Source organism: Bidens hawaiensis, unplaced genomic scaffold (assembly GCF_021521415.1).
Source record: "Bidens hawaiensis isolate Kalapana, Puna unplaced genomic scaffold, B.hawaiensis_p1.1 tig00008481_1, whole genome shotgun sequence".
NCBI lineage: Eukaryota > Viridiplantae > Streptophyta > Magnoliopsida > Asterales > Asteraceae > Bidens > Bidens hawaiensis.
Genome location: NW_027491603.1, coordinates 669,378 through 741,466, shown reverse-complemented (window position 1 = coordinate 741,466; position 72,089 = coordinate 669,378). Strand labels below are relative to the sequence as shown.

At 39.5% G+C, this 72,089-nt stretch overlaps 1 protein-coding gene across 1 annotated transcript; it reads right to left on the bottom strand.

Moving 5' to 3' along the window:
• Nucleotides 1-33,328: 33,328 nt before the first annotated feature.
• Nucleotides 33,329-33,649, bottom strand: LOC143529123 (uncharacterized). The gene has a single exon (XM_077024985.1). It carries the CDS (start codon nucleotides 33,647-33,649, stop codon nucleotides 33,329-33,331), a length of 321 nt encoding a protein of 106 aa, XP_076881100.1.
• Between the last annotated feature and the right edge of the window lie 38,440 nt (nucleotides 33,650-72,089).

Sequence of the window (72,089 nt, the reverse complement as noted above, 5' to 3'; positions counted from 1 at the left end):
AGAGATTGAAATGATCGAGAATGAAATGATTAGGGAGAATAAGCCATGTTTCAAGTGACCAATTCATTCATTTCACCAATGGAAAATTTGACTACAAAGAACCAACAACATATTCCCATTATTAAAGAACCAAGTGAACATGGTGGAGATACATCAAGGTGGACAATCCAGATTCAATGCCCAATTGATTGATGATCAAGATACATCTTCAATGGCCAATAGGCATACACCTTATGGTGGTGGTAATGTTGGTCAAGGAAATTAATACCAAGCATTGTTCTCAATGTTCACAAATTCATACAATGCCTTGTTTGCCAAGAACATGATCCATACTAGTGTTGTTCAAGATGATCTTGAGCAAATAGATGCAGATGATCTAGAGGACATGGACTTAAAGTGGCAAGCTGCTATGCTAGCATTAAGGAGCAAAAGGTTGTTCAACAGCACAAGAAGGTCCCTTGTGTCAGGTCCTAATGAAGAATAGGTTTTGACAAATCAAAAGCAATATGCCACAACTGTCAACAGCCAGGACATTTTGCAAGAGAATGCAATCAACCAAGAAATTTCCAAAACAATCATTTTGCTCAACCAAGAAACCAGTATCAATATCAGCAAGGCCAACAAAGAAACTTCAATAAAAATTTCAACAATTTAAATAATAACCACAACCAACACCCATATTACACCAGCAAGTTGTTCCTCAAAACCAGAATTATCAAAGAAACAATAATCAGAACCCTCCACATGCACCCAACACCAACAGAAACAATAGTAACCAACCTAGAAACCAAAGAAATGTTGCATTGGCTGCTCAACAACATGAAGGAGAATTTAATTGGAGCAATCATGCTGAAGATACAAGTAAATCCAATGCTTAACTTATGGCTCAAGCAGAGAATGAAACTGGATCTTCAACTCAGGTACATTCAAACTCAACACTTGAATTACTTGAAACAATTGAATCACTAAATATGAAGGTAGGAAAGCTTGAAAGTGAATGTTTCAAAAAGCGAAGCATGATCAATGTATATTAAGCAAGTGATGTGACCTATGAAGACAGAATCAAAAGTCTTGAGCTAGACTACATGGATAGTTATAGAAAACAGTCTAGATATGTGACTGAGATTGATGGTTTGAAGCAAATGGTGATTGATGAGAAAGTGAAGAATACCACACTTCAGGTTGATAATGAATTCTTGAAAAATATTGTCTCAACAGGGTATATTTGTAGAATTCTGAAGAAAATCAAAAAAGAAGACAAATATAAGGTTGTTCCTCCACCTTTTAATGATAATTACTCATTAAAGGTTGATAAGGAGAAAAGAGAGGCATGCCTCAATCAATTTAGAGATGTGTTCAAAGATAAGGAAGATTTTATTGAAAATTATAAGTTGGTGAAAGTTGATGAAAATGGGGAGTTTGTGTTGAAGGAAGATTTGAAAGAAGAAAAGTCTGTTGGGATTCAAGTCTCAGAGGATGAATTTTATGAAGATTGTTTGAATGTGGATGATTTAAGTGTGTTCAAGCTTTAATGGTCCAAATGAAGAAAGAAAGAGCAATTCTAATCCACCAAGCAAGATTCATGTTCTACCAAAAATCACACCCAAAATGAGAAAACATTATGAACAGATGAGAAGGGAAAGAATAATGTGGTTCACCAAGTGAAAAACAACACACTTCCCATCAAACCTCAACTTGCAATAAAAAGGAATACACAACCCATAAGGATTGTTCCTAACAAAGATTCCAAGTCTGTGAAGTCTGATGAGTCTGGAAAATCACAAAAAGTAGACAAGAAGTATAAAAAGGCGGTGTTCTCAAAGAAAAAGCCAAGAGAGCTGAATGGTGATGAGAAATTCTTGTTGAAGCATGGGTCTGAACCTGATGGATTCCTTTGGAAACCAAGGAGTGAAAATGTAGTGACAAGTGTGAAGAGAGATTATGTGATTAAAGAATGCAAAAGTATCATTCCATATGTGGGAAGTACAAGTGATACAGGATATGAATCAGATGAATCTGACACTTGTGAAGTTTTTTATGAGGATCCAAAACCAATTCCCATTCCTAATGCAACACTTGTTCATGTCACTGATGATTTGCAAGTTGATTCAGCTTGCACTTCATTACTTAACTGATCAATTTCTTTGACTTGTGTAGGGACAGTCCACACCAGTTAATGAGGTATGGTATACGGATAGTGGATGTTCCAAGAACATGACATGTGACAAGAGGTCACTTGTGAACTATGAAGAGAAGTTTGAAGGCCCGGTTGCATTTGGGAGTGATGAGAATGGAGGGAAGATTGCAGGGAAAGGAATTCTGACTAATGGAAAAGTCACTTTTGATAATGTATTTTATGTGGAAGGATTACAATATAACCTTTTGAGAATTTCTCAAATGTGTGATAAAGGTTATAAAGTTGGGTTTGATGACTTGTCACACCCGGCCCTGAACGGCGGAAACAGCCGGGCGCGCGCGAGTGGGGATCGATAATTAAGCACGGGCCATTGCAAACATTCAAAGTAAGATTTTCATTGCGCATGAAATGTTTAATACAAATACATTACATTGTTAAAAATTACATAAAAACATCCAAGTATAAAAACTGTCGAAGATTTCCACGCCATATCCCCTTGCGCGGCGGAAACAACCACGCGCATCGAAGGGATAGAACTAAAATCTTCCAAAAAGCTAGTTTTAGATGTTCAGCGTGAGGTGCTCTAAGTGTGACTCCATGCGCTACCTAGTTATCTCCTGAAAGACACGTAAAACATTTGAATCAGTATAAACTGAGTGAGTTCACAAGTTTTAGTAACTTGATAAATCGTATCGCGTCATAGTCTTGATAAAAATCATATTGAAACACATTTCTGATTTCATGTCTAAACATATGCTTGATAAACAGTATGAAAACATAGATCTGACAACATATTTCTGATAGAACCGTTCCGCGGGTTACGCGCGAACGTTTCTGGAAAACGTGCTCGTCCATGCAAAGTGGCGCTGCCACTACGAGCTAAAATAATGTAATACCGTCCCGCGGGTTACGCGTGGACATTTCTGAAAAACCGTGCTCGTCTATGCAAAGAGGCGTTGCCCCTACGAGCTAATCAATAATGCCGTCCCGCGGGTTACGCGCGGACGTTGTGCCGGAAAACGAGGCGCTCGTCCATGCAAAAAAGTGCGACCCCTACGAGCGGGCTCAATCCCATAGTACTGCTCCATTCTAGGCACTCGTCCATGCAAAGAGGTGCGACCCCTACGAGTGGGTGGATCAAACCAGCAGTCCCTACCCTTCGAGTTCCAATGGTAAAGTGATCACTTACTCGAATCTGGTGCACTAACATCGAAAACCATAGATAACCGTTCGCATTGCTCATCATGAAACATAATTTAAACACATAATCGCTTGCATAGCTTGTAAGTATACCATGATAAAACATTATTTAAGTACGTGTCCCTCGCCCCGAAAACAGTTTAAAAATAGTGAAAACAGTGAAAATAGGGGCTGTGAGACTCACCTGTGGTTCTTGTTAAGGGATTAATCGAGATTCGGGTTTTCTTGGTGTTGGCCTCGGAATTGAAGGTCTAGAATACGATTAAATAACAAGAAGTATATATATTAAGATCAAGAAATAGGAGAATATAAGGGTTGGAAAGTAGATCTCAAGGTTATAATCTCGGCTTACCTAGTAACAGGATCGGAAATGAAAACAACGGATGCTTGGGAGATGATTAGTGCAAGTTTGCAGTTCTTAAGAGAGAAGTTTGAAGTGTGTTTGGGTGATAATTTGGGTTACATATTTATAGGCAAGATTTAGGGAACACAATCCCTTGCTTTAGGGGATTGTAATCTTTTCATATCTAGGTGTAATGATGATAAAGTATGGAAATTATTATTATTTATTTAAAAGTGGAGGTGATTGGTCCTAGGGAGTGGATAAAAGATTCTGATTTGATTTGGACAGGACATGCAGGTCTGTGGTTGGTGAGAGTAGGGTGGCTGACAGTTGACTTTTCATGTTACAGTGTGCTTTTCCAGGTGCTTTTGTCAGTTGTACAGTAAAAAGTGGAAATCTCTGAAACACGCTACTGTTTCCTTTTGGGCGAGAATAATCTCCTTACATCTGGAGAATAGACTAAGTGTTCTGCGCGTATAACTTTGTGCGCATAGCTTTCTGTGTGAAGGACATTTCTTTGCTGCGGGTAGGTGCGTAACCTTCTCGCAGTTAGGGACATTGAGTTTCATTTGTAGATTCTCCAGGTGGTCTTGGTATTTCAACATAGTGATCAGTCATGTTGAAGTCAATTCCATCTTGGAGCTTCAGACAAACTAACTCTCAATGTTCCCGCCATGCGGGGAGGTTAGTTCCCCTTCCGCACGCGCATAAACGATTTGGGATGCACCCGCCTTAGCATCATGCGGGACGGTCAACCCATTAGACAACATAAAGTTAAGTTACATGAAAACATAAAGCCAAAACATTCGCGCATGGCGCATATAACATATGCCCACGCTGGTTCTTACATCGCGCGCTCGTGCAGGGCGCACATAACGTGCCCGCGCTGATTCTAACATAGCGCGCTCGCGCAGGGCGCACATAACATGCCCGCGCTGACTAACATGGCGCGCTCGCGCATGGCGCATATAACAAATGCCCGCGCTGATTCTAATATAGCGCGCCTAATATTCACAATCACCTAATTATTAGGTTGATTACTTAGTTTATAGGATTGGGAAATTACCGGGTGTCACATTTTCCCCCTGTTAAGAGAATTTCGTCCCGAAATTTAGGAGACGTCGCTGGCAGAAGCCATGCTCTGAAAGAGGTGTGGGTATTTCTTGCGTATTTGATCTTCTCTTTCCCAAGTGAATTCAGGCCCACGCCTTGAGTTCCATTGAACCTTTACTAACTTGATTTTGCTTCTGCGTAACTTTTGTTCTTTCCAATCGGTTACTGCTATAGGTTCTTCTACGAAGTGCAGTTGTTTGTCGATGTGAATCTCGTCTAACGGCAAAATCAACGTTTCGTCAAATAAGCACCTTTTGAGGTTGGACACATGAAACGTATCATGAACTCCACTGAGTTCGGCGGGTAAACGGAGTTTATAAGCAACCGGACCGATCCTTTCCAGGATCTCAAATGGTCCAATGTAGCGCGGATTCAACTTTCCTCGCTTGCCGAAACGGGGGACTCCTTTCCATGGAGAGACTTTCAAAAGTACTCTATCCCCTACTTGAAACTCCAATGGTTTCCTTCGCACATCTGCGTAGCTCTTCTGTCTGTCGCGCGCTGTCTTAAGGCGATCCCGTATCTGAAAAATTTTGTCTGTTGTTTCTTAATCAATTCTGGACCAGTCATTTGTTTGTCACCCACTTCAGCCCAGCACAGTGGGGATCTACACTTGCGCCCATACAAAGCTTCAAACGGCGCAGCCTTGATGCTTGTGTGATAACTGTTGTTGTAAGAAAATTCAACCAATGGGAGATGAGTATCCCAGCTACCTCCGAAATCGATCGCGCACGCGCGCAGCATATCTTCCAATGTCTGGATTGTTCGCTCGCTTTGCCCATCCGTTTGGGGATGATAAGCCGTACTCATGTCAAGACGAGTACCTAAAGCCCCTTGTAACGATCTCCAAAACCTTGAGGTGAACCGACTATCTCTATCAGAAATGATGGACACTGGGACTCCATGCTTTGAAACTACTTCTCGAATATACAATCGGGCTAACTTTTCCATCTTATCTATTTCCTTGATCGGCAGGAAGTGCGCTGACTTAGTTAGCCGATCTACAATAACCCAGATCGTGTCGTAATCCCCAGGTGTCCTTGGCAGTTTGGTGATGAAGTCCATAGAGATTTGTTCCCACTTCCACATGGGAATTTCTGGCTGTTGAAGCAACCCTGATGGTTTCTGGTATTCAGCCTTTACCTTCGAACACGTCAGGCACTTACTGACATACATCGCGATGGCGCCCTTCAGATTGGGCCACCAATACAGCGCTTTAACATCTTGGTACATCTTGTCTGCGCCAGGATGTACGGAATACCGCGTCTTGTGAGCTTCGTTTAATACTTGCTCGCGCAATCCTCCCTTGAGAGGGACCCATAAGCGGTTAGCAAAATATCGAGTGTCGTTTTCCTTGATCTCCAAATTCTTAATCATACCCCCAAGGGATTCGTTTTTAACAAACTCTGGTTTCAAGGCTTCTTGCTGAGCGTCTCGGATGCGGGTAGAGAGATCTGCGCGAATGGTCAACCTTAGAGCCTTGACTCGTAGCGTTTTTATTCGCTCCTTCCTACTTAGCGCGTCTGCTACCACATTCGCCTTTCCAGGGTGATACTTTATTTCACAATCATAATCATTCAACAACTCCATCCATCTTCGTTGCCTCATGTTTAAATCCTTTTGATCAAATATATGTTGAAGGCTCTTGTGATCCGTAAAGATTATACACTTTGTACCATAGAGGTAATGGCGCCAAATCTTTAGCGCGAAGACAACCGCTCCAAGTTCCAGATCATGCGTTGTGTAGTTCTTTTCATTGGTCTTGAGTTGGCGCGAGGCATACGCTATGACTTTGTCTCGCTGCATAAGGACACATCCGAGTCCTTGATGTGAAGCGTCGCAGTAAACGACGATGTCATCCGTCCCCTCGGGCAGAGACAAAATTGGCGCACTACATAACTTCTGTTTCAACGTTTGAAACGCTGCTTCCTGATTTTCGCCCCAAACAAACTTCTTGTCTTTCTGAGTTAGCGCGGTCAGAGGTAGAGCTATCTTGGAGAAGTTCTCAATGAAGCGTCGATAGTAGCCAGCTAGTCCTAGGAATTGCCTCACCTCAGTTGGGGTTTTTGGCGCTTCCCAGTTTTCGATGGCCTTGACTTTGGAAGGATCAACGTGTATTCCTTTCTCGTTTACAACGTGACCGAGAAAGTGAACTTCTCTAAGCCAAAACTCACACTTGGAAAACTTCGCATACAACTTTTCTTTCCTCAACAATTCTAAAATCAATCTCAGGTGTTGCTCATGCTCGGCCTTGGTTCGAGAGTAAATCAGAATATCATCTATAAACACAATCACAAACTTGTCCAAGTATGGTTTGCACACACGGTTCATCAGATCCATGAATACGGCCGGCGCATTAGTTAGCCCGAAAGGCATCACTAAGAACTCATAATGGCCGTATCTAGTTCGGAAGGCTGTTTTCGGCACATCTTCCTCATGGACCCTAAGTTGGTGGTATCCTGACCGTAGATCTATCTTCGAATAATAACTGGATCCCTGCAACTGGTCAAATAAGTCGTCAATCCTCGGTAAGGGGTACCGATTCTTGACTGTCAGCTTATTCAGCTCCCTGTAGTCAATACACATTCTGAACGAACCATCCTTCTTCTTAACAAACAGTACTGGAGCTCCCCAAGGTGAAAAGCTTGGGCGTATGAAACCCTTATCCAATAGTTCCTGTAACTGATTGGATAGCTCTTGCATCTCAGATGGAGCAAGTCGATAAGGCGCTCGAGCTACTGGCGCAGCTCCTGGGACTAAATCAATACGAAACTCGACTTGTCGCGGCGGCGGTAATCCGGGCAAATCTTCAGGAAAAACTTCTTGAAATTCGCGCACTACTGGTAAGTCTTCAATTCTTCGCTCATCTCCTTCCTTCTCTACTACATGCGCCAGGAAGGCGTAGCACCCTTTCCTTAGGCACTTGCGCGCCTTTAGGCACGAAATCAGTTTCGTCGCAACTCCCCTTCTTTCCCCTTGAATCACCAAGATTTCTCCGTTCAACAGTGGGATCCGAACCTGCTTCTCATGGCAAATAACTTCCGCGTGGTTCTCGACTAACCAATCCATACCTACCACAATGTCAAAACTTCCCAAGTCTATTGGCAATAAGTTAATATTGAACCCGTGACCTCCCATGACTATTACACATTGTTCAGTCCTTTCGTTCGCGCATAACTGCCTACCATTGGCTAGTTCTATAGTATAAGGTGTGTCTAGCCTACTGGTTGCTAAGCCTAGGGAGTCTTTAAACTCGGCGGATATAAAACTTAGGTCAGCGCCAGTATCAAATAAGACAGATGCAAAATGGCCGTTAAGCAAAAACGTACCGGTTACCACATTCGGCTCTTCTTTAGCTTCGCCTGCGCCGATCACAAAAGCTCTCCCGCGAGCTTGGTTTCCCTTTTGCGGGCAATCCCGACTAAAATGCCCTGGCTTCCCGCATGCGTAGCAGTTGTCGCTCGCTCCAGCTTCTCTGATACGGCAATTCATCGACTTGTGCCCTGGTCTGCCACATTTGTCGCATTCGATTCTTGCGCATTCACCCTCGTGGTGATACTTGCATTTGCTGCACCATGGGCGAGGCCCGCTGTATCCTTTCCTTGATGGCTCCGCGGCTTGGATCGCGTAAACCCTTGCGCTCTCCTGCTTCTTGAACGGTGGCTGCTTGGAGTCGGACCCTCGGTGGTGAGAGTTCCATTTCCTCTTGGAGTCAGAGGTTCGCTGCTCGTTTCCGCGCGTAGTCAACATACCCGCACGGACCGTATCCCTTGTAAGGGTGATGGCCCGCGCTACCGCCTCATCAAAGGTTGGAGGCGCTGCGGCGTTGAGCGGAACCCTAACAACAGGAGGTAACCCAAAGATATACCTCTCGATCTTCTTTTCCTCCGTGTTTGCCATGTCTGGCACCAACTGGCAAAGCTCGTTGAACCGGTTGTTGTAGGCGTCGATATCCGTTCCTACCATGGTGTGGTTCTAGAATTCCTGTTGTAGGCTCTGAATTTCTGCGCGAGAGCAGAACTTTCTTATCATCATTTCCTTCAGCTCCTCCCAGGTCATGTGAAGAGCAACTTCTCGCCCCAAGGTCTTCACTTGAAGCTTCCACCAAGACGAAGCTGCCTCTTGGAACATGCAGGTCGCGTAAAGGACCTTCTGGTTCTCACAACATCCGCTAATGGAGAGAACTGTCTCCATCTTGTCAATCCAGTTGTAGAGCCCAATGGCCCCTTCGGTACCCTTGAATGGCCAAGGCCTACAGGCCATAAATGTCTTATAGGAGCACCCTTTGTCCAAGGCTCCTGATTCGGGTTCTGGGGTCTCGTTCTGACGACCCTGACTAGATTCGGCCTTGCTGGCCTCATGTGTTGCGATCGCTTGCGCGATTATTTCCGCGAGTTCCTCGGGTGTCATGGTAATTCCCTTGGCTCTAGTTGGAGGCATTCTCGCTTTAAAAGAGTGAAAATATATCAAACTTAGCGCAAGTACTCTGAGCACATAATGTTCTTATCTTTATTCACTAAACACTGTGTGACCCGTGTTCCTACGTGTGTGTGTAGTTTCTCTTTTGAAAATATTTTCTTTGAAAAATATTTTATGCGATTCCCCAACGGTTATAGTCTAGGTTAAAACTTCTTTTCCTAGTTCGCTATAACCAGTGCTCTGATACCAATCTGTCACACCCAGCCCTGAACGGCGGAAACAGCCGGGCGCGCGCGAGTGGGGATTGATAATTAAGCACGGGCCATTGCAAACATTCAAAGTAAGATTTTCATTGCGCATGAAATGTTTAATACAAATACATTACATTGTTAAAAATTACATAAAAACATCCAAGTATAAAAACTGTCGAAGATTTCCACGCCATATCCCCTTGCGCGGCGGAAACAACCACGCGCATCGAAGGGATAGAACTAAAATCTTCCAAAAAGCTAGTTTTAGATGTTCAGCGTGAGGTGCTCTAAGTGTGACTCCATGCGCTACCTAGTTATCTCCTGAAAGACACGTAAAACATTTGAATCAGTATAAACTGAGTGAGTTCACAAGTTTTAGTAACTTGATAAATCGTATCGCGTCATAGTCTTGATAAAAATCATATTGAAACACATTTCTGATTTCATGTCTAAACATATGCTTGATAAACAGTATGAAAACATAGATCTGACAACATATTTCTGATAGAACCGTTCCGCGGGTTACGCGCGAACGTTTCTGGAAAACGTGCTCGTCCATGCAAAGTGGCGCTGCCACTACGAGCTAAAATAATGTAATACCGTCCCGCGGGTTACGCGTGGACATTTCTGAAAAACCGTGCTCGTCTATGCAAAGAGGCGTTGCCCTTACGAGCTAATCAATAATGCCGTCCCGCGGGTTACGCGCGGACGTTGTGCCGGAAAACGAGGCGCTCGTCCATGCAAAAAAGTGCGACCCCTACGAGCGGGCTCAATCCCATAGTACTGCTCCATTCTAGGCACTCGTCCATGCAAAGAGGTGCGACCCCTACGAGTGGGTGGATCAAACCAGCAGTCCCTACCCTTCGAGTTCCAATGGTAAAGTGATCACTTACTCGAATCTGGTGCACTAACATCGAAAACCATAGATAACCGTTCGCATTGCTCATCATGAAACATAATTTAAACACATAATCGCTTGCATAGCTTGTAAGTATACCATGATAAAACATTATTTAAGTACGTGTCCCTCGCCCCGAAAACAGTTTAAAAATAGTGAAAACAGTGAAAATAGGGGCTGTGAGACTCACCTGTGGTTCTTGTTAAGGGATTAATCGAGATTCGGGTTTTCTTGGTGTTGGCCTCGGAATTGAAGGTCTAGAATACGATTAAATAACAAGAAGTATATATATTAAGATCAAGAAATAGGAGAATATAAGGGTTGGAAAGTAGATCTCAAGGTTATAATCTCGGCTTACCTAGTAACAGGATCGGAAATGAAAACAACGGATGCTTGGGAGATGATTAGTGCAAGTTTGCAGTTCTTAAGAGAGAAGTTTGAAGTGTGTTTGGGTGATAATTTGGGTTACATATTTATAGGCAAGATTTAGGGAACACAATCCCTTGCTTTAGGGGATTGTAATCTTTTCATATCTAGGTGTAATGATGATAAAGTATGGAAATTATTATTATTTATTTAAAAGTGGAGGTGATTGGTCCTAGGGAGTGGATAAAAGATTCTGATTTGATTTGGACAGGACATGCAGGTCTGTGGTTGGTGAGAGTAGGGTGGCTGACAGTTGACTTTTCATGTTACAGTGTGCTTTTCCAGGTGCTTTTGTCAGTTGTACAGTAAAAAGTGGAAATCTCTGAAACACGCTACTGTTTCCTTTTGGGCGAGAATAATCTCCTTACATCTGGAGAATAGACTAAGTGTTCTGCGCGTATAACTTTGTGCGCATAGCTTTCTGTGTGAAGGACATTTCTTTGCTGCGGGTAGGTGCGTAACCTTCTCGCAGTTAGGGACATTGAGTTTCATTTGTAGATTCTCCAGGTGGTCTTGGTATTTCAACATAGTGATCAGTCATGTTGAAGTCAATTCCATCTTGGAGCTTCAGACAAACTAACTCTCAATGTTCCCGCCATGCGGGGAGGTTAGTTCCCCTTCCGCACGCGCATAAACGATTTGGGATGCACCCGCCTTAGCATCATGCGGGACGGTCAACCCATTAGACAACATAAAGTTAAGTTACATGAAAACATAAAGCCAAAACATTCGCGCATGGCGCATATAACATATGCCCACGCTGGTTCTTACATCGCGCGCTCGTGCAGGGCGCACATAACGTGCCCGCGCTGATTCTAACATAGCGCGCTCGCGCAGGGCGCACATAACATGCCCGCGCTGACTAACATGGCGCGCTCGCGCATGGCGCATATAACAAATGCCCGCGCTGATTCTAATATAGCGCGCCTAATATTCACAATCACCTAATTATTAGGTTGATTACTTAGTTTATAGGATTGGGAAATTACCGGGTGTCACATTTTCCCCCTGTTAAGAGAATTTCGTCCCGAAATTTAGGAGACGTCGCTGGCAGAAGCCATGCTCTGAAAGAGGTGTGGGTATTTCTTGCGTATTTGATCTTCTCTTTCCCAAGTGAATTCAGGCCCACGCCTTGAGTTCCATTGAACCTTTACTAACTTGATTTTGCTTCTGCGTAACTTTTGTTCTTTCCAATCGGTTACTGCTATAGGTTCTTCTACGAAGTGCAGTTGTTTGTCGATGTGAATCTCGTCTAACGGCAAAATCAACGTTTCGTCAAATAAGCACCTTTTGAGGTTGGACACATGAAACGTATCATGAACTCCACTGAGTTCGGCGGGTAAACGGAGTTTATAAGCAACCGGACCGATCCTTTCCAGGATCTCAAATGGTCCAATGTAGCGCGGATTCAACTTTCCTCGCTTGCCGAAACGGGGGACTCCTTTCCATGGAGAGACTTTCAAAAGTACTCTATCCCCTACTTGAAACTCCAATGGTTTCCTTCGCACATCTGCGTAGCTCTTCTGTCTGTCGCGCGCTGTCTTAAGGCGATCCCGTATCTGAAAAATTTTGTCTGTTGTTTCTTAATCAATTCTGGACCAGTCATTTGTTTGTCACCCACTTCAGCCCAGCACAGTGGGGATCTACACTTGCGCCCATACAAAGCTTCAAACGGCGCAGCCTTGATGCTTGTGTGATAACTGTTGTTGTAAGAAAATTCAACCAATGGGAGATGAGTATCCCAGCTACCTCCGAAATCGATCGCGCACAGCGCGCAGCATATCTTCCAATGTCTGGATTGTTCGCTCGCTTTGCCCATCCGTTTGGGGATGATAAGCCGTACTCATGTCAAGACGAGTACCTAAAGCCCCTTGTAACGATCTCCAAAACCTTGAGGTGAACCGACTATCTCTATCAGAAATGATGGACACTGGGACTCCATGCTTTGAAACTACTTCTCGAATATACAATCGGGCTAACTTTTCCATCTTATCTATTTCCTTGATCGGCAGGAAGTGCGCTGACTTAGTTAGCCGATCTACAATAACCCAGATCGTGTCGTAATCCCCAGGTGTCCTTGGCAGTTTGGTGATGAAGTCCATAGAGATTTGTTCCCACTTCCACATGGGAATTTCTGGCTGTTGAAGCAACCCTGATGGTTTCTGGTATTCAGCCTTTACCTTCGAACACGTCAGGCACTTACTGACATACATCGCGATGGCGCCCTTCAGATTGGGCCACCAATACAGCGCTTTAACATCTTGGTACATCTTGTCTGCGCCAGGATGTACGGAATACCGCGTCTTGTGAGCTTCGTTTAATACTTGCTCGCGCAATCCTCCCTTGAGAGGGACCCATAAGCGGTTAGCAAAATATCGAGTGTCGTTTTCCTTGATCTCCAAATTCTTAATCATACCCCCAAGGGATTCGTTTTTAACAAACTCTGGTTTCAAGGCTTCTTGCTGAGCGTCTCGGATGCGGGTAGAGAGATCTGCGCGAATGGTCAACCTTAGAGCCTTGACTCGTAGCGTTTTTATTCGCTCCTTCCTACTTAGCGCGTCTGCTACCACATTCGCCTTTCCAGGGTGATACTTTATTTCACAATCATAATCATTCAACAACTCCATCCATCTTCGTTGCCTCATGTTTAAATCCTTTTGATCAAATATATGTTGAAGGCTCTTGTGATCCGTAAAGATTATACACTTTGTACCATAGAGGTAATGGCGCCAAATCTTTAGCGCGAAGACAACCGCTCCAAGTTCCAGATCATGCGTTGTGTAGTTCTTTTCATTGGTCTTGAGTTGGCGCGAGGCATACGCTATGACTTTGTCTCGCTGCATAAGGACACATCCGAGTCCTTGATGTGAAGCGTCGCAGTAAACGACGATGTCATCCGTCCCCTCGGGCAGAGACAAAATTGGCGCACTACATAACTTCTGTTTCAACGTTTGAAACGCTGCTTCCTGATTTTCGCCCCAAACAAACTTCTTGTCTTTCTGAGTTAGCGCGGTCAGAGGTAGAGCTATCTTGGAGAAGTTCTCAATGAAGCGTCGATAGTAGCCAGCTAGTCCTAGGAATTGCCTCACCTCAGTTGGGGTTTTTGGCGCTTCCCAGTTTTCGATGGCCTTGACTTTGGAAGGATCAACGTGTATTCCTTTCTCGTTTACAACGTGACCGAGAAAGTGAACTTCTCTAAGCCAAAACTCACACTTGGAAAACTTCGCATACAACTTTTCTTTCCTCAACAATTCTAAAATCAATCTCAGGTGTTGCTCATGCTCGGCCTTGGTTCGAGAGTAAATCAGAATATCATCTATAAACACAATCACAAACTTGTCCAAGTATGGTTTGCACACACGGTTCATCAGATCCATGAATACGGCCGGCGCATTAGTTAGCCCGAAAGGCATCACTAAGAACTCATAATGGCCGTATCTAGTTCGGAAGGCTGTTTTCGGCACATCTTCCTCATGGACCCTAAGTTGGTGGTATCCTGACCGTAGATCTATCTTCGAATAATAACTGGATCCCTGCAACTGGTCAAATAAGTCGTCAATCCTCGGTAAGGGGTACCGATTCTTGACTGTCAGCTTATTCAGCTCCCTGTAGTCAATACACATTCTGAACGAACCATCCTTCTTCTTAACAAACAGTACTGGAGCTCCCCAAGGTGAAAAGCTTGGGCGTATGAAACCCTTATCCAATAGTTCCTGTAACTGATTGGATAGCTCTTGCATCTCAGATGGAGCAAGTCGATAAGGCGCTCGAGCTACTGGCGCAGCTCCTGGGACTAAATCAATACGAAACTCGACTTGTCGCGGCGGCGGTAATCCGGGCAAATCTTCAGGAAAAACTTCTTGAAATTCGCGCACTACTGGTAAGTCTTCAATTCTTCGCTCATCTCCTTCCTTCTCTACTACATGCGCCAGGAAGGCGTAGCACCCTTTCCTTAGGCACTTGCGCGCCTTTAGGCACGAAATCAGTTTCGTCGCAACTCCCCTTCTTTCCCCTTGAATCACCAAGATTTCTCCGTTCAACAGTGGGATCCGAACCTGCTTCTCATGGCAAATAACTTCCGCGTGGTTCTCGACTAACCAATCCATACCTACCACAATGTCAAAACTTCCCAAGTCTATTGGCAATAAGTTAATATTGAACCCGTGACCTCCCATGACTATTACACATTGTTCAGTCCTTTCGTTCGCGCATAACTGCCTACCATTGGCTAGTTCTATAGTATAAGGTGTGTCTAGCCTACTGGTTGCTAAGCCTAGGGAGTCTTTAAACTCGGCGGATATAAAACTTAGGTCAGCGCCAGTATCAAATAAGACAGATGCAAAATGGCCGTTAAGCAAAAACGTACCGGTTACCACATTCGGCTCTTCTTTAGCTTCGCCTGCGCCGATCACAAAAGCTCTCCCGCGAGCTTGGTTTCCCTTTTGCGGGCAATCCCGACTAAAATGCCCTGGCTTCCCGCATGCGTAGCAGTTGTCGCTCGCTCCAGCTTCTCTGATACGGCAATTCATCGACTTGTGCCCTGGTCTGCCACATTTGTCGCATTCGATTCTTGCGCATTCACCCTCGTGGTGATACTTGCATTTGCTGCACCATGGGCGAGGCCCGCTGTATCCTTTCCTTGATGGCTCCGCGGCTTGGATCGCGTAAACCCTTGCGCTCTCCTGCTTCTTGAACGGTGGCTGCTTGGAGTCGGACCCTCGGTGGTGAGAGTTCCATTTCCTCTTGGAGTCAGAGGTTCGCTGCTCGTTTCCGCGCGTAGTCAACATACCCGCACGGACCGTATCCCTTGTAAGGGTGATGGCCCGCGCTACCGCCTCATCAAAGGTTGGAGGCGCTGCGGCGTTGAGCGGAACCCTAACAACAGGAGGTAACCCAAAGATATACCTCTCGATCTTCTTTTCCTCCGTGTTTGCCATGTCTGGCACCAACTGGCAAAGCTCGTTGAACCGGTTGTTGTAGGCGTCGATATCCGTTCCTACCATGGTGTGGTTCTAGAATTCCTGTTGTAGGCTCTGAATTTCTGCGCGAGAGCAGAACTTTCTTATCATCATTTCCTTCAGCTCCTCCCAGGTCATGTGAAGAGCAACTTCTCGCCCCAAGGTCTTCACTTGAAGCTTCCACCAAGACGAAGCTGCCTCTTGGAACATGCAGGTCGCGTAAAGGACCTTCTGGTTCTCACAACATCCGCTAATGGAGAGAACTGTCTCCATCTTGTCAATCCAGTTGTAGAGCCCAATGGCCCCTTCGGTACCCTTGAATGGCCAAGGCCTACAGGCCATAAATGTCTTATAGGAGCACCCTTTGTCCAAGGCTCCTGATTCGGGTTCTGGGGTCTCGTTCTGACGACCCTGACTAGATTCGGCCTTGCTGGCCTCATGTGTTGCGATCGCTTGCGCGATTATTTCCGCGAGTTCCTCGGGTGTCATGGTAATTCCCTTGGCTCTAGTTGGAGGCATTCTCGCTTTAAAAGAGTGAAAATATATCAAACTTAGCGCATGTACTCTGAGCACATAATGTTCTTATCTTTATTCACTAAACACTGTGTGACCCGTGTTCCTACGTGTGTGTGTAGTTTCTCTTTTGAAAATATTTTCTTTGAAAAATATTTTATGCGATTCCCCAACGGTTATAGTCTAGGTTAAAACTTCTTTTCCTAGTTCGCTATAACCAGTGCTCTGATACCAATCTGTCACACCCAGCCCTGAACGGCGGAAACAGCCGGGCGCGCGCGAGTGGGGATTGATAATTAAGCACGGGCCATTGCAAACATTCAAAGTAAGATTTTCATTGCGCATGAAATGTTTAATACAAATACATTACATTGTTAAAAATTACATAAAAACATCCAAGTATAAAAACTGTCGAAGATTTCCACGCCATATCCCCTTGCGCGGCGGAAACAACCACGCGCATCGAAGGGATAGAACTAAAATCTTCCAAAAAGCTAGTTTTAGATGTTCAGCGTGAGGTGCTCTAAGTGTGACTCCATGCGCTACCTAGTTATCTCCTGAAAGACACGTAAAACATTTGAATCAGTATAAACTGAGTGAGTTCACAAGTTTTAGTAACTTGATAAATCGTATCGCGTCATAGTCTTGATAAAAATCATATTGAAACACATTTCTGATTTCATGTCTAAACATATGCTTGATAAACAGTATGAAAACATAGATCTGACAACATATTTCTGATAGAACCGTTCCGCGGGTTACGCGCGAACGTTTCTGGAAAACGTGCTCGTCCATGCAAAGTGGCGCTGCCACTACGAGCTAAAATAATGTAATACCGTCCCGCGGGTTACGCGTGGACATTTCTGAAAAACCGTGCTCGTCTATGCAAAGAGGCGTTGCCCTTACGAGCTAATCAATAATGCCGTCCCGCGGGTTACGCGCGGACGTTGTGCCGGAAAACGAGGCGCTCGTCCATGCAAAAAAGTGCGACCCCTACGAGCGGGCTCAATCCCATAGTACTGCTCCATTCTAGGCACTCGTCCATGCAAAGAGGTGCGACCCCTACGAGTGGGTGGATCAAACCAGCAGTCCCTACCCTTCGAGTTCCAATGGTAAAGTGATCACTTACTCGAATCTGGTGCACTAACATCGAAAACCATAGATAACCGTTCGCATTGCTCATCATGAAACATAATTTAAACACATAATCGCTTGCATAGCTTGTAAGTATACCATGATAAAACATTATTTAAGTACGTGTCCCTCGCCCCGAAAACAGTTTAAAAATAGTGAAAACAGTGAAAATAGGGGCTGTGAGACTCACCTGTGGTTCTTGTTAAGGGATTAATCGAGATTCGGGTTTTCTTGGTGTTGGCCTCGGAATTGAAGGTCTAGAATACGATTAAATAACAAGAAGTATATATATTAAGATCAAGAAATAGGAGAATATAAGGGTTGGAAAGTAGATCTCAAGGTTATAATCTCGGCTTACCTAGTAACAGGATCGGAAATGAAAACAACGGATGCTTGGGAGATGATTAGTGCAAGTTTGCAGTTCTTAAGAGAGAAGTTTGAAGTGTGTTTGGGTGATAATTTGGGTTACATATTTATAGGCAAGATTTAGGGAACACAATCCCTTGCTTTAGGGGATTGTAATCTTTTCATATCTAGGTGTAATGATGATAAAGTATGGAAATTATTATTATTTATTTAAAAGTGGAGGTGATTGGTCCTAGGGAGTGGATAAAAGATTCTGATTTGATTTGGACAGGACATGCAGGTCTGTGGTTGGTGAGAGTAGGGTGGCTGACAGTTGACTTTTCATGTTACAGTGTGCTTTTCCAGGTGCTTTTGTCAGTTGTACAGTAAAAAGTGGAAATCTCTGAAACACGCTACTGTTTCCTTTTGGGCGAGAATAATCTCCTTACATCTGAAGAATAGACTAAGTGTTCTGCGCGTATAACTTTGTGCGCATAGCTTTCTGCGTGAAGGACATTTCTTTGCTGCGGGTAGGTGCGTAACCTTCTCGCAGTTAGGGACATTGAGTTTCATTTGTAGATTCTCCAGGTGGTCTTGGTATTTCAACATAGTGATCAGTCATGTTGAAGTCAATTCCATCTTGGAGCTTCAGACAAACTAACTCTCAATGTTCCCGCCATGCGGGGAGGTTAGTTCCCCTTCCGCACGCGCATAAACGATTTGGGATGCACCCGCCTTAGCATCATGCGGGACGGTCAACCCATTAGACAACATAAAGTTAAGTTACATGAAAACATAAAGCCAAAACATTCGCGCATGGCGCATATAACATATGCCCACGCTGGTTCTTACATCGCGCGCTCGCGCAGGGCGCACATAACGTGCCCGCGCTGATTCTAACATAGCGCGCTCGCGCAGGGCGCACATAACATGCCCGCGCTGACTAACATGGCGCGCTCGCGCATGGCGCATATAACAAATGCCCGAGCTGATTCTAATATAGCGCGCCTAATATTCACAATCACCTAATTATTAGGTTGATTACTTAGTTTATAGGATTGGGAAATTACCGGGTGTCACATGACTCTCATTGTTTTATTCTCAAACCTGAATTTGTGATTCCTCTAGATATGATTATGATGATGGCTCCAAGAAATGGGAACTTATATGAATTGAATATGAAAGATGCCATTTCAAGGGGTGGTACTTGTTTTGTCTCAAAGACCATTGAAAATGAAACCAAATTGTGACATAGAAAGCTTTGTCATGTCAACCTAAAGAATATGAACAGACTTGTTAAGGGTGAGCTTGTAATTGGTTTACCCACAAGAGAGTTCAAACTTGATGACAAATGAATTTCATGTCAAAATCGTAAGCAGCACAAGTCATCTCACATAACAAAGCTCATAAACACAATTGATCAAGTGCTTGAAATGCTTCATATGGATCCCTTTGGTCCCGGGAGTGTACCAAGTATTGGCAAAAAGAGATATTGTTTGGTGATCATTGATAACTTTTCAAGATACACTTGGGTTTACATCCTAAGTACCAAAGATGAGGCTGTTGAACTAATCAAGAGTTGTGTGACAAGGATTGAGAATAAATTGGATGCAAGGGTGAAGGTCAGGAGAAGTGACAATGTAACCGAGTTCAAGAATGGAATGATGGATGACATTTGCAATGCAAAAGGAATTTTTCAACAATTCAGTGCCCCTAGAACTCCTGAACAAAATGGAGTTGCGGAGAGAAGAAATAGAACACTTATTAAGACTGCCAGGACCATGCTAGCTGATGCTTTCATGCCAGTTACTTTTTGGGCAGAAGCAGTCAACACTGCTTACTATGTTCAGAACAGTGTCCTTCTCAACAAGAGTTAAAACAAAACTCCCTATGAGATTTTGTTTAAAAGGAAGCCCTACATCAAGTTTCTCAAGCCATTTGGTTGCAAATGTTTATTGTTGAACACCAAGGATTATCTTAACAAATTTAAATCAAAATCTTTGGACTGCTTCTTTTTTGGGTATTCTACACACTCAAAAGCTAACAAAGTATATGTTAAAGACCATTTGAGTGTGATTGAATCTTCTGATGTAGTATTCAATGAGAATCAGTTCAATACAGTTGATGGAGCATCATGGTTGTTTGATCTTGAGAAGTTAATCAAGTCCTTTAAGATTTATCCTGAAGACTTTGATGAAACATTTTACAAAACAAGTAAGCATGTATAGAATTATCAAAAGAAAGTTGACTTGGAAAAACTGACGTCCGAGGTTGCTAGTTAAAGAACTGAGTATACCTTCATAAGGAATCCCTCAATTGCTGAAAAATGAACAAGTTCAAGACCAAGGTCATGATCAAGGACAAGATCAAGAAGATGTTAATCAAGACCATGTCTTAAATGAGGAAGATCCTAGCAATCAACATGTAATTCAAGAACAAGCTGAAATAGAAGTAAGATTTGAAAAAAAAAATTCAAAACTTGAATATTGGAAACAATGGTGCATCCACCTCACAACAGAATAATGAAGAAACACCTGAATTTCAAGATGCAATAACTGATTTGGTCATTGATGAACCTGATCTCAATGACACAAATCTTGATTCAAATATGTCTACTGATGTGATTGTACAATCCTCATATGTGGAGAGATATCATCCACCTAAAAACATCATTGGGGATATCAATGAAAGAGTAACAAGAAGTGCATCTGAATCTGCAATCAGCTGTTTGTACTCCTACTTTCTATCCCAACTTGAACCCAAGAACAGTGTTCAAGTTTTGAAAGACAATTGTTGGGTAGAAGCAATGCAAGAGGAGTTGGCTCCATTTAGAGATCTGCAAGTGTGGGAACTTGTAGATAAGCCAAGAAACAGGTATGCCATTGGAACCTAATAGGTTTTCAAGAACATGTGGGATGAGAGAGGGATTGTTATAAAGAACAAAGCAAGACTTGTTGCATTGGGATGCTTAAGGTATTGCTTTGAGGAAGTCTTTGCTCCTGTAGCAAGACTTGAAGCAATAAAAATTTTCTTAGCTTATGCTGCCTCAAAGAACATAAGAGTATTTCAATTGGATGTCCAATATGCATTTTTGAATGGAAAGATAGAAGAGGAGGTGTATGTGGCTCAACCACCTGGTTTTGAGGACCCTGATTATCCTAACAGAGTGTATAAGTTAAACAAGGCTTTGTATGGATTGCATCAAGCTTCAAGGGCTTGGTATGATGGGTTATAAAACCACCTACTTGATAATGGTTTCCAAATGGGAGCCATTGACAATACCCTCTTTTACAAGAAGAAATGAAAATATTTGCTCTTACTTCAAGTCTATGTGGATGATAGTATTTTTGGTTCAACCAATGAACAAATGTGTCTGGAGTTTGAAAAACTGATGAAGTCTAAGTACAGCATGAGCTCCATGTGAGAAATGAACTTCTTTCTTGAATTGCAAGTTCAATGTAATTGGTCTTTATATTAAAGTATATGATAAGTAAAGACAAAATGAAGATTGGAATCTTCTCAACCTCTTTGAAAATGTCTAAGTATGGATACCGAGCACACTTAGGCCTCCGAGCAAGCTTTTACTTATCCTAGCAAGGAATTTTTCTTTCCGGGCAAGGTTATCTTCTACAATTCCTCTTAAGTGTTAATCCGAGCAAGCTTCACTTTGTCTAGCAAGGTTTTTCTTCAAGTCAACAAAGGTTTGTTTCCTAGCAAACCCTTGGCTAAACCAAGCTAAAGAAACCAAGTATTTTGGAGGAACTAGCAAGGTTTATTTAATAAACAGTGGTCCCAGCAAGCTTGAAGAAAGTTGATAAAGAAATATATTAAGGACTTATTCTAGCAAGGTTCAACTCCAAGCAAGCTACAGTGCTACCAGCACAGGCTACATTGTTACCAGCACACTTTGGTTTGTTCAATAAGTTATTAATTAACAAAGAGTTGAAGAGATTTCTGAAGAACAAGTTTGCTCGTACGACCATATCAAGCAAAGTTTGCTATGGTCAAGAAGATTGAAGTCTGATAGGTGAATATTTTCGAAGGAAAATATTCTAAGTAAAGTCTACCCAGGGAGAACTGTTCCCTTGCACACTTTGGTTACCAGGTCTGCTCGATGAAGACAAAAGCTGCAAAGCTTGCCCAAAGACCTGTTTTACACGTATAATCTTTTTGTAATATGTTTTTATGATTATGTATCAATGATTATGGTTTCTAGAAGGAATGACAACTGTCAGGTGGTAGGCCTATAAATAGAATAATTTAGGTCACGCCTAATAGACCTTGAATAGACAACTTTAAGGACACCTGACCTAATCCTGAAATCGATTGTGACGGCTGTCTTTATCACGTACGGATAAAGAATTCCATTCTGAAACCCTTATTGATTTTCGATTGTATTATTGGTTCTATAATGGAAATCTTTTGAGTTACAGTTTGCGTTTGTTACCTTTGTGTCTATTAAGAAACATTTAATGTGTTAGTGTTTCCGCCATTAATACATTATTTTTCTTACCCTAAATAGCAAGTGGTCAACCCTCTTGTCAACACTTAACTGTGTGGGTTACGGCAGTGGTATTGTGAGTGATTGAGCGATATATGCGGGACCGACAATATGGGGTGTTTTGGTAAATGTACTAGGTACGTTCTACATCGCATGCCACATTCGCTAGAGTAACTAATAACGAATGTGTCCATTCGTGTTTATTTTGGCTCATTCGTTAGGTCTGTTAAGGAGTGAGGACTACGAATGTGTTATTCTTTAGTCTAAAGTTTTAGAGGTTAAATTACGATGACGAATGAAGTTTATTCGTTATGTCTTGTATAACGAATGACTTTTCTGTCTATATATATCTTTAAAGTATTCAAGTTATTGAGAGATATCATTATTCATCGTTTGTGCACTGTTATGATGCCAAATTGTTCTCTCAACCATCTCGTTAACGTTATTCACTAAGACCTAATCGTATATCATATCAATGACTAGATCCGTAAGTGTAATTGATTTTGTAATCAATCAAATACTGGTTTCTCAAAGGCTGATAATGAGAAATGATAATAAAGGCTGATAATAAAGGGGTATTTTTCAAGACAACTGTTTTAAGTTTATTTTGAGTGCTTTTTTTCTTTCTTAGACATTATGTTCCTCATTTTCTATTTCTTTAGTTTGCTTGTGCAGTTAGAATTTGATTTTTGGGTCAAATGTTTTGGTTTTATTATTATAAAAACGACCTTTAGAATTTATGATATCTGTTATGAATAACTATGATTACATGACTATTCACATTCTAACCCCTACATTATTATTAAATTTGTATTAATATTATGACCCGCAAATAGAAGGTTCTTGTATTTGATCTAGATATTTAATGAGAAGACTTCTTCATTTCATCATTCTATACTATCTCTCTCTTTATATATATATATATATATATATATATATATATAATGTTCTTATGATTATCTACTATTAATGTTGGTTGATAATAGGTTGTTGTTTCACAATATGTTATCAGCACGAGTTTGCTCGTTGCTCTGTATTCAGGGGTTAGCCGATCACCGCCATTCTGAATAGTCGATGTTTGTTTTTTTATCGTATAATACAGCCCCGGTGGTATATTTTGAACTGGGGCTTAGTGGTTTCCATAAACAACCCCTTATTGGAGACCGCATAAAATTTTCCGGTCGGCAACTGATTTGGATTCAGGTTCGGAATTGAACACGTGAAACTTGGAGTTTGGGGAAAGAACCAAACCAGAATGGCCGGATCAATTCGCAACCACTACAAACCACCAGGCTGATTTCTTATATTTTAAAGCCAACACACGTGAAGGAGGGTCACCACCTAGGGTCGACGTTGTGTTATTATCTTCGATGTCGATTAAGGTAACCTCTATTTGATGTGAAGTGGCATAATCATATTTGTGTGAACTTGATTTTAGTTCTTAGCATTAATTGTCGGAAGAATAAACTTTGGGAAGAATACCGATATGTGTTAGATAAATTAATCGACCGAATAAATCCGTGCAAAGCGTCGACAAATTTAGCGATGGTGGGTTATGCGGATTGAAACTAACTATTCTTAAAAAATTTAGAAATGTTTTAAAAACAATAATAGTTGACTAACCAGTTAACTTTCCCATGCTCATGTGTTTATGCTTATTTCAAATAATCTCTATATTCATTCGATTTTATTAAATTTCTAAATTAAAATCTTATAAAAAATTTAATATGTATTCAACACATTAAAAGTAATATTAATTAATCGCAATATTTTAACACAGACATTTATTAATTTAGTTCTCTTTGTATGATTTCTTTATCAAATAAATTTAGTTGTAAAGTGGTTATTAGTTTTGAACCAAAATATAAAGAGTTATAGCCATTGAGTAGCTAGTATTTTTAAGATTTACATGTAAAGTTGCATTTTAATATCCATGTCTTATTATTGTCTAATTAATACTCAGATTCTTTTGTTTCTATAGTTCTTAGCTTTTGGTTTGATTCAAACATCATGAATAAACATAACATTAGGATATACATCCATTGATATGTAATTTCATTGCATTTGTGATAATATGATTTTGTGTCAATATGATTTGTGTAAAAGAGTATGAATTTCACATACAAGCATAATTTCTTTTTATGTTCTTTCATTATATATATCATTTGTGTCCTTTAAAATAACATAAATTCGAAAGGTCATTTACTTGATTTTGATATAATAGCATATGATATCTAATGGTTTTAGTTAAGAAATTATTAATGTTGTCTTAAGTTGAGACATTAATATTATGGCATGTTACAATGCTAAAAACAACTTTGTATGCTATCGCTATTACAAATGTATAAACATTTAAATATTTTACTGGATAAAGCAAAGTACAGACCAAAGTTATTTTATTTATTAGCATCCTTGTGAAAAAAGTAAAAGGAAAAAGTATATAAATATGTTTACATAAGACACCTCAAGTTTCAACTTCTTAAATCTCATTATTAGCTTCTAGAAAAAGGTCGTCGGGATATTTTAGACCAATAAATTTTACATGACTCATTTACGTAATTATTTATCAATTGATATCATGTGATGAGAAGATTATTTATAAATATATATTTGTCACACATCATATATCATATATGCTCATGAAATAACAATTTATTGAAGGTGTATAAAATGCTTGAAATAACCACAACACGAAAGTTGTGTGGTTCTTTTCCATTTCTTGAAGTCAATGTGATGGTATAATGATCATTTTAAAAATCATGATTGTGTAAATAATTAACAAAATTGTAATGATTTTAATTCACATGGAAATGAGTGTGATAATATAATGAGCATTGTAAAGGTTGTGATCATGTAAATTGTAATGACTCTAATCCGTTGAAGTAAAAGTGATGATGAGATCAACCGGGTAACGGTGATCATGATTATAATAAGATCAACCAAGTAGTGGTGATCATGAGAATAATTATATCAACCGAGATTATAACGATGCTCCTAATTATGAGATTAAATGTGTTAATATTGAAAGTGACCACAAGAAGTGGCATGGGAATGATTATATGAGAATACAATACGTAAATCATGTTTTAACATGAATGCTTGAATAGATAATACATTATTCTCTCATATTTTATGCCGTTTATTAAACAAACACGAGTGAAACTGAAGCATATATGATCATAAGCTAGAAATTTATGGATCATGGTCGTTTAATATATTGGCTTGACCGGTTGGACCATTCCGAGTCATTAATGATGTAAAAATATTGAATAAGCAGAAGATTCTTCACGGTAATTAAGCATACAATGTTTACTCTCAACATAACTTAATTATAACCCAACTAATTTGGGGTGTAAATCTCTAATATACTACGGAAATGACAAATGGATACGTCTATCCCAACATGATGCCATTTAGTGTTTTAAATCAATGCATCGTCTAAATGGTTATCAAATTCGCAACTTCGATTATAGCAAGCATATTATTCTAGACTATTTTGATAAATGCGGTGATCATAATTCCCCGTTTTAGTAATGATTATGGGAATAAGTTTTACACGCGACCAATGTTGTTACAAAAATTGCTTTGGTCCTAGATGATGAACAAACGACAATGATTGATTGCAAATCCAATAATCATGAGAGAAAAAGTTCATATATATATGTTAGAATATGTTTTTTATATGATATATTAATTCACATTAGGCCAATAATTTATAATATTTCTCCCCATTAAAATTGGTTTCGGTATGGAACCAACATACATCCCATGTATAGTTTCCAAAAGTGTGGTATACATTGCAATTACTCCACCACAATGCACAAATATGGGACCTCAATGAAGGTTGGGAATATATGTTGGATATGAAAATTATTGATAACTATGTAGTTGGAGTCATCAACGTGGGATTCGTTTACGACTCAATATTGATTTTTACTTAAAAAAAATAATATTTCCAACATGAGGGGGAGATAAGTAGCAGTTGGAAACTAAAAAGTTGTAATAAATTATCATTATGCTTATGTCATATTGATCCTCAAGTTAAAATGTGTAAACCAAAAGTTCAAAAGATAATTCATTTACAAGAATTAACAAATTAACTACCAGATACATTCGCTGACCTAAATAGAATGACTAGCTAAGTCACATATAGCAACTGCTCCAATTAATGTTATTAAAAGGACAACCATACATTGATGATAAGTCTATGGCACACCAGAAGCGTGATATATTATTCGGTTCAAAGAATAAAAATCCTCGAAAATGGAGGAAGTAATGAAAATGGTTGAGTCGAGGTATAATAAAAGATTCTATTTAAGAGACGATATACATGAGGGTTCTAGAAGAGAACCTTAGGTACCTAATAATAAAAGAGATCTCAATAAACAATATCATGTCTATATATATATGGAATCGAAAAAATCGACGTCGTTGAAAATTTTGTATAGCGATTGAAATAATGAAAACGTTGAAGATCAAGAACTAAGTTCTACCGATAAATGAGATATTAAATGATGCAAATGATGCAAAACTCAATTTTCTCACGAATTTGCTAGTTTTTCGACAAATGATCCATACAACAAAATGATGTAAAATCTATGAGATATAAAAAGAGTCTTTTGTGCGAAAGCGTGATAAGAAAAATAAAATTATTCAAGGTAAGACATAATTAATTGCACAATGATGAAGAGATATATTCTTCAGTTGTGGATGCAACCCAATTTAATCCAGTATTACAAGAGAGAATTGATATGCATCTAATAAATATTATGACAATGAAATTTGTCCTTGAAGGATTTAAGACGCCAAAATCATATTAAATAAGTTCTCAAGAACAATATTATTGCAATATATAAAATCTAGATTTGGTACATGAAACATCTGAAGGATGTAATTCATATGCATCAATTAGCATATGGTTATATTCAATAAACTATTTACAATTAGCTACATATAATAATGGTACATTATAAGCTAATATGAATATGATGTATTTGATCCATGTATGGAGTATTTTAATATTAAATCAATAATATCATGTTGATGATTGCAATATATCTCATAAGAGATGGTATGCAGGTTGAGCATTTATATATAGATATGTTTACATTGACATCAAGAAAATGTTGAAATATTTTAATACACATAAAGTTCATATCCAAAAGGATTAGAGGATGTTAATTAATTTGAGATAGAATAGATTACCCTTACTCTAATCTATATAAAAATTATGAGTTAAGAAGTACCATAGTAAATTGCAATTGATGCAATGTTTTTTACTAGTTAGACACAACTATATATATTATTGACTAATATTTATTGGTAAGATATAATTTGTTTGAATTGAAGAGACAACTAAATAAGCTAAACAATAGCTAAAAAATATATTTGATACATGAAAGGCATGAAATATATAAGCTTATATTTTACTAATCCATACAAAGGGGTTGGTTAGTCATATTGATGCACGTAATGTAACATAGCAAAGTCATGGATCAGATGGTACTTATTTACAAGATGAGGGCCTACAAGTCACTTCTTTACAAGATGAGGCACTACAAGTCATAGACGAAGATTGTACATAATTCCTCCAAATAAGGAAGTGTATATTGCATGATCAAGTGGCGGATTGTTAATTAAAAAAGTCTTAAACAAACTTTTCCAAAAGATCAGAACCCGTCACTTAAAGGATATATAAATGAGATGGAGTATTATACGTGTTTCACTCTTTTCCCTTAGCTTTTGTCTTGTACCAATGGGTTTTCATAGCAAGGTTTTTAACAAGGCAATATCAGAAGCATATAACTTTATCACATGGATAGTCAATGAGGAGTGTTATGAAAAATTATGATTTTATGACTATCCACATTCTAACCCCCACATTATCATTAAATTTGTATTAATATTATGACTATATAAATAGAGGGTTCTTGTATTTGATCTTAAATACTCAATGAGAAGACTTCTTCAATTCATCATTCTATACTATCTCTCTATATATAATGTTCTTATGTTTATCTATTATGAATGTTGGATGCTAATAGGTTGTTGTTTTACAACAATATCTTTGTATTCCTTGCCATTTTTTTGTTTGTTAATAAATCACGTTGGTGTTGATGTACGTATTGTAGTTGGTATTGAACACAATGGCACGAATAACAAGTTCATAATTCATTTTTGGAAACTCAAAGTGTTCTTCAAAAATAGACTCCACTTAGGTGCTCGCAGTGTTTTGGAGTACAACAGAAACACGCAAATGGGTAAGGTGTAATGGAATTACTTAAGATTGACTGTGAACTACCTATTTGGTGGATTTGTTTTCATATTTAAGGATAATGGTAACTAAACAAATTAATTTTTTTTTAAAATTCAACCTTAATACGTAAAGTCAACTGTAAAAGAAATGTTATTCTTAGGTGACTTATTTTAAATTTTAAAATATTTCATTGTAAGTAAACCACAAAATTATAAAAATATATTCTTTACCGAATTTTTTAGGATCCATCCCAAAAGTTTATTTCCTTTTTAATTGTCTTTTCATTACTTTCTTAACTATAATGACAACTATATCACATATTTCAATTACTTTCTTAAATATAATGACAACTATATTACGTATAAAGATTATTTTAATATCCCTTCAAAATTGGGCTTCTCTTTTAATTGTAATAAAAGAATACATATAAATACGGGTTTTAATTATAACTATCTATTTATAAATTTTAACCATATTTATAGTGTTATAATTATGATATCTATGTTAAATGAATAATAAAATAATTCTATATTAAAAAAATATCACTGCCTGATTTAAGTTTATATATCTCAAACATTTGTATAAATATAATATTAATTTTCCACTATAATCACATATTTATTATAATAACATTCATTATAAATAGATGTTAATATCAAATGCAATCATATGCATTTTCTATTATTTTCTATTTTACTTAATCTTCTAATCACTTGCTTTACTGGAGAATAAAAAATCAGTTTTGATTCATAATGGTTGTATGTAAGGCCTCAGACCCGGCAACCTTACTTTGTCGTTGGATTTACTCATAATAGTGGAAGCACATACAAATAGCAACGGGAACTAAAACTATTTACATAATTGCATCTATCTCTATCTATATCTTCAATATGGATAGCCTCGCACGCACCTCAAGCTCACCACATCATCAACCATACGTGCATGCATACTAAAAATTAGCTAAACGTTGAGTGAGTTCTAACATTTCTTTCTTTCCGAAATGATCAATTTAATACAATTGACATGTGACTCTTCCCTATCCGAAGATAATTTTAACATAACCTTTAATTCTTACGCATTCATTTATGTTATTACCTTGCCTTCATCATGCATATCGGATCATGTACCGCCGTTCATACACACTAGTTCTGCCATTAGTATCCATAGTTGGACCATATAATCACATAACGTATATTTATGCATTTATTAACTACCATACCATGCAATCATACAATGCACATACTCATTAGCTACCAGACTTAGTATTCCTAATTAGACCATTTATTCATTATATCCATAACTGGACCACATTATTCTTTGTATCCATAAATGGACAACATTATCCTTTGTATCCTTAGCAGGACCATCTTATTGTAGCGTCCATATCTAGACCACCTTACATGTATAAAAGTATTCTATCAATCAATACATTGTATCTATAACTTGACTACATTACCATAGCAACACGTGCCCTAAACATAATATAGGCTTTTAGTCATTTATTGTCTTCATGCCCGTGCTTTCCTTTCCTTAACACGCTATCATGTCCATAAATTGAACATCCGTCTATCGTATAAGCACTTGTATACGACCCAGGAGCATTCATGATGTGGACAGGTATAAGGTACTACGACTCCCTGATGTCCACGTCATGACTTACTCACATTCTTCATACATATTTAACATAAAAGAGTTAATTATATTTATTACTAGTTTACAAATTTAATTTCTTATATTAAACATGTCACATTCATCTTTTATCTTATTTCTCGAGTATGCATACATCCCCGAAACGTTTAAAGGTAAAAAAAATGGCTAGAAACTCACCTGAATCCATAAGTGTTTTGAATTAACTTTAATCTCCTTTAACTGAGCACGACTAACTGTTTTAACATATATGCACGCGTTAATTAACTATATAACTGACTAACAAAACTAACCAAGCTAGCAAATTAAGTTAACCAAGTTAACGAGGTTAACTAAGCTCGCTTGATAAACTAGGTTCGTTAGTTAAGTTTAGTTGATCTAACGGGGTTACCTTAATTAACGAATGTAGCTAGACTTACTTAATCAAGCTAACGGGGTTAGCTAAGTTAGCCTTAGGTAACGAACTTAATCAAGCTAACGGGGTTAGCTAAGTTAGCCTTAGGTAAGGAACCTTGTAATTTAAAAACATCTAATTCTTTTTCATTATATTTACTTTTATTTATTAATTATTTGTTTTGATAACGGAGATATCCGCGTCTTTTTAATTTATAAACTTTAACGGGTTTAGTTACCGGACTTAACGGGATTGACTATTGAGGTTTAACATGTTTAATTGTTTAGTTACCCAACTTCTAGTCTTTAATCATAACTGAGGTGTTTGGGCTCACAGACCAGGCCCAATTGCTTCCATGACCATGTTCGTTATTCACAAGTCGGGTTTCGGTTCTGGATATGGTTTTTCAGAGACATGGGTTTGGGTTCAATGTTCGGTAATCAGGAATGGGTGTTCAGGTCTTGGGCTTGAGTGTTCGTTGATCGGGGTCCGACCCAAGTGTTCAGTGATATGGGCCTGCTATGCAAGCATAGTGTTCATTGCCCTAAAAAAGATAAGAACATGCTCGATGCTCACTAAGTTCGATCCCAATACCTCTCAGATTCAATCACTCAGCCTTAACCACCGAGCTAACACTCTACTATGTTTAAAGATTCATTTCAGTTTTTCTTATACAATGGTTTCGATGCCCCTTTCCTTTCCTTTCCATATCTCCTTTTTTTCTTTTTTATATCTATTTAATTTTCATTATTTTCATCATCATTATTATTATTATTATCATCATTATTCTTATTTAACATCTAGCTCGTTTAGGATAAAGTTCGAAACGTACCTTTTGAGCTTGGTTCAACTTGAATCTTGTATAATACTAAATCTAGATCCTCATTATTCGACACGAACGAATACTCAACGGTTGTATCTTGTTCTTGAACTTGTATTAGATACTATAGAGAAGTGTGCGTTTTTGAAGTGTAGGTGAAATGGAAATGGGGGCTAGGGTTTAAGAAAATGGTTTAGAGGTTTATATACCCTTAAGCCCATGGATTCCAAACTCATATTCATTCTTCAAGCGCATTAATTTCAAGTCCATACTCAATAACAATATTTATTATTTCAAAAATAAATAATAAACCTTCTTAAACATAATAATAAGTTTCTAAATTATATTTTTAAGAAATCAGATGTTACATTGCAAGGCCAAGGATTTGGTCGCGCAACTGCTGTCAAGTTGTATGTCTGACACATAACCAATGCCTTCTTCATTTTGTTACACCAGTATATATTAACAAGGTTTTTTATTTTAATTTTAATTATTTGAGTTTGTTAAATTTTAATTGTGAACATTTATATTTTATGTTGGTAGGTCAAAATCACTCTTGAAGTATTGAGTAATAACATTGGGTTTGATTGTGATGTTTGTGGGGTCGAATGCATTGGTGCTGAACAACTGGAAAACATCTTGGTGGTACGTAGAAAACATTTGTCGACAAAGCCAAACCAAGTTAATAGAAAGGTTGATGATCATGCGGAAGCCTGTTGTGTTAGCTAGTATAAAATATGGTTTATAAGGAAATATTTAGTAGTTTATGAATATTATGACTTTACGTTAAAAAATTACGTTTGTAAACATTCTACTATGATGTCTTTCAATCCAAGGCCTAACCTGTATCCATGAGCCTCATAATCGTTCGGAGTTCGGTCCCATAAATATAGCTATCCGTCCCCCCTTACATCAATCCCAAGAGCCTCTTATCCATTCTCATTCAATCACAACAGGGTAGCAAATCAACAGAAAAAATTCATAACTGGGTTTAGGGATAGTCAGACTCGAACTGATGACTTCCACTACGTCAAGGTGACACCTTAATGCTGATTTAATTAGGTCATTTAGTTTCACAAACAAAACCAAAAGGGACTCCTCCCTTCGATGGATTATATATATCATATTATTTAGAAGCAATACAGATCAATATGATCTTGGATCATGGTGTCATTTTTTTAATTATGTCTTTCAATATCATGTTTCTATTTGATTAACACATGCAATTATAAATCATGTTCTCGTCTTAACTAATATATTAAAAGAAATCTTGTCGTTTAAAATTATATGTCTTTAGTTAATGATTTATTTTTTCCGCTCGTGTCGTACACGGGTCAACAACCTAGTAAAAAGACAAACAAATTACATAGATGAAAAGTCATGGATGTTACATCTCTGACCACCATTGCATAACCATCCTTGGCATTTTTAAGGTCTTTTGGGTGAGCGCACACAATTCAACGTATACGAGGATTGACTCACTCAGATACCCCTTGTCACGGGTCAATCTTTTGATGCCTTGTGTGATGCACAAAGGCTAGCCAATCCTACTCAGATAAGATTCCAATGGTTCCATCTTTCCTTGGACTCGTCAGGCGAGCGACAACAACTCGCAACCAATGCTGCGTCAGATGTACAAGTACCCCCGAGGCTTAAACACCTTCCTATCCTATCCTACTGAGGCCGTAGCCGATAAAGTCCGAGACTAGCCAGTTTGGACTTCCAGTGAGTCAATTATTTAGTCTACGAAAAATGGGTGCATTGCATATTTGGACTTCCAGTGAGTCATGAAACTAGTTTGGGAGAGAATTGATCAATTTACATCCAATACAATGAAATTAAACACACAAACTTTTATTAACTTAAAAAGGATCTTATTATTTGATTTAAACACAAGTTTATATCCTAACTAGGAAGTTCATTTATTTCATAAAGTTCACCAGGAAATATTAGTTTTAGCTTTGTATTTCTTCCTAAACCATCTTCTCATATTTAGCCTTGTATTCCGTCCATAGTTGATCAACAGGCTTTCCAGTTAAATTTTGAAAAAACGAGACATCGTACGTGTTCCTCATCATATTGTTCAGCTTGGCCACAAAGTCTGGAACAAGCCCATCACAATACTCAAGAAATCGGGCTGTGAAATCGTACCCTTGGTCCCATTTATCCCCAGAACCCGGTGCTGCAAAGCCCGGTGGGTAACAATTTGCTTTCAAGATCGTATAATCCTCGATCCCTTCAACCAATGGAACAGGGGCCATACCCTCCGCATCCCATTGGAAAACATGGGTCATTTCATGGTGCAAAAGGGACGTGAATTCCCATTTCAAGTCCATTGGCCCGGGGTAATCCCGTAAATAGATCGCACTCACGTTAAACATATTTCCCCAAGTGATTTCTTTGGCTCCAGCGATAACCTTGATGTAAACTTCTACAATGTCTACGGGTTTCGGTCGGCTGGTGTGTTTTGTTTGAAAATGGTGGACCAAATGTAGTTGTTGATCTCATACATTATTTGTTTTGTGTATGGAATCCCACCAATAACTCTCTCGAATTTGATGCCACCACCATGATTAGGGGCTTCGTTAATCACTACGTAATTCGGCTCGGTTGAGATTCTAGTGAAAGAGAAAGAGAGAGTTAGGATGATACACATGAAAAAGAATGGGGAGCCATGGTTAAACTATCTCAAGGCGCATGGACTATAAATCCCATATATACATATTTATACAATTAAAATAATAGGGGAAGGATCATAAGAGAACTCCTCCTTAAAGAGAGAATTTGAAAATCAATAAAGAACTCACAAACACTCAATCCAAACATTAATTTTTAATTCAGAAAACCTCATTTGTTTTATTATAAAGTTACATTTTTAAAAGAAAGTCAATCGTGATATTTGGCATGTTACATATGTGTAATATTGTTGTATTACAAATATGTAATTTAACATTGTTACACGAATGTAATACAACAATATTGTTATATGTATATATATATATATATATCCCCAATATATAGAGGATGGGTAATATGAGAAATGATATTAGTGCAAGTAATGTAAGAAACGAATTTTATCCATTGATTAAGTGTAATTAATGTTTCAAAATAAAGCTGGAAAATTTGTAATTAATTAATTTGATCAGGATTTTAATGAAAAGGGTAGTTTGGTCTTGATTTTAAAGTCATGATGAGTAATTAAAGGCATTTAAGTGGTATTTATTACTAATTAAATCAAAGTTAACAATCACTTTTTTTAAAAAATTTATTTTTATTAATTTATTTCATTAATCAAATATTATTTTAATTATATTCCATAATATCGTCATTTTATAATTCGTTAAATGCGTCAAATATCATATTCACGTATAGTCTACACAATTCATGTATCACGTACACAAAATGTAATATGTTGGTGGTATTAGGAATGGGTGTATGGAAATATTACAATAGTAATGGGCAAATCTTGACTGAAATATTATGATACAAATTATGTTATCTATTCTATAGGAAGAATTATTTCAAATCATGATTTGAAACATTAGAAAGTTAATTTAAATTATCTGCAATCTTGATTCAATACTTTATACAACCTCAAAGTTCATACATTGCACAAATGTATCCTACAAAGGAATGGGTGTATGAAAATATTACAATTGTAATGAGAAAATCTTGATTGCAATATTATGATACAAATTATGTTTTCTATTATATAGGAAGACTTGTTTCAAATCATGATTTGAAACATTAGAGAGTTAAATTTAAATTATCAGCATTCTTGATTCAAATCTTTGTACAACCTCAAAGTTCATACATTGCACAAATGTATCCTACACTGCACATTTTCTTGATTCAAGAAACTAGACAAAATACATAATTAGGATGAGTGGTGTTTGAACCTAGACAATACATAATTAAGATGAGTGGTGCTTGAACAGTCAGCTGAAGAATACATAATTAGGATGACTTAAAGAAAACAATTAAAAGAAAAAAGGTGTGGTAAACTTATCATAATTTGGATTACTTAACAAAAATAAAACATAAACATTTTCTAAATGTACTCTTATAATTAAATAAAGTAAAAAAGAAAAAGAAAAAAAATATGATTGGTTAAAATCATTTCTCGCACTACTCGCAATAAACTACTTCTCGCATGAATTTAATCATAGGGGATGGTTCATGCGAGAAGTGTTATAAGTCAATCTCAACCATTGATGTTTAAAGTGACATTTTTTCGACTAATAAGTCTTAATCATAAAGACTATTTTAACAAAAACAAAAATAAAAACAAAACGTAGAGTGATAATTTGTGTAAGAAAAGTGAAATAAATGGGAGTTATAACTCCAGCCGTTTCCTTGTTTCACTCTTTAATCTAAAAAAATTTCAATTGCTTGATAATCACCTTCACCATCAAATTAATTTCCTTTAATTACTATATATTCCCTTGTATGTATTCCAGTCGAGAAATGATATTGTAGTCTATTTCCTTGGTTCATTTTTATATATATTTTCCATACTAGTTTGCATATTTATGACTCGTTTTATAAGTTTGTTGATGATAACTTTTTTAAAGATTACAAATTTCAAACTATTAATCACTGTTACATTTCAACGATTTGTGTTGGGTATAAAAATCTCAATAGGATACATAATTTGTCACGACCCTCGACCAACATACTCTGGGAGGGAAGCCGTGAACATCGAGTGGTGGGTTCGGTGTTTATTAATCTAATTTGCAGTGGAATATTTCATCAGGACCGTAGTTAGGAAAAATGAACATGGTTATAAAAACACCATTATTCTTATTTCATAAACGGGTAATAAAACCCTGTATTTATACAAACATAAGTTTTAAAGGGAAAAACCTAATTTACAAAACATGTTTCTTTATTCTTGTGACATACCACTTATTTAAACTGGAAGCCCGCATGCATCATTCCTTGTCTCTAACAAATCACATGAAACATGTTAAAACATATTTGATCAACAGGAAATATTTGTGAGTACATTTTCATTTTACAGTTACAGTATTAATATGTTTTTACATCTGCCAACTTACGAATTAACGAAAGGCACTTATCACTCGATCGTATCTGTGACTGAGGTCATATTACTTATTGGCTAACATGTGTCCAATAAGTAACGTGTAATAGCCCAGTAGGCAAGCCTTGTGTACAAAGCCCCACAATACCAGTAGTAACCATCCCGTAAGTCTATAGAGACTTAATCACTATAATGTACTGATGTGCTCAAAACAGTCAATTAACTATTAACTAAATTAAACAAGTAATAAAAACTAGACCTAAGACTCAACTAAACAAAACACCGGCAAGTGAACCGGTCAATTGTACTAAGCTAAGTATGTCCGGAATATCGAACCCACAGGACTCTATAAATTACGTTAATTAACTAATTAGACTCGACTTACGACACGACTATTTATTATTAATGTTTTAAGGGGGATTTTAAACTAATATTAAACTAATAAAATAAATAAGCAAGCAAACGATAAATAAGCAACTAAACACAAGATTGAAACCAATCAGAGAAGGAATCTACCTAGGTAAGAATCCCATGTATCAACAATAATCAAGCAATGGACAAATACATGATTATGGAAACTGATTTCTAAACGTATTCATCTAACAAAACCCTAAGGACCCTTGACTGAATCAAACGAAATCCCAAAGAACAATTATTAGATTATTAAGCAATCAGTATTATTGATTTCCGCAAAGTCATCAATTAAGGTTAATTAATAGTATCTAAAGCAAGCAATCTTACGAAACACTAAACTCTAGATAACGTGATAAGCTAACATGACATCATGAACATGGATCAACACAATAAGCAAGAATATTGTCACTAACCATCCTAACATGCAATTGACCAAGACACATGAACAACTCCTCACCTTACAGCTATTGGAATTTAGCAAAACATTTAAAACCCTAACCAACCATCAACAAGCTTCTATGATCTAATAGGCCTATTCAACCATAATAATCAAAACACCAAGTAAAGATTAAACATGAACCCTAAGATCTAAAGAACATAATCAATAGAAAACAAGATCCATGTGAAGCAATAGTTAACAACCAATCAAGATAATAAATACTTATACGCATCATGAAAACAAAACCAAGTCTTTTACTATTAATAAAACGAAACCATAATCAAATAATTGTCCAAAGCAAGAATCAAGTCAAAAACATGTTCATCAAACCTGGGTAGACATGAAGTCTAGCCTAGAATCATCATTAAAAACAATCCTAAACAAGTCTTAAAAACAAAGAGGAAAGACATCAAAAATAATGAACAAGGAACGAAAGTTAGAGCGATAAAACCCTTTGCGATTGATCCTCGAACACTTGTACGAAAGCTCTCTCGATCCTCCTTAGTTCCTAGTTTCAAATCACCTTCAAAACCTTGGAAAAGCTCTTGAAATCGGCTGCCAATAAGCTTCGGATCAGCTGAGAATGCAAGAGATGTTTATATAAGCGATAACCGGGCTTGGGCTTGCAAAATTGGCTGACCAGAAGGCCTTTGCGCCCCGCGAAGGCATCCTGGGCATTTGCCTTAGCGCGGCGCGGCGCCATCTTGGAGGGGGTTACGGATTTTTTTGTTATTTGTTGCTTAATAGTCGCTAAATCGTGTGTAATTCTTTCTTGAACTCCAAGCTACGATAAGAACCTTCTAGACCTTCTTTCCCTTGACCACCAAGCCACCATCTACATGAAAACAAATCAAAACTCTAAGTGTACTAATCATGTAGCTAATGATGAACAAAACGAACTTAAAACTTTGCATGAAAAGATAGAAAGAATTAAGTTTAACATACAAGACACCAAAAGATATAAAACATGAAAAACATATAATACTTGACTCAAAACCTAAATAATAAAAGATAAACCAAAACACGAACTAAAACGAACTCGAAACATTTAATAAACACAACTTTACAAGGGATCCGTGATGTATAAATACATGTATATCAAATATCCCCACACTTACTCTTTTTTCGTCCCTAAAAAAGTCTGATGTAGTTGGATCAGAATCGGAAAATTACAGCCTAACAAACATGTAGGTTAATTTTTTAAAGCTCAGAAAAACGAAAAAACTGCGATCACCGATATTGTTGTCCACTTAAACCCATGCCTTAATCTTTAACCGGGACAAATATGATCCGACAATTTTTTACTCAGTGGTTTACACAGTTAAGACCGGCTTATTTTCAGCTTTTACCGGACAAGACCACCCCAACTTGACTTAAACCTCAAAATTAGCAGATTTAAAACTTTTGTTGCCCTATTTTTTTATGAATAGTTAAGACGATTAAGGGTATTGTTTATCCACCTAAGCTTAAGCATCAAAGTCTACCAAGCAGCCATTAGATATGATTAAGGTTCAATTAATTAATAGCTACTGTTCCCCACAACATGACATACCCCCGTTATCAAGCAATACACCGAACCATTACCATAGGTGAGTATGCAAAATTTCATCTGTAGGGCTTACATGTAGCGTGTCCCTTGTGGTTCGTTTCTTAATGGTAATGAGACGCGAGCAAGGGGACCCCACATGGCTAACAGCGTGGATGATCAAGTCTGTAATGCATTTGTACTTTTGTACTTTTTGTGATCATGTTTAAAGACTTATGTGGCAGAAATCTGCGGGTTTGCTCTTTTTTTAGCTTTATTTTAAATATTCACAACCCCATTTGGAATTGTGAATACCCAGATGAATAATCGGCATACAGACCCATGGTCTCCGTACCCGGGGCATCCCATCAATACAAGATTTAAGGTTATAAAACCATACGCCAATGATGTGTAAAACACTAAAGCTAGCAGTTTAAGATTTATATCACAGGCTACACGGCATACTCTAACGTTAAACCTACCCAAGCATCATATGATAACGTATTCAATTTTTTTAAAACATTTCAAACTTTTTGATATTTCCACATTTTTATACCAATAATTGAGGCTTGAGTATGGCTGACCTTTCATTACTTATTTTCTACGGACAAAACGCTTTACCCACAAGAGATATCCGACCCATTTTATCAAATTTGCCCTTTCATTTTCAAGGCTGAGCCTACCGACACATCCCGAGTTAAATGCGCTTTCTTTTATTTATCTCATATTATTAGTAGTTTGAAAAACCAATTTCCGATAAATATCATCATCTCCCACTTTAACGCAAAAACTATATTCAAGGGACATTTTTTTAAAACCATTTTTTCAAAAACATTTTCTTTTTATTAATTTTTTTAATTGTTTTTAAACATAAACTCAATTTAAACTATGACTCAAATATCCTATCCTCACACTTAAATTTTGCATTTTCCTCAATGCAAGGATAATGACGACTTAAAATAAAAATAAAATTAAAATAAAGTCGGACTACAAAAAACTAAAACCTAAAAAAAGACAAAAAAAAAAAAAAACAAAACAAAAGAAAAATAATAATAAAAAGTTAACAAGCTAGATAATGGAAAAAACTTAGCTGGTAATATGCGAATGAAACATGATGGTAAAGTCTTCTTTCCATGAATGCCCTCCCACTACGAACGTGCTCAGCAAATGGTAACTCATTCTCTCACGAACGTAAGCGGTAAAAATTCAACAAACAATATCTAGAAATATATCTTATCAAACTGATAGATATTATGCAATTAAAGTGCTTTCACCAATAAATATATAAAATATAATAATCAGGAGCAAATAAATAAACATAAAGTATACGGCTCTAATGAAACTCCATCCCTACACTTGTTCATTTTCAATAAATTCTTTCTTGGGGATCTTCTCTCTAGCTCGCTCAATCTTCAAACTCGCAAAACTCAAAAACATAAAACAAAGTTGAACTACAAAAAAACTACGTTAATGAGTCAAAGAAAAAGAAAATAAAAATAAAAATAAAAAAAAATATACAAACTCTACACTTGAGTTTTCACTCAAGAACCCACGTTATACGAATCACGTGGCGGACCGAGTGGAGCTTCCTCCACCTCGGTAAAACTCCAATTCCCTCAAAAATATCGAATCACGATCCGACCATTCATCAATCTTGGTCTTCTTCTTTCTAACTCCACGAACCTTTTCAAACTTACGCTTTCCTCCACCTCTTTCTCCAACACACTTTACCATTACCCGAGAACTCGAAACCTTTCGATCCTTCCCCACACTTAAACTCACCGAACGGGACTCGTCAATACTTGGATCCATGCCCGAGATAAATGATTCTATCAAGTAAACCGGGTGACATGGATCAATGAGACCGTCTTGACCACTCGGATGTCTCATGGACTTAGCCAAATAAGTGGCACTATCATCACCGGCTCTAAGAGTTATCTTGCCTTCAAACACATCGATGATTGCCCTAGCTGTACGTAAGAATGGACGACCCAAAATGATAGGAACTCTCTCGTCGGCCTCCATATCTAAAACAACAAAATCTGTGGGAAAAACCAAATTATCTACCTTAACGAGCAAATTCTCCACGACACCCCTCGGATACTTAACGGAACGATCGGCTAAAGACAACGTCATAGAGTAGGGGTGAGCTCCCGTAGGCCTAGCTTTTCATATAAAGAATACGGCATGAGGTTTATACTAGCTCCAAGATCAGCCAATGTTTGACACGTCGTATCACTTCCGAAAAGACATGGAATGGTAAAAATGCCGGGGTCGGGTAATTTTTCCGGTACTTTATTTAAAACTACTGTAGAACACTCTCCATTCAACGGTACAGTCGAAAACTCCTCCAACTTATCCTTCCTTTTAAGAAGATCTTTCAAAAATTTGGCGTATTTAGGCATATGCTGGAGGACTTCGACGAACGGGAGGTTGACATTTAATTGGCTAAATATATTCAGAAAATGCCCGTAATCTTTCGTATATTGTTGATGTTTTAGACGAGCGGGATGCGGGACATAGGCAGGGTTAATGATGTGTGGTGGTGGCCGGGTTCCAACCGGCTTCTTCTCAGTGTTTTTCTCAACTTGCGGCTCTATAATTGGTGTTGTACTTTGTGACTTACCCGGAGCCTCCATTTCTATCTCTTCATCTATCAACTCATCTTCCCCATCTTTCTCAACTTCTCTACTAACTACCTACGGACCGAAAACCCTACCACTACGAGTGGAGATGGCTTTCAATTGATCAGCCGGATTAGTTTGAGGAATACCCGAAAACTGACCTGGGGGCCTTTCTTCTAAAAGACGAGCAATGTCACCAACAGTCCTTTGAATATCGAGAATAGAAGATTGTTGGTTTTTGAAGAGTAAGTCATGCTCGGCGAACTTTTTCTATGTTGCTTGATCTCTCTCCAAGATTAGCTTCATCATCTCTTCCAAACGCCCAATTCCACCGTTTGAATCCTTCACATTATTTTGAACATTAGTATTATTAGTATTATTATCATTAAAATACTGAACTTGTCCTAAAGCATAAGAATTTTGAAATCCGGGTGGTGCGCCTGACGGACGCTAGTTGGAATTATTCTGATTCGGGTTTCTGTAGGTTTTCCAATCCTGATTATTGTTGCTGTAATTGTTGGGAAACCTATTCTGACCAGCGACAAAATCGACCTGTTGATTCATCACCGGGCACTCCAACGTACCATGTCCACCTCAACAAAACTCACACCTGTCCACCTTGGCCTTCAGCTCCTTAACCTCTCGAGTTAGTGATTCTAAAGAAGCAGCCACACTAGTATCCATATTAACCTGGTGTACACCTCGAGCAGATGAGGATGTACTGCTAACGGGAGTGGAATTCCCGCGATGTGGCACTTTGGCAAGGTCCGATTGAGCGAAGCTCTCAAACATCTCGTTGCATTCGGCGACATTCTTCCTAGCCAGTAGACTTCCTCCCGCGGCCGTGTCGAACCGAACTTGGGTTTCGTAGTTCAACCCATTGTAAAACTTCTCCACGAGAGCCCATGGTGTGAGACCATTCTGTGAGCATCGAGACAACAAGCTCTGAAAACGCTCCCAAGCATGACAATATTGTTCATCCGGCTCCATGTGAAACGAGTGAATTTGATCGTGAAGAATAGCCGCTTTAGCCAGTGGGATGTAACTCTTGATAAATGCCGAACGTAGTTCTTCCCACGTAGTGAACGTATCGGGCAGCTGAGTGTCAAGCCAAGTGGCTGCTTTACCTGCAAGTGAAAACGGAAATAAATGTAAGAAAATAGCATCTTCGGTAGCACCTTGTAAATTAAATGTTTTAAGAACGCGGTAAAGTCGGTTAATGTGAGCCGGTGCATCCTCGTCATCACGCCCAGTAAATTGATTGGTTTGAACGATGTTGTTCATGACGTATGACGGGATCTACCACGAGTTAGGATTTTCGATCGCGGGAACGACAATGCATGATTGGTTTCCGGTTAAGCCATCGAAGGCTTGAGCAGCAATTGTCCTATTGTCGGCCATTTGAACTTGTGGTTGGACTCTAGGACTTTCTTGTGGTGAACTATGCGGTGACGACTTTGGTGTAGATGCGGGTTCTGACAGTTGTTTTTATACTGACGAACTAGCCTCGGTCTTCAACGAAGAAGCTCCAAGATTATCCAGCGGTGGTCCTTGCGAACGAAGATGTGGCATAAACCTGAAAACGCAAAAGACCAACTGAGTAAACTCGAACACTTAAAAATAAACTAAAATAGACTAAAACTTAAATTAGACTCCTACAACTCAAACACAAATAAAACAAATAGCACGGATGTAGCAGATAACTCCAATCAAAACTAATAACGCAATCTCCAAGAGTCCCCGGCAACGGCGCCAAAAACTTGATGTGCTCAAAACAGTCAATTAACTATTAACTAAATTAAACAAGTAATAACAACTAGACCTAAGACTCAACTAAACAAAACACCGGCAAGTGAACCGGTCAATTGTACTAAGCTAAGTATGTCCGGAATATCGAACCCACAGGACTCTATAAATTACGTTAATTAACTAATTAGACTCGACTTACGACACAACTATTTATTATTAATGTTTTAAGGGGGATTTTAAACTAATATTAAACTAAGAAAATAAATAAGCAAGCAAACGATAAATAAGCAACTAAACACAAGATCGAAACCAATCAGAGAAGGAATCTACCTAGGTAAGAATCCCATGTATCAACAATCATCAAGCAATGGACAAATAACATGATTATGGAAACTGATTTCTAAACGTATTCATCTAACAAAACCCTAAGGACCCTTGACTGAATCAAATGAAATCCCAAAGAACAATTATTAGATTATTAAGCAATCAGTATTATGGATTTCCACAAAGTCATCAATTAGGTTTAATTAATAGTATCTAAAGCAAGCAATCTTAGGAAACAGTAAACACTAGATAACGTGATAAGCTAACATGACATCATGAACATGGATCAACACACTAAGCAAGAATATTTTCACTAACTATCCTAGCATGCAATTGACCAAGACACATGAACAACTCCTCACCGAATTTAGCAAAACATTTAAAACCCTAACCAACTATCAACAAGCTTCTATGATCTAATAGGCCTATTCAACCAAAATAATCAAAACACCAAGTAAAGATTAAACATGAAACCTAAGATCTAAAGAACACAATCAATAGAAAACAAGATCCATGTGAAGCAATAGTTAACAATCAATCAAGATAATAAATACTTACACGCATCATGAAAACAAAACCAAGTCTTTTACTATTAATAAAACGAAACCATAATCAAATAATTGTCCAAATCAAGAATCACGTCAAAAACATGTTCATCAAACCTAGGTAGACATGAAGTCTAGCCTTGAATCATCATTAAAAACAATCCTAAACAAGTCTTAAAAACAAAGAGGAAAGACATCAAAAATAATGAACAAGGAACGAAAGTTAGAGCGATAAAACCCTTTGCGATTGATCCTCGAACACTTGTACGAAAGCTCTCTCGATCCTCCTTAGTTCCTAGCTTCAAATCACCTTCAAAACCTTGGAAAAGCTCTTGAAATCGGCTGCCAATAAGCTTTGGATAGGCTGAGAATGCAAGAGATGTTTATATAAGCGATAACCGGGCTTGGGCTTGCAAAATTGGCTGACCAGAAGGCCTTTGCGCCCTGCGAAGGCATCCTGGGCATTTGCCTTAGCGCGGCGCGGCGCCATCTTGGAGGGGGTTACGGATTTTTTTGTTATTTCTTGCTTAATCGTCGCTAAATCGTGTGTAATTCTTTCTTGAACTCCAAGCTACGATAAGAACCTTCTAGACCTTCTTTCCCTTGACCACCAAGCCACCATCTACATGAAAACAAATCAAAACTCTAAGTGTACTAATCATGTAGCTAATGATGAACAAAACGAACTTAAAACTTTGCATGAAAAGATAGAAAGAATTAAGTTTAACATGCAAGACACCAAAAGAAATAAAACATGAAAAACATATAATACTTGACTCAAAACCTAAATAATAAAAGATAAACAAAACAAGAACTAAAACGAACTAGAAACATTAAATAAACACAACTTTACAAGGGATCCGAGATGTATAAATACATGTATATCATGTACTTAAAACACTTTGAAAACATTTTAAAAGCATTTAGATTATTTTTCTTGAGTTTAATAGGTTTAAAAATCATCATGACAATTTTAGAAAACCAGTTGTCTCAAAAACTGGTAATAAAACCATGTATTTATACAAACATAAGTTTATAGGGATAAACCCTAATTTACGAAACACGTTTCTTGGTTCTTGTTACAAGCCGTTTATTTAAGCTGGGAGCCAGCATGCATCATTCCTTTGTCTCTAACAAATCATCTAAAACATGTTTAAAAATGTTTGATCAGCAAGAAATACTGGTGAGTACATTCATTTATAAATGATACATTTTAGAGTTACAATATTAAGATGTTTTTACATATTCCTGCTTACAAATTACCAAAAGTCACTTGTCACTCGACCGTATCTGTGACTGTGGCCATTTACTTATTGGCTAACACTTGTCCAACAACTAACGTGTAATAGTCCAGTTGGCAAGCCTTATATACAAAAGCCCCCACAATAACCATAGTAACCATCTCGTAAGTCTATGTAATGTACTTAAAACACTCTGAAAATATATTGAAAGCATTTAGATTATTTGTCATGAGTTAATTAGGATCAAAAATCATCATTAGAGTTTTGGACAACCAGTTGTCTCACGCAAATATGATTTGTATAAAAAAATTGAATGTCTCACCTAGCAAGTTTATAATTAAAGAGCTTCCTAGTAATAAGCACCTAGATTAAACATAATGTAGCGTATCTAAATTAGTATAAATGTTACAACGATAATCATGAGATTAGAAACTTTATACTATGGCACAATGTCTTACCTTGTACAGACAGAGCTTTCGGATTCGTGTATAAAAAGTTTCTTCATTCGGAGAGGGTATCGTTACGACTACTCAGGTATTATACCAACTTCTTAATATAAGAAAATTGAAAGAGAAATATGTGAATTGTGAACGAAGATTGAAGGCTGATTTTGCCCCCTTTTATAGCTTATTTCATGGTCGGTCGCGTATCGCGATGGACTTACATAGCGTATCACGATGAGACGCATAGCTTTGCTGAGTCAGCCCTAGCTAAGCAACGTGGCACGCCGCGTGGCAGGCAACGTGTCATGGTTGCGTAGCCTCCATGTCGCGTATCGTTATGGGTCCATTGGGAGCTCATCACGTAGCACGATGAAAAATAAGATTTATAAGATAATTATAAGCCTTCGTGTATCGTGATGTGGCTTATAAAATCCGTTGCGTAGCGCGATGGGAGGATATTAAAAAATCTTAATTTTTCAAAAAAAAAAATAAGGCGGCTCTCAAGAGGACGAAGTGCAAAGTGCGTCATCAAAGTGCTACATTGCGACTATCGCCCGAGCCCATGCGCGTCGGATGCTTCGCATCCTCTTCTAGAACCACTGGGTGTGATTTATCTTATAAGAATATTACATATAAGCTAGCCTTCTTATAAAGAGCTTACTAGTTTTATAATTTAGCGATATGGGATAAAAACTCACTTTCTTATTTATACCAAGGTAGAAGGATTTCATTTTCTTTTCTCTATCAATGTGGGATGGAATTTACTTGTTTTATTCTCTTCACTTTTCCTTTTACTTATTTTACGGGTTGTTATAGTCTCCCCTCCTTATTCTGAATCTCTTCCTCTAGATCTACTGGAATAAGTGTGGATACTTTCTTTTCATTTCCGATTCCAGTTCCCAAGTATATTCTGGTCCACGCCTTGAATCCCACCATACTTGGACTAAAACAATTCTTTTGTGTTTGAGATTCTTGATTTTTCTATCTTCAACTTGTAAAGTCTCAATAAATTTCAACTTTTCGTTTACCTTTATATCTTGAAGGGGTACTTTTAGTGATTCATCAACTATGCATTTCCTTAAGTTGCTTACATGAAATACATCATGTATACCTGCCATTTCTTATGGTAACTCTAGCTGATACGCTATTGGTCCAATTCGTATAATAATTTGGAATGGTCCAACAAACCTTGGAATCAACTTTCCTCTTTTGCCAAATAAAATTACTCCCTTCCATGGTTCCAAAATTCGCTATGCAGACCCTAGGCAGTCGACTGGGAGTTGTGTGTACCCGGAGTACTCGAGGAGTACTCAGACATGAAAAATATAAATAAAATTATTTTTTGGATATTATATATTTGTCAAATATCGTAAGTTTATAAATATTTATAACAAAATAGGTGAAGATCAATATAAATAGGATAAATGCATTTTTAAATAATAAATTATTCTAAAATTTGATAATCATTAGTTAAAAAATAATATTTGTTCTTCGGTTTTTATACAAATATGAATTATGTTTTAATTTTTTAAGTCAAAATTGGCTCAAGTTCACCGACTAGATGTGATTCTGGCTGAGGTTGACTACTTTTGACTGATTCTTAGTAACTAGGCGGAGTTAAAGAAACTCCCTTAGGTGGCATCCCTTGTAGCGAGTACTCGGGGAATACTCGGTCTTGTAAACCTACTTTTACAACATTTCTCCCTTCCATGGAGATACTTTCAGTAGCACTTTATCGTTGATGATCTGCATAACCTTTTGACGATATCATGCAGTCTTTAATTTTTTCTTGACTTGAATTATCTTGTTAGTAGTTTCTTGTATGATTTTAGGACCTGATAATTGTTTTCCTCATATTTCTGCCCAACACACTGGGGTTTTGCCCTTTCGTCCATAAAGTGCTTCAAATGGACTAGCATTAATGCTTGTATGATAACTGTTATTATAGGAGAATTCTATTAGTGGTAAATGGTCATCCCAATTTCCACCAAAATCTATTACACATCTCTTTAGCATGTGTTCCAATGTTTGTATGGTCCTTTTACTTTGACCGTCGGTCTGTGGATGGTATGTTGTGCTCAAGTTTAACCTTGTTCCCATGGCTACTTGGAACCTTTCCAAAATGGAGATGTAAAACAGCTATCCTGATCAGACAAGATGGATAATGGAACCCCATGTAATTATACGACTTTGTCTACATACAATTTAGCTAATTGTTCCATATTAAAAGTTTTCATTGATATAAAATTAGCTGACTTTGTTAATTATAGAGGTAGGGTGTCAAAAAGACCCAAATACCCTTAAGGACTACCCGCGAGTCAATCAGAAGTCCCTCATAAGGCACCCGCGGTACATATAAATCATCCGCATAATCATTAGAGGAAGAAACACCCTCAAAGCACATGCGGAAGCATCATAGCACCCTCAAAGGTTATCCGCAAGAAGGAATATCCTTCCGCATAAATAACCACTACGTAAATGCTCCAGGACAGCTGTCATTAACCGATTATCTTCTAGAAGACTTGCCAAGATGCTTCCTTGAACAATACGTGATATCTCGGCTAATTAACCAGTGACATCTGGCAAGGTCGTTATAACCGTGCACATGGCCAATATTCTCCCGTTAACCAATGATAAAGTAACACGTGTCCAGGTTGTTGTACATGCACATGCAACGTATAAGATGAACCTATAACATACAGACACGTGTCCAGATGGTTATGCAGGGATCTTCTTATAGGACAGCTGGCCCAATTACCTTCCCACACCCTTCGGCTATAAATACCCTCTCAATCATCATAAGGTATTCATTCACTCCCACGGTACTCTCTCAATTTACTTAAGTGTTTATCTTCTACAGAACAGTACTTATTCTCACGCCGGAGGGTGGTTACGGGAAGACCCCCCCTCTTGTCCTTCCCGTAACGAGCTCACGGTGTCTGTTTTGCAGGTGTTTCGTTATTGGACTTTAGGCAATTGGGTTCATATCGTTTGGAAGTTAACCGTATCCTACCCTGTTGACTCATTAGATCTAGGACCCATACCCGAGGAGCAGATCCGTGTTTCTTCATTGGCGCCATCCGTGTTTTTTGTTAGAACAACAATTTTTGTTTTCGAAGTTACGATATGAATCAAATTCCTAAAGGGCCGACGGGGACCTCAGAACAAACCCCACGTGTTACTAACCTAGACACACGTGAGAGAACAACGTCATTGTTCGCTCAGAATCTTACTCTTGATGAGCAAGATGATGTTGTGACACCCGGAGGTTTTACTTTGGGTGGTTCATCAACTCGAAGGCATCTTACCCCACTGGCAAACGCTGCTCCAGTGGGTACAAGAAATGTAGTAACACCAGCTGGTACCCCGCCCAACGATCTAGGAGGGGTTACAGCTCATAGAGGCTCCAATTTGGGAGATCTTAGGCGAATTATGAAAGAAAGTCGCCGGACTCACCTAGAATTGGACCTCGAGGAAAATTCAGGTGACTCAGCCCAGAGGAAAACTCATACAACAAGCCACAGATCTGAGGAACTCTTGTCTCCAGATGAGTGGTTCCGTATTCAACAAGAGAGTCTGGCTGCTGAATATGGACGAAGGGTATGGAATGAACGACTTCACGCCCGTGCCCTAAGCTATGATGATCCTCATAGGAGATCTATTTCTCCTCCGATAAGAGGAAGTCATATTCAGTACAGTCACCCAGAAGAGCAATACCAGAAGGAAAACCCGAGGATGCGTCCTCGTCCACGCATAAATATGCGAGTACCGTCTCACGAAGAAGAACTAGACGGACACGACTCGACATATCATCCGGGAGGTATTTATTACAGCGGAGACAACCGTTTTCTTCCATTTGGAGAGGCTAGTTACCCGCAATTGGCTATTCGCCACGCAGAGTATTACAGCAACGCGGAACATGATTTCTCCAAACCATATCATCCGGAGTCATTCGCAGAAAAATCCAAGTTCATTCCGGCCATCGCGACAGGTCCGTTACCGATAAACGCAAAAATACCAACATCCATTGGGACATATAACGGGATGACGGACACCAGTGATCACTTGCTGAGGTTCGAAGCGGTCGGAGGAGTCAGTGGTTGGACTGTTCCATACTGGTGTCATATGTTGGCATTGATATTTACTGGAGCTGCGCGAGAATGGTTTGAAAAATTGCCTTGCGGACACTTTAAGAGTTGGAAAGACTTCGTAGCAATGTTTTCCCAACACTTCAGCCAACAAAAGAAACACACTCGTGACCCGTCTGAAATACTTGATGTAGTAAGGTGAAATAATGAATCCATTGAGGATTTCATTACCCGTTTCAATAATGAGAGCCTTAATAATGGCGGAGTCAGTGAAGACATGCTGAGGGGAGCATTCTGAAAGAATCTAAATAGTGATGCCCTGATTCGTACTCTAACCGGAAGAGATGGTATGCCTAAATCTTGGGACGAAATCATGACGTCCGCCAAGCTATTTGCAAGAACTGAGAAAACCTTGGGATCCGGCAGTCAAAAACAAGTGCCAAGAGTCGAATTCCGAACCCCAAGACCAAATAGACAGGCCAAGGGGCCAATTTGGTCTAGACTGCAACCAAGTACAGAAGCACCAAAGCAATTTGATGCGAGATCATTGATTAGAAACAAGAACAAACGTAACTTTCCTGCAAGTTCTTCCAATAGCAGTTGGACTCAGCTGTCGAAATCTCCATCAGAAATCCTCACGACAGAGAATCTGATTTTCCTCAAGCCTCAACCATTACCGAGGAAATCATTCCTTGACGGTAATAAACGTTGTACGTACCATGATGACATAGGGCACAACACAAACGAATGTGTGGCCTTAAGAAATGAAATAGAGGCAGCGGTAAAAAACGGGAAGTTAAACCATTTGATCAAGAATATAAGACCAGGAGCTGGTAAGCCTCCCGCAAAAGACAACCAGGGCCCGGCCAAAAGGCAAATAAAAGATCTGAACGTTCATATGATTCACGGAGGCCAGCAGACCAGCGTGAAGAGAAAATAATTTGAGGACAAAGAGTGGAAAAATGAGCCAGTCATTTTTCCTGTATCAAAGGAGGACCATGTAACAAAAACCCTTTGATAATTACTGCCTTGTTCGGACACTACCGGTCGCAATATGTGTTCTTCGACACCGGTAGTACGTCCGACATTATGTATGAACAATGCTTTGAACAGCTTGAAGAAGAGGATAAAGAACGATTGCGACCTATTCACGCACCCGTTTCTGGGTTTGGTGGGGAAATAATGCACCCACGGGGTATCATTACTTTCCCGGTTACACTTAGTGACGGACTTCACTCACGAACCGAGGAGGTTGAATTCTTAGTTTTCTCGGCAAGGTCCAAACATGATATTATCCTCGGACGGGAGGCAATTGGTGACTTCAATGCGCATTTGTCCACAGCTCACGGAGCAGTAGGGGTCCCGACCCGCACTGGCGTAGCAATAATCCGTGTTAACCGACAATGCTACACAACTGAAACTTCAAGGCCGAGCAAAGTTTCCAAACAAAACCAGAGGACTGAACCGGAGAAGTGGATCCTCAACAAGAAATTTCCCGACCAAACCGTAGTAATTGGTCCGGCTATCTCCGAAATCGTCCGAACGTTTCTGAAACAATTATTGACAAAGAATATCGTTATTTTCACATGGCAACCCGCGGACATGACAGGTGTCCCGCGGAACATTTCAGAGCACAAGTTGAAGGTAAATCCGTTGATCACCCCAATTGTGCAAAAGAAGCGAAAAATGGGTCCCGAACAGACAAAAGCCATGAACGAGCAAGTGCAAGACCTTCTTCACGCCGGAATCATCCGAGAAATCAAGTACCAAACATGGGTGGCTAACCCGGTGATGGTCCCAAAAAGTAATGAAACATAGAGGATGTGTATAGATTACAAAGATCTAAACAAGGCATGTCCGAAAGACTGTTACCCACTTCCGGAAATTGATTTAATGGTAGATGTTGTGGCCCCATTCAAATTCAAGTGCTTCCTCGATGCCTACAAAGGGTATCACCAGATTCATATGGCGGCTGATGATGAGGACAAGACAGCGTTCCGCACCGATCAAGGCACATTCTGCTACAGAATGATGCCTTTCGGCTTAAAAAACGCGGTGGCCACGTATCAAAGGCTGATGGATCAAGCCTTCAAAGGTCAGATAAGTCGAAACCTCGAAGTTTACATGGACAATTTAGTGATCAAAAGCATCGAAGAAGATCAAATACTGAGGGACATAGAGGAAACTTTCAAAACACTAAGAGGTATCAACATGAAACTCAATACAGCAAAGTGTTCCTTCGGAATGGAGGAAGGAAAGTTCCTCGGGGTAATCGTTATAGGCACGGGTTTTAAGGCTAATCCAGACAAGATACAAGCAGTAGCCTGCATGCCATCCCCCCGCATCCCTCAAAGAAGTCCAAACATTTAACGGGAGATTAGTAGCATTAAATAGGTTTCTGGCAAACCACACTGCTAAATCTTATCCGTTCATCTCAACTCTGAGAAATTGCCTCAAAAAGGCACAATTCAGATGGACTCCAGAAGTCGAGCAAGCGTTTCAAGAAGTAAAAACGTGTTTAATGGAATTACCCACATTAACTGCTCCACACGCAGGTGAACCATTAACATTATATTTGTCAGCATCCGACATTGCCGTGGGGGCTGTTCTATTGACGGACAGGAAAAATGTCCGAACTCCAATTTATTACGTCAGTAGAATATTATCGGACCCGGAAACAAGATATTCAATGTTGGAAAGGCTGGTACTAGCACTGATCTATGCCGCCAGAAGACTCCGCAGATATTTCCAGGGCCACCCTATCAACGTACTAACCGGGTATAAACTCAAGAACGTATTGAGCCAACCTGAATTGTCCGGTCCACTGGCAAATTGGGTCATTGAGTTAGGTGAATACTCAATCGAGTATAAACCAAGACCGGAAATCAAGGGACAAGTGCTGGCGGACTTTGTCACAGAAGTTCCGCAACACAAAGAACAAGAATGAATGATCGAACAACAACCCCAAGCACCTCCGGAACAAGGACAAGTTTGGTCATTGTTTACGGACGGAGCTTCAAGCAGTGAAGGTTCAGGCGCAGGCTTAAGGCTGGTCAACCCCGAGGGGCATGAATTTACATACGCCATCAAGTTGGAATTCAAAAGTACCAACAACGAGGCGGAATACGAAGCCTTCCGGGCAGGTCTGCCAATAGCGAACAAGCTTGGGGTAAAACATTTAGAAGCTCGGGTGGATTCCATGCTAATCTCAGGACAAATAAATGGAACGTATGAAGCTAAGAACGATGTTATGGCTTCTTATATGTCCCAAGCGAGATTCCTGATTCGCCAGTTCACGTCTTTCAATATTATTCACATAAAAAGGAGTGAAAATAAATCGGCAGACGCCCTTAGTAAGCTAGCTTCAACGAACATTGAGCATTTTGCCAAAGATATTCGAGTAGAAGTCTTGGACCATCCATCCGTTCAACAAAATCAAGTCCTGGTAATCCAGACCAGTGTCGAGTCCTGGATGACACCCATCAAAGCTTACTTATCTTACAGAGTACTCCCAGCAAGAAAAGCTGAGGCTCGGAAGATCAAGCACAAAGCTTTAAACTACCAGATGACTGATGGCATTTTGTACCGGAGATCATTCCTCAGCCCGCTGCTACGATGAGTAGACCCAGAGGATGCAAATTACCTAATTCGAGAAATCCAAGAGGGTATCTGCAGACTACACGCGGGCCTAGAATGACAGTTGCGAAAATTATGAACGCGGGATACTATTGGCCCGACATGCATTTGGACGCTGTGCAAGAAATCAGAAAGTGCGATTCTTGCCAACGCCATGCCCCCAATACCTTGCGTCGTAAAAACGAGCTGATTCCAGTAACATCTGCCTGGCCGTTCCAGAAATGGGCTATCGACATTATGGGACCTTCCCAGAAGCCCCGGGACGAGTCAAGTTCCTGATAGTGGCCATTGATTACTTCACCAAGTGGGTAGACGCCAAACCAGTCGCCTCAATAACGGCATCAAATGTTAAGAAATTCCTGTGGGAATTAGTCATCTGCCGATTTGACCTCACGTAACAGTTGGTAAGTGACAATGGGACCCAATTTGCTGATAGCGAAATACAAGAATGGCTAAGAGAACTTCAGGTAACCCAAGTTTTCACATCTGTAGCTCACCCGCAAGCAAATGGTCAAGTCGAAAGGACCAACCGAACTATCAAGGAAGGAATTAAGGCAAGGTTGGGTACTAAACGGACCGGTTGGGTGGACGAGTTACTCCATGTACTTTGGGCCTTCCACACCCAGAAAAACTCTAGTAATTCAGAAACACCGTTTAGCCTAACCTATGGCACTGAAGCCATGATTCCGGCAGAAATCGGGATCCCATCCACGAGGATCCTGTTAATCAATGATAACGATCGCGAACTCCAGATGAATCTCGATTTGCTCGAGGAAAGACGAGAATTAGCATCGATTCACGAGCACAATTACAAAAGACAGCTTCAAAAATACTACAACACGCGGGTCCAAGTATGCGAATTCGATGCGGGAGATTTTGTCTTCCGCAACAACGAGGCATCCGGACAGGAGCCTCCGGGCAAGTTAGCCCCAACTTGGGAAGGACCTTATAAAATCAAGCAAGTGCTATCCAAAGGTGCCTACAAGTTGGAGAAATTAGATGGGACTGAGATTCCTCGGACGTGGAATGCAGCACAATTATGGAAATGCTACATGTAGTGCTTCTAGTTGTCTTTTATTTTTGGCCGACGCGCCCACATAGTTCAGCAATTGTGTAATTTCCTTTGACGGCTTATGCCTAGTTATAAAGAAACTTATGATAGTTATGCACTATTTTGATAAGTTGCAATCTTTTATTGACACAAACGAAGTCCCGGATAGATACTTATATTATGGTACATAAAACAAAGTGCACCGGAAGAAAACAAGACTTCTTATCGGATAGTCAAATGAGATTATAAGCAGAAATAATATTTACAATAAAGACCTATACACCTATGGGGTAGCATCTTCTTCCGTGGTGTCATCAGCTTCCGCTTCTTCCTCATCTAGGTTCAACAAATTCATTAATTGATCTATAGCATCTTCTTTGTCCGCAAGCTCCGATATATGATCGGAGAGGGAAAATGTTGGTACATGTGTGTCAGTAGTTCATAGTCTAGCATTTGTAATCGAGTCTGTAATGTAATTATGTTTATGATTATGTTTATGTTTTTGTATGTGCGAAGTTGTCAACAAGTTCGCTCAGGCGAACTTGTTGAACAAGCGAAGTTATGGACAACTTCGCCTGAGGCGAAGTTGTCGTGCTTATTTAAACTGTTCAGCCGTAACAGTTTAGGGTTAATCAGTTGAGCGTTTTGAGAGCTAGTTCATTTCGTGTATCAGTGAGTTACGTGTTTACAAGTCAGAGTCTGTAATAGTGACCTCGAGTCACGTGTTCGGTTATCAATATAACGTGTTTCGGTTATTGCTCGTGTGTTTGATTTATACATATTCTGCACTCGTATCTACCTACGCAGGGATTCCGCACCTGCGCAGATAGCGACATCCCGTGTACGATCCGTCCAGGAGCCTACAATTGGTATCAGAGCCATCGGCTCGATTGTGAGGTTCGGGATTTCACGCGGGTGTAGAAAACGTCTCGTTTGACCTTTTCGCGGGACGTGTTTTTATTGGGATTGTGTTTTACTCGTGTTTGACAGTCATTTGCAGGCCATAACATCGATCGGAAACTGCTAGATTGACGAAATCAGATCTGAACAGTTTCCTTGTTCATCGGGCGAAGTTACCGTTCTTCAGGCGAAGTTGCCGTCACTGGAAGTAGGGTTTCCGCGAAGATATAAGGATTAGCGAAGTTAACCACAACTTCGCCTACCTCCTAAGTTCGCCTAAGCGAAGTTATCCCCAAGTTCGCTTACCTCCTAAGTTCGCTCATCCTAAGCGAAGTTATTCTTAACTTCGCCCAGTCAAGCGAATTTAAGGCCCAGCGAAGTTACACTTTCCAGCGAAGTTAACTTTCAAGCGAAGTTATTCTTAACTTCGCCTACTGTACTGTTTGGAAGATTTTTTTCTAATTTTCGGGTTTTCGGGTTTTCGCAAAGATGTCGTCAATTAACATCTCCGATTTAGTCAAGATGGAAGTAGAAGCGGGGTCAGCCACTAAGGCCCCGAGGTTGATGAAAGGAACTGACTTCGTGGCATGGAAGGACAGATTCATCCAATACATTAAATACCAGGATGCAAAAATGTGGGTGTGCATCCAGGATGGATATATCCCCCCAACTATGCAATACGAAGGTCGTGATGTGGTTAAGAAGTACAGCAAAATGGAGGACGAAGAAAAGAAAATGTATGAGGCCGAGAGCAAGGCCCATGCAGCTATAACTATGGCACTTCCTCAAGAGGTTCTCCACACTTTCAGAAATTACACTTCTGCGAGAGAGCTTTGGGATGCTCTTGAAAATAGATTCGAGGGGAACGTGGGTATCCGTGCTTCAAAGATTAAACTTTTGAAGACCCAGTTCTCCGTCTTCAAATATTTGAAGAACGAATCACTGGATGATATTATCACCAGATATTATCATCTAATGACAGAGCTTAACAATTATTCGATTGCTTACCGATAAGAAGAGATCGTTGAAAAGCTTCTCGATGCTCTCCCACCGAAGTGGGAAATGTACACCGTTCTTATGAGGGAAGACAGAGACTTTCCTAATTATGATTTGGAAACGGCAGTAAACAAGCTCAGAACTTATGAGCTTAATATGGTTCGAAAAGAAACACCAACAGATCAGATACAAGACCCTGGTATGTATGGTGCAAAAGTTAACTCAGGCTCAAGTTCGAGGCCTGAATCAGCTTCTTATTACTCAAAAGGGGAGTCAGGTTCTGACTCTTCTCATGAAGGAAACGTTTCTGTAAACTTGAACGGTGATGTCTGTTTCGTTGCTGGAGGATCAAGTACTTCAAAGCCTCAAGCATCCACAAGTGGTTTCTCTGCAAATGCCTCAAGCAATAATTATTCCAAGATGCCTATGAGTGTAAAATCTGCTGAAGAGCAGTTTGCAGTCTATGCATCATTTATTGCTTCCTACGAAAACTACATCCAAGGGAAGATTGTGGACCCTGCTGTTCTGGATGAGGATTACGACCAGATCGATGCTGATGATCTGGAGGAGATGGATTTGCAATGGCAAATGGCAATGATTGTGAGGCGAGTTAAACGGTTTATGAAGAAAACTGGGAGAAAGTTTGTTGGTGGTAGGCCTGGATTCGACAAATCTAAGGTAAGGTGCTATAATTGTCAACAATACGGGCACTTTGCCAAAGAATGTAGAAATGAGAGGGTTGAACGAGGACAAGGTCGGCCTACACAACACTCTGGAGTTAACAGAGAGATTAATGCCATGTTGACCAGAGAAGCAGGTGAGTACAACTGGAACCTGCATTCAAATGAATCTGGTGAGCAAGCGAACATGGCTAAGGCTGAAGTTGAAGAATGTGAGAAGGTTGATGGAAATGAGAAAGCTACTGAAGAAGAAACAGCTTTCATGGCAGATGACAAGGACAATCGCTCCGAGGTAAGTAATAAGAATATTTGTACTAATTGTGAGAATTTGTCTGAGCAACTAACAACAATAACTGATCAGTACGTCCGTTTAGATGCTGATTTTAAAACTATTAAAGAAGATCACCATTTTACGAAAGCAAGAGAAAACAGTTATAAAATTAAAATAAAAGCATGTGAAAAAGACATTCAAAGCTTAAAAACTAAACTTGCTGAGAAAATTGAAATAATTGATCTTAGTTATGAAGTTTTAGAAGAAAAAACTAAATTGATTGCTGATCGGGATAAACAGATTGCTGACCACCAGGTGAAGGTGGTGGAACTGAACCGCAAACTTGAGCAGTTCAGGAATTCCTCGGCCATCCTTGATCACCTCGTGAGTGATCAAGGTACCTCTGCAAAGAGGGGAGGAATCGGTTATCACGAGGTTCCACCACCCTTTAACCACAACTATACTTATAATCCGAGTGTTCAGAAATCTGTTGATTTCGAGGTTACTCAGACAACTCCCATCAAGGTTACAAATATAGAACCAAGTGTTAGCTGTGGCGAAACGAGTTCGCCTGTTTCAAATGTGAAAGTTTCTGTCTCGAGTCCAGTCTCATCGGAATCGGATAAGTTGTCTGAATCTGGTCAGACAAAAGAGAAGGTAGGGTTACCCACCAGTGGAGATAAAAATAAAATTTCTAAAAAGAGTTCTCCACTCAATCCGTACGTCCCACCTTATGTGAGACGAACGGCTGGTAACACTGCCTCTACATCCAAACCAACATTTGACAAGAAAAAGAAGAGTCGGTGTTGCTTTAGATGTAACAAATTAGGACATCTAGTTGCAGATTGCCCTCTGAAGCCGAGATTCAGAGGTGTGAGGCCAAATAAAACTGAGGATAAGCATCATTTTGATACTGCAAAAAATGAAAACTTTTCAAAATGCCAAAATGTAACTAATTCAAGTTTTTATAAAAACAAACCTCAGTTTTTCAACCAAACCACAAGATATAACACTTTCAATTCACATAGGTTTGGAAGGGATCACACTCAATCTTCAAGGAGATTTCCTAACAGGACTTACAGGAATTATCCTGATGCTAACTTTGGAAAGCAAGGGTACGGGACGTATCGATCCAAGACCAATTGGTCTTGGGTCCCCAGATTCTAATCATTTGAAAAGATTAGTGCAGGAACAGTTGAACAGGGCTTCCAATAATCTTTGGGTTGTGGACAGCGACTGTTCCCGGCACGTGACTGGTAACAAGAATTTGTTACAAGATTTAAAACCTGTTCAAGAAGCGATCCAAATGTGAACTTTATTGAGCTGAACGGGATGATCAATCCCGAGTAACCATGCTTTTGTGTTTATTAAAAAAAAAAAAAATCACTATTGCTTAAAATTAGTCGGTTACCTCACATTGATGGACATATCCTCGGATATGTTTTGGTCCTCGTCTCTACTTGTAGATTTTGAGGGTCGCCATTAACCAGATGACTGAAAGTGACCGGGGCGATTTATGATGTGTTTTCTTTCTGTCGCTGAAAATTAGTCGGTCATACATAGTTAGAAGGACACATACTTGTATGTGGTCGGTCCAGTTGATCCATTGGATCTTCAGGATTGCCGTTTACCTGAAGACTTTGATTTGATCGGGGTGACTGAAGTCAAAATATTTTTTGGGAAATGAAATTACTTTTCAAGTCTATTACTTCGTATGAAGTAAATTTGCTATGTTTAACAGAAAGTTGATCCAACCTTGGAAAATGATATATATACTGATTATGTGTGCTTAACTAGTGAAGTTATTAGGCTTAAAAGACTATAGGACAGCCATTGTATGTCATGGTAATTTTTATGGTGCGTAAAAGTGTATGTGATATTAACGTAAATTACTCGATTTTACGTGGAAACTTCTTAAGAGTTTTGAATGTCTTCATGCATTTCTTTCCGAATGATAGGCAGAAAAGCGACTACCCAGTCATACACGAGCCCGTGAGTGTTCTGATTCCCGTGAAGAAATCATTTCAAGACACTGCAGTGATCCAGATTCGGGACTTGCAGTGTTTTAGTACTCCGAAGTCTATAAGTATGTGTGGATAAAAAAAAAAAAAAAAATTTAAGTACTTATGAGTTATTGTAACAATCAAGACTTCTCAATTCTGGAGTAAGAAGAGAACGGGAAGCAGACAACGAGTATCTACAAGTTAATCAGACACTATGGGTCGAAGTCAATTCGGGGTGACTTGGGTATAGCCAAATACGCTTTGAGAATAGATAGAAGGCTTCATTATCTCTGAGTTGTTGCCCACTTAAATTTTGAGTTTAACTGAACCTTAATCCGTATCACAGAAACGATGAAAACCATTTAAGTTATTTACATGCTTACAACCTGTTTCTCTATGTCATAATATGGCTAAACACGGATCTATATGACAGTCACGTAGTGAGTGTGATTCCTGTTAGGATCTTTTCTAAAAACATAGTGGTCCCTGACTAGACTGAAATTTGATCCCTTTTTTGTTAAATTTTTATAAGTTTTTCCTATTTTTGTAGTTGTGTTATTTTTTAACTGGTTACTAAGAATTGATCATGTCGGGAAAGTTATGGATGCCTTGAAGGTGTTCTTGGCATCTCAGGGGGAGATAAGCTGTAGAGGAGATGAGTTGAGGATCAAGCGTAAAGAAGACCGAGACGATGATCCCAATGCACCGGAAGGTGCAGGTGGTGAGCTGCCAAGAACCTCTCAGGCTCTTGGGGCTTCCACAGCTGAGGGGGAGTCTACCGATGCATCAAGGAGGTTCCAATGAAGATTATGCCTCAAGATGTTGAAGAATCTAAAATGGTGGTACGTTGACTGCCAGACTGCTGAAGCCGGGATGAACAAGAAGTGCTTAGGGTTTACGACCCGATGCATCTTGTTAATCTATCGCAGGCTGATCTGAAGATGCTCAACGAGAAGAAGATCTTCTACATTCCTGCTTGGAAGGATCAAGCTAGGAAATATCAAGGGGTGGTGTCAGTGTGTGTTAGAGAGGGAGCGCACGCGTAGAGATGCAAGATTACAAGACTCAAGATTTGAAGATCAAGATATGAAGCTACTGCCAAGGGGGAGTCTGTTGGTACATGTGTGTCAGTAGTTCATAGTCTAGCATTTGTAATCGAGTCTGTAATGTAATTATGTTTATGATTATGTTTATGTTTTTGTATGTGCGAAGTTGTCAACAAGTTCGCTCAGGCGAACTTGTTGAACAAGCGAAGTTATGGACAACTTCGCCTGAGGCGAAGTTGTCGTGCTTATTTAAACTGTTCAGCCGTAACAGTTTAGGGTTAATCAGTTGAGCGTTTTGAGAGCTAGTTCATTTCGTGTATCAGTGAGTTACGTGTTTACAAGTCAGAGTCTGTATTAGTGACCTCGAGTCACATGTTCGGTTATCAATATAACGTGTTTCGGTTATTGCTCGTGTGTTTGATTTATACATATTCTGCACTCGTATCTACCTACGCAGGGATTCCGCACCTGCGCAGATAGCGACATCCCGTGTACGATCCGTCCAGGAGCCTACAGAAAATTTTCAGAGTGTCATAATCCTTGGTTTTCTCGATAAGGATGGAAGCGGTATCCACACCAGCCAAAACATACTCCTCCGGCACTTTCCCTTCGGAAGCGAAATTATAGCCTTCTTCAAAACCCATTTGCCGGCCTGCTTGTTCGGAAGCACGGAGGAGTATTGCGACACAGTTCCCAAGGTCATCACTATTTCGAACATCAGTAATAACCTGTTAAGCACAACAAACAGGTGTAAGCTCATACACATCTAAACGGATTAAGTTAAACAGACTTAGTACCTTGGGAATCGCTGTTGATAGAAGCCACTTCTTGTCCGCATGAGCTTGGATGAGATCCATATTAGGCTTAGCATAATCCAGCGCTTGGTCTCGACTCTTAGCATTAAGGTCGGATAAACGCTTGTCCTTAGCTGATGAGTTGGCTTGAAGGGTCCTGATCAGCTCAGCTTGGTCGTTTAGCTGGTTCTGAATAGCAACTTTCGCTTTCTCAGCAGCAAGTTGTTCAGCCTTCGCTACTTCCAAAGCTCGATGACTATCTCGAGCATCAGTTAACACCTTGAGAGCCTCCTTCTTGGCATCAAGCAAGTTCCGCTCGGTTTCCTCCAACTCATCATTCATAGCTAACCAATCCCGGCGAAGTTCCTGGTTGGTAGACACAGCGTTCGCCATGTGATAAGAGTTGGAGTCGAAAAGATCTTTGCGGACGCGCTGACGTTGTCGTTCCTTCTCTGAAGGAGGAAGACTCTCGTCGAGATATTCCTGGCAAACGCCCACATCATTCAGCACCGAGTTCCGCCGTAACGTCCATCGGGGATGATCGGAGCAGTGTCTTCACCTACTTGAGAAGAGGAAGTCTGCCCTCTATGTCTAAACACATTAACCCCACCCTGTTTTTGGAAGTCATGCTCATCATGGAGTGGAGATGCGTGGAATTGATCAACCCCACCAACCTCTTTCTCCCTAATAGGAGAAGAATCTGACAAATTGATTGGTGAGGTAAGTGGAGTTAGGGGTTCGGTAGCAACAGAATCCTTCAAACCTGGAGTATCCCAAACAATGAAAATCTTCAAGGCACCAAGAAGAAATAAATGGAAGAACTATCATAAAGGTTTAAAGCTTACCCTTGGAAACATCCTGGGCAGAAAGTTCCCGAAGGCAGGCACCTAGGTCCAGAACCTCGGTTCTCTTTCCCTTCTTCTTCATCTTTTTAGGAGGCGCGGCATCGGCAGGCTACGCTTTTCGCTTACCGGCAGCCTTAGAGCCCTCCGCCTCCGTTACCTGAGGTTCGCCCTCAACGTTCTGAGGACCACCTTCCTCACCAGTTGTTGGGTCGGTGGTGGTCTTCAAATCTGGCTTGCGGGTCAAACCTGCAGAAGAGGGAGAAGGATTAGTAGCACTAAGTGTTAAGCCTCCTTCACAGAGTGACGACTCTTCGCTAGATGACAAAATTACGATCACTCCGCTTGAAGTAACGGCGGTTACAGGGCGGGGTTGGGAAATACCTTCGCACTTCTTAACATATTCCTCACCTTGTGCATAAATTGCCTCAGAAACAATGGGCTCCGGGGTGAGGGTGGTGGAAAACAGGAAGTTGTCTCGCGTGCTCCCTAAAAACGGCACGTCATGTTGGGCAATGAGGCGGCGCACCATCATGCCCCCCACCTTGTCCAACAAAGTGGACAAAATTATACCTTCACCTGCAACCAGTGGAAAAGTTTAAATAACAAAACGAAAAAGCCCCGATAGGTACAAATATCAACTTACCTCAGGCAGTGTTCTCATAGTAGGGTTCCAAAACAGGAAACTGCCACAACCGACTCATCCTCGCATAAACCATCGCCCCTTCATGAATCGGGCGCATGGGTGTCGGCGTCTTGGTCAAAGTGTCAAACCATTTATGGCCTTCATATTCAATAGCCGGAATCTCAGGGGCTGCATCCTCCGTCTTCCGTCGGGTCATGGCAAAGGGAATGGTGTCCTCGCGAATCTAAAAGAATTTGGACTTCCACCCGTGAAGGCTCCAGAGCCACTCAAAGCCAACAGAACCTTTACCGGTGGTAGCGAAACTATACCACCCTTCACGGTACGTCATCTTGTAGAAAACGGCGAACATATTTATGATGGGTCATAGTTGTGAGATTGACAACAGAACTCGAAATGACGAATCCTCAACGTCCCAAACGGGTGAATCTGGGACAGATGGAGCCCATAGGCCCTTATTATAGATCGAACGAACTTCGTCACAGGCAGTCGAAAGTTACCTGTGGTAAAATGGTCCACGTAGACGGCCATTTTCTTTGCCGGGGGCTCCGTTGCAATAGCCCCTCTTGACGGACGTTCGGCTTCCCATTCCGGAGGGAAGCCATACACCTTTTTAACGTCCTCGAAGTCTTTCTCTTTGATATCACATCCGAATTCAGTAATAGAGGGAGGATTTTTCTTCTGGGTAGCCATTTTATGGAAAATATGTGAAACGGATATAAGAAAGAGAAGTTATTTGATATGAGTAAGGAGAAAATATGTAAGTGATAAGAATGGATTGAAGACTTTAAGGCCTATTTATACTCATCGTAATTAATGCGACCGTCAGACTAACAGAAGAAAGAGAAAATTCTGGGCCACAGGATGACTGACACGTCAGGCGGAAGATTCGAGAAAGTGCTTACAGGCTGTCAAAACAGGTGTTTTACACGTCCTGTCAGCCACCGTTTAAAAACTTCTCTCCGCTAGGTCATCAGTATTATCTACCCAACTTGCACAAATTTAAGATTCAAAGAAAGATATTCCACATGATTTAATGTGCACATGAAATTCTTTTCATTAATATCCAAAAACAGTGATTACAAAAACTTGAAAAGAAGGTACAAGTTTAAATTCTAGCGCCTACACATAACCTAAGGGTTCGCAGTATGCGTCACGTCTTCCGCCTTGCCATCATCAGATTTGTCATCATCATCGGGCTCATCATCATCAGATTCAACATTGATGTATACCCGCAACTGCTTCACGTCATCATCGGAAGAAGCAAATTCCGGAAGCATGTGTTGCAGCGGGAAGGTCAGATCATCATACTCTTTCACCCGCATGTCCAACTCCTGCTTCGCGTCGAGGCCATAGAGCGGGTGACTCTCAATAGGTTGTCCAGATTGGGCAAATGCCAATCCTTCATCAAAACCTTTCACCCGGCCAAAGCCTTCAGAAGCAGTCGTCAAGTTTACAAAACAATCAGTAAGCTCTGTGCTCCTCTTGACATGACGGATGACCTATAAACGAAGTTTGTCAATGCCATAAAAATAAGAATGCGGGAGTTAAGTAGTATTTAAGAGAAACTTACAGAGTCAAGGCCACGGTTGAGGAAGTATTGCCTCTCCCGCTCAGCACGCTCCGCCCTGCCACGAAGTTCTCCTAATTTGGTGGAGGCGCAGGCGTCCGCTTCAGTTTGGGATTGCAAAAAGGGGTCATAAGCGGACTGCATCTCAACAATCGTTTTATCTTTAAGCACAGCTTGCTCCCCTTGCAATTTCAAAGCTTCCTCGAGCTCTTGAATCTGGGCATTTTGCTGCGACACTTCGTCCTGTGCCCGCGCCAATTCATCTTTCTTTCTTTGAGTTTCGGCTCGAGAAGCTTCAAGATGGACATTAGACCTTTCACAGGCCTCTTTCCAACTCTTAGCAGCAGCAGCGCTCCGGTCTTTCTTTAGCTTGAGTGCAGCGTCAGCGTCGACTTGCTTCCATTTCGCCGCAACTGCTGCCTTCCGCTGCTCCTCAGCCTCTCTTTCCGCAACCTTCACGGCCTCGGAAGCCGCACCAAGCTTCCCGCCCATTGTCCGCCACTCCCGCAAGATTTCTTGACTACAATCCAAGCTGTTCGTCAAGGAAACAGCCAAATTAGTATGAATTTCTTAGCGGTAGCGAGTCTTCTGATGTGCTAATTCAGCAGGTGGCATGCAGTGTTCGACAAAAATCATACAAATTTTTGGGTCCGTAACTCGCGACCCATTGACAATGTCTCAAGGCGGGACAAACAAGTCATAGTCTCCTCTTAATTGTACGTTCCTAAAAAATTGAGAACTTGAAGTCCCGAGACGGATAGGGGAGGAGGAAGTGTGCGGGGGAACATTCTGCGAAGAACCTCCCCCAATCTCATGGGCAGACGGTCCAAAATGGAATTCTCCTTCCTCACCCTACGTAAAAGGCGAAGAAGTAGAATAAATTTAGAGGCGGATCGGAGGGGAGATTCATTAACCCTGAAGCCCTCGGCGGTAACCTCAGGGTTGTCATGTTGAAAACTAGCAACATCCCCACCTTGAAAAAGGTAATCCAATGGCCCAGTAGTCACCAGTTGAACTCTAGACCCCTCCACAGTCGTTCCAACAGGAGGGGTAATAGGCTTCTCTGCCTCTTTCTCCGGAGGAGGCGAAAGGTGCTTTTCAACATTTGGTTTCGGCATTGGCAGCTTACCAAATGTGTGGCCCTTAACAATGGACGGATCTGCATAGCACAATCAAAGTCAGACCTCATTATCCTGTACAACAAAAAGCTAACATATACGAACGTACCTGTCACCGTCCCCAGTCGTTCTGAAAGGCTGGGCGGTAGTGGTTTCCGCAGACGATGAGTCCGGCGTTTCTTCGTTTTTGGCTCCTTTCCAGCATCTGCAGTACTAGTACCTGCATCACTCGCCTGGGATACATGGAAGGACCTCTTCCGGTAAAGCTCTGCCAATAAGTGAGATACAGATGAAACTTCAAAAGCATCATCTGAGCTTTCCTCCTCAAGGATGGCGGAATCGTCACTCAGAATGACGATCATCCCGTCGGAGGTAAGCACATTAAGAGGCGGAGGATTTAAAATGTACGCACCTGTTTCAAAAATAGCTTCTGAAACAACTGGATTGGCGCGTAGCTTGATTGGGAAAAGGAAGTGTTCAGCAGTCCTTTCAAGGATAGGCTTGTTCTTGACATCACGAACAGTTTTACCAACACAACCCTTGCCATCGTCTAAGGCGTGCAACATCGACCCAAATCCTATAAGCAAAACGCAAGCGTCAGATAATAAAAACTCAGAAACAAGAAAGAAAAACAAAGTAATAAAAACTCACGGCCATCCAGCTCGACAAAAACAGGCTCCATTAAAGGAGAAGGCCACAAACGACTCATACCCGCCCATACAAGGGCTTCTTCCAGAAGGGCTCGCACTGGTGTAGGTGGGGTAGTAAGTGTCCGAAACCAATCACGCTTCTCATGCGCAGCCGGCGTGATATTAATAAGAGCGTCGTTTGGAGAACGGCGAACCATGGCCTCCGATATCACATCCTCGGAGATCCAGAAGAATGTTTTCTTCCAATCCTTGGAAGTTTCCTCAATAACATTGCCGATAGTTCTATCTGGAAAGCTATGGAAAGTATACCATCCGTTCCGATTCGCCATCTTGTAAAATACAGCGAACCGATCTAACCGAGGGACCAAGCCGTGTGCCACACACCCGAACTCAAAATGCCGAATTCGCATAACGGCACGAGGATAAAGTTGGGATACGTGAATCCCAAATGCCATAACCACTCGTTGAAAGAACTTCGTGACGGGAAGACGGAAATTCCCACGAACGAAGTAGTCAACATATAACGCCATCTTTCCAAGAGGTGGAAAGCTGGCTATGGAACCAGCAGGAGGGAATTCTAGCTCCCATTTCGATGGAATACCATAGGTCGCAACAAGCTTTTGATATTCTTCTAGGTCCCAACAGACCTCTATCTCGTCGACCTCAGATTGAGAAGATGCCATTGCAAATACTTGGTAACAATATTCGAATTGGTTCAAAAGAAAATCAGAAGATTAGAAGAAAGAAAGCAAGTTCACATATAAGATTCAAAGGCGATAAACTTCAAAAAGAAGTTAACTCTCCCTATTTATACCCACCGCAATTAATGCGATGGGAATTAAGCAGTAGAGAGAGAAACAACCATCCAGTAATAAATCGCCACGTCACATAGGAAATTCAAAGAAGAGAAAAAGTTGTACAGTCGGGTACAGTGACAGCCGTCATAAACGTCATGTCACCTGCACACGCACCTGCGAGTGGTCAACTTGTCCTTCTGCCATGATTATCCACAGCAACAGAAGATATTTCTCACCAACTGGCAAAGTCAAAAACCCCCAAATACGCATTAAGTCCATAATTTCACCCGCACAAAATACTTCATACGGAAGAAACACTGCACTGGGGGGACTTATAGAGGTAGGGTGCCAAAAAGACCCAAATACCCTTAAAGACTACCCGCGGGTCAATCAGAAGTCCCTCATAAGGCACCCGCGGTACATATAAATCATCCTCATAATCATTAGAGGAAGAAACACCCTCAAAGCACATGCGGAAGCATCATAGCACCCTCAAAGGTTATCCGCAAGAAGGAATATCCTTCCGCATAAATAACCACGAGGTAAATGCTCCGGGACAGCTGTCAATAACCGATTATCTTCTAGAAGACTTGCCAAGATGCTTCCTTGAACAATACGTGATATCTCGGCTAATTAACCAGTGACATCTGGCAAGGTCATTATAACCGTGCACATGGCCAATATTCTCCCGTTAACCAATGATAAAGTAACACGTGTCCAGGTTGTTGTACATGCACATGCAACGTATAAGATGAACCTATAACATACAGACACGTGTCCAGACGGTTATGCAGGCATCTTCTTATAGGACAGCTTGCCCAATTACCTTCCCACACCCTTCGGCTATAAATACCCTTTCAATCATCATGAGGTATTCATTCACTCCCACGGTACTCTCTCAATTTACTTAAGTGTTTATCTTCTACAGAACAGTACTTATTCTCACGCCGAAGGGTGGTTACGGGAAGACCCCCCCTCTTGTCCTTCCCGTAACAAGCTCACGGTGTCTGTTTTGCAGATGTTTTGTCATCGGACTTTAGGCAATTGGGTTCATATTGTTTTGGCAGTTAACCGTATCCTACCCTGTTAACTCATTGGATCTAGGACCCATACCCGGGGAGCAGATCCGCGTTTCTAAATTAATCTACCCACAATCACCCATATTGTGTCATTACCTCTTCTTGTTATAGGTAATTTAGTAACAAAATCTATTTTTATTAAATCCCATTTCCATCATGGCATCTCTAATTGTTGAAGTAATCCTGATGACTTTTGATGTTCAGCTTTAAGTTGCAAACAATTTACGTATTTCAAAACATAATTAGTTATGTCCTTTTTCATTCCTATATACCAATAGATTTTCTTTAAATCTTGATACATTTTATCTCTTCTGGGGTGCATTGTATATTTGGAATTTATGGGATTCTTTGAGAATCGCTTCTCGTAGATTTCCTATGATTGGTACCCAGAACATGATTCTCATTCGGAGAATTTCATCATTTTCTTTAACTAGTTTATCAATGGTATCCTTTCTTTTCTCATCAGTAATGTTATTTTCTTCCATTGCTTGTTTCCGAGTATTCTTCACTTCATCAAATAAATTGATCTGAAGTTCTAACCTTAAATCTCGTACTCTTTTAGGTTTCCCATGCTCTTTTCTGGTTAATGCATCAGCTACTACATTAGATTTACCTTCATGATACTGGATTTCGCAATCATAGTTGCTAAGAATTTACATCCGATGTCGTTACCTTATGTTAAGCTTCTTTTTCCCTACAAGCAAGGATTGAATGCGCCCCTCTACTATATTTGTACAAATAGAATAACCTATTTATACAGAATGGTATAGAGGCCGTCTATGATCATCGATCATAGAAATGAAATATAGATAGCTATTAATCCTTACCAACTCAATCTTGTCGGCCCTGGCAACAAACAGCATGAACCATTAAGCTTTCATGATCTGTGAATACAGTAAACTTACTGCCATACAAATTATGTCTCCAGATCTTTTAGGAAAAAATTATTGCTTCCAATTCCAAGTTATGTGTTGTGTAATTCTCTTCATGCTTCTTTAGTAGTCTGGACGCATAAGCAAGAACTTTTTCACGTTGCAATAGTACACATCTCAATCCTGATTTGGAAGTATCACAACACACTTTGAAATCTTCAGTTCCTTCTGGTAATGCAAGTACCGGGGCATTTGTTTACTTTTGCTTCATAGTTATAAAAGCTTCTTTTTGCTTGGGTCCCCATTTAAAATTGACATTTTTACATGTTAACTTTATTAACGAAACTGCTATTCGGAAAAAATCTTGATGAAGCGTTTATAATATCCTGCTAATCTTAAGAAACTTCGAATTTTTGTAGAAGTTTGAGGAATTTCCCATTAAGTGATAGCTTCGATCTTGGCAAGATTTACATGAATACCCTCATGGTTAATCAAGTTACCTAGGAATTGTACTTCTTGTAACCAAAACTCACACTTTGAGAACTTAGCACAAAGCTTCTCCTTTCTCAACAACGTTAAGAGTGTATGAAGATGCTTGACATGATCATCACTAGTTTTGGAATAAATAAGTATATCGTCTATAAAAGCGATTACATATTTATCCAGATACGGTTTACATATCCGATTCATCATATTCATAAATGCAGTTGATGCATTGGTTAGACCAAATGGCATAACTGCAAACTCGAAGAGGAGCATATCTTGTTCTAAAAGCGGTCTTAGGAATGTCTTATTCCTGCACTTTTAATTGATGATATCCTGAACGTAAATCAATCTTTTAGAAAATATCGAGCTCCTTGAAGTTGATCAAATAGATCATCGATTCTTGACAGTGGATATCGATTCTTAATTGTGACCTTATTTAATTATCGATAATTAATACACATATGCATCGACCCATCTTTCTTTTTGGCAAACAGTAGTGCTCCCCAAGGTGATGAGCTTGGTCGTACGAAACCCTTTTATAGAAAATTATATAATTACTTTTTTAATTCTAAAATCTCTGTTGGTGCTGACCAATATGGTGCTTTAGCAACTGGCGCTATTCCTGGTATCACATGAATTGTAAATTAGTTTTCATGATCAGGCGGTTGTCCAGGTAAATCTTCTTGAAAAACATCAAAATATTTTAGATACTACCAAAATTTCCTTTAGCTCCTTTCCTTTGGCGTTAATGATTACAAAAATCATATATACTACGCCTTATTTCCTAATGTAGTTTGCCACTTTCATTACTGATAAGAGCTTTGTGGGTTTAGAAATTTTGTCTCCTTGGATTGTAATAGTCTATCCTGTTGGCGTACGAATCTCAACAGAATTCTTATTACATAAGATTCGAGCATGATTGGCTGCTAACCAGTCCATTCCTAATATGACATCGAATCCAGCTAGATTCATTGGAAGTAAGTGTGCTTTTGTGACCTAGCAAGTCTATATTTTCTCCTTGAAGTACTTCACGAATATGAGTGAAATTCCCTTCGGCCATTTAAAGCTTGACAAAAAATTGCATTTATAAAACTCTGATTTGCTCCGGAATCAAACAACACTTTAGTGTAAATGCCATAAATAAGAAACGTACCCGCAATGATGTCTGGAATCATTGCTGCTTCTTGTGCAATAATCTGAAAAGCCTGTGCATTCTTCTTAGGTCCATCTGCGTTCTTTGCTTTGCTCTCAGACACCTTTGTCAGTTTTAGACATTTTGGGCGGATGTGGCCAGGTTCTCCGCAGTTGTAGCAAACGCGGGTTTCTTTCCTTCTACATTCTTCATCTGTATGACCAGTCATTTTAAAGAAATTGCAATACTTAGTTTTCTTAAAATCACATCTTTCTGAGCAATTGACCTACTCCTCTTTCAAAATTCTTGGGTAATTTTTTAGCCAAATCCTTCTTTTTGTTTTTTTATTGTGTTCGAACTAATTCATCTGTCATGGTATTAGTTAGCTCAACTGCATCCTCAATAGTCTGAGGTCTAGCTGACTTAACCAGATCACAGATTTCACTTACTAATCCCCAAATATAATGAGAAATTAATACTGATTATGGCGATGCCAAAGTCGGTACCGTTCTTGCATATTCGTCGAATTTTGTCGTATACTCACGACATTTCACACCTTCTATCATATGGTTTAAGAGCATAGTAGCAATCTTTTCTCTTTCATGAGGAGGTAGAATTTTCATTTCTACTATTTCTTTAAATTCTTCGCAGGTCATTTTGTAAACTATGATGTTGCCTTTTGCCTGGAGGACTATGTTCCACCATTCTAATGCTTCATTCTGAAGAGATTAGAAGCATACAGTATCTTATCTTCTTCAGCACATTTACTGATTCATATAATAACTTTTGTCTCTTCTAACCAACGCAGTGATGAAATAGATCCTTCATTTCCAGAAAATTCCATTGTCTTACAGACCAAGAAATATGTGAAAGTACAAACATTAACTTTTTTACTTTTGGGTAATGGATTCTTATTTTTATTTCCTTCATTCACATTGTTACTAGCCTTAGTGTTTGACTTTCGTTTGTTACTCTCGGTCTTCTCCCTGATTACAGTTATTGGTTACTTAATAGCATCAGCAATTGAAGGGATTGCTTCAGTGATTCTCTGAGCTATCATGTTTTCAATTACATTCATATTCAGGAGATTTTCTGGATTGGAGTTTTCAGTATTGGGCTCGTTTTCATGATTGTTTTGGTTAGAAGATTTTTCACTTGACATCAGAATTGCAAACAAGAAGGAGTTATTAATATCGTAATTAAATAATAAAATAAGCAAGATATTAATAACACATATACACAAATAACACATAGGCACAGAATATGTCAAAATCGTCGATCATTGCGACTTTTACTCTTTTTGATATATATGCATCACCGTATTTTACATCTAATCTATTTATATTCTAGATATTTTACTCTTTTTTACAAGAAATTATGATAATGAACATATGGATATTATATATATGTTAGAAGGCTTCAAATATAGGGCTCCCGATCATAATATTTCCAGGTAATATTCTCCCCGATATTCCTCAGCCTGTTGTCGGTGTCTATCAGCTCTTCCCCATGGTGGCGTAGTTCCGCCATATTCTCCGGTGTCATATTGGGGTAATTGGACTTCTCGGCTTGGAATGGTGCATACGGATTTGTCATTATTGTGTGGAACTACCAATCATTAATCCACCATTCCTCTAATTCAGCTTAGCTGATGATGTCATCAGGGAAAAGTATGTTTTCTTGAGTTTGAGATGCTATGGTTGGGTTAATGGAGCTTCTTGCACCTATATAA

Bases quoted from the DNA above. Each gene is read 5' to 3' on its own strand.
- LOC143529123 (XM_077024985.1), bottom strand. From the start codon at position 33,649: ATGACCCATGTTTTCCAATGGGATGCGGAGGGTATGGCCCCTGTTCCA.